Source organism: Mercurialis annua, linkage group LG4 (genome assembly GCF_937616625.2).
Source record: "Mercurialis annua linkage group LG4, ddMerAnnu1.2, whole genome shotgun sequence".
NCBI classification, from domain to species: Eukaryota; Viridiplantae; Streptophyta; class Magnoliopsida; order Malpighiales; family Euphorbiaceae; genus Mercurialis; species Mercurialis annua.
Genome location: NC_065573.1, coordinates 32,971,810 through 33,031,272, shown reverse-complemented (window position 1 = coordinate 33,031,272; position 59,463 = coordinate 32,971,810). Strand labels below are relative to the sequence as shown.

Genomic DNA, 59,463 nt, shown 5'->3' with positions numbered 1-59,463 from the left:
AACAAAAAAGTTTATAATTATATAAAATAAAGTATAGTACAGTTTCTAATAGTATCAAATAAATTATAACAGTTTCAATGTGTATAAACCTAATTTCTAAATAAAATTTAATTTTATATCAAATATTTTTCTATATTTAAAAGTTTAAAGCAGTTGCATATGTAATTTACATGTGTTTACAATAGTTGACATTAGTTTAAATGTTATTTTACATGAAAATATATCTATTGTAGGTTTAAATGTTGACATTAGTTTAAATGTTGATTGACATTAGTTTAAATGTTGATTGACATTAGTTTAAATGTTAGTTGATATTATTTAATATTAGTTTAAATGTAAGTTTACACGTGTTTACAATAGTTGATATTAGTTTTAATCAGTATAATTTTGATTTTCTAATTATTTATAGTTTTTATAATTATCAGATTCATGCAATTTCTGTTTTATTTTATATGTGTTTACAATATTTGATAACAGGTGCAATAATCTAAAAACTAAACAAAACAGTTTATAATTATATAAAATAAAGCATAGTACAACTTCTAATAGTATCAAATGAATTATAACAGTTTCAATGTGTATAAACCTAATTTCTGAATAAAATTTAATTTTATATAAAATATTTTTAATTATTATAAAGTTTAAAACAGTTGCATATGTAGTTTATATGTGTTTACAATAGTTGATATTAGTTTAAATGTTATTTTAGATGAAAATATATATATATTGTCGGTTTAAATGTTGACATTATTTTAAAAGTTAGTTGACATTAGTTTAAATGTTAAATGACATGCGTTTACAATAGTTGACAATAGTTTTAATCAGTAAAATTTTGATTTTCTAATTATTTACAAATGAGTTACAATCATTTATAACAGTATCTATATTATTTACTATTTTAATTTTTACTTCAGGAATGGAAGATTTACAGATTTTATTACAATATGATGGCTCATGGGAAGATGATTCATCTTATTCAAATTATAGAGTATCTGGAATCATATTACCAAAGAATTGTAACTTCACAAATCTTGTTGATATAATCTCTACTAAAATGAAGATCCATCTTAAATAAAATATATTAGTTATTAAGTATAAAGTCAGTGATGATTGTCCTCCAATAAGTATTGAAGATGATACAGGTCTTACATTCTACAAAGAGTTTAAGAGAAAAGATAATGACATCACAAAATATAAAATATGTGTAACATTAGAGAAAAAGAGGAAAAGAGTCTATTCTAGTGAGACATCAAATGCAACTGTAAACCAAGATAACATGGAATTGGTTTTACAAAATAACATGTTATCTATGGAAGGAGAATCTTCAGCATTAAGAGAGACATCAGAGAATAGCATGAAATGAGTATTACACGAAGAACGAAATGCTAGCTGCTTATGAAGACATAGTCTATCCAATTGCAAACGAAGAAACATGGGATATTCCAATAGAAATAAAAAATCAAGTTGTTCTAACACCAAAGGGAAAGGTTAAAGCAGGTAGAGCAAGAAAAAGAAGGATCAAAGGACCAAATGAAAAGTCAAGCAAAAACAGATGTGGAAGATGTGAAAAATATGGTCATAATAAGAAGACATGTAGAAATCATCCAAAAAAATTGATACAATTCTTGTTTGTATTTTTTAATAGTTTTGAACAGTTTTAAATAATTTTTTTCTCATTGAATTCATTGTAAGACAATTTACATAATAGTTTTGAAAAAGTTACAATCAGTTTCTTTTTACAATATAATTTTTAGATCAGTTGCAAACTGTATAAAACAGTTAAAACTTATAGAACAAATCAAAAAGAAAAAGGTTTGTATACTGTTATATACAGTTTGCAACTATTATAAATAATGTTATATACAGTTTGCAATAGTATAGATGTCAGTTTAAAATGAAATATAAATGTTTATGTAACAGTTGCATACGGTTTACAAAACAATGTTTATTAAAATTGTCAAATGTAATAACAGATATAAATATACAAAATCAAACAATACAAAAATATGAAAATTACATATTGTCATATAAAACTAAAAATAAATGTTCAATAAAAAAAAATAACATCAAACAAAGTATTCTAAAATTAACTAATCAGACACATAACCACTGAAATTCTTCCACAAACCACACATGTATAAATTTGTAGCATATCTTCTCCGGTAGGAACCAATCAGTTTCAAACGGATTATAAAAGCAGTTTCAAACATTTCATAAAAAAAATTAAATTAGTTATAAAAACAGTTTAAAATAGTTTACAAAGTTTTCAACGGTTTATAAAGGTTTCAAACAAATAATTTAAAACGATTTTAAAAAATAGTTTCAAACGGTTTACAATAGTTTCAAACGTATGAACAAAAATTATCAATAAAAATTAATACATAAAAAAATAGAAAGAGGAAGAAGAAGATGCAGAATAAGAGGACATGGCGTTGGCAGTGGCAAATATAACCATTTTCAAAGACAATTTGTAAAAGAGTTTAAAACGATTTGAAAACATACTTTTCAACCATTTTTAAAGACATAAAGGTTTCAAACAACTTCAAATACATAATTTGCAACATTTATCTAAAACAGTTGAAAAACACAGTTTCATACAGTTTACAACAATTTCAAACATATGAACAATATTGTCAATAAAAATTAACAAATAAAAAATAGAAAGAGTAAGATGAAGATCCAGAATAAGACGATACAACAATGGTGATTGCAGAACGGTCAATTTTTTTGAGACGAATACGGATAATTTTTTCATCGGTGATTTCTTATTTGCTTCGTTATAGTTTGTGTTATATATCAGAATTATTAGATGAAAAATAAAAAATTAGATTGAATTTGTTAAGAATACCATTAAAAGGAATAAAAAGAAGAAGAACAAAATCACAGAGAAAGAAAGAAAGAAAAAGAAGAAGAAGAAGAAGAAGAAGAAGAAGAAGAAGAGGAAAAAGACGAAGAGAGAAGAAGAGAAAAAGGAGGGAAAAGAAGAAAATATGTGTAGCTGTCACAATGAGGTATTTTTACAAATAAAAAAAAGCCTTAATTGAGGTAGGCACAAAAACAATACAGAATATGAGTAAAAACATAAAAATTCAAAATTGAGATATTTAAAACAAATAAATATATAAAGGGAGTATTTTGTGCAAATTCCTCAAAATTATTTGGTTTATGAGGATTTGACTTGGAGTAGTATATATATTAGATCCGTAAAAAAATAATAATTTCCAGCGTGTATGGTAATTTTCATATTGAAAACTCTCACCTGTATAAAAGTAATATTTTTACAAATGTTAGATGTTTATGTAAAAAGTTCAATTTTTTTCCACTACTAAACAGCACCGTAGGGTTTAACAAAAAACACACATACCAGTCAAGAAAAAAAGAAAAGAAAAACCCTAGCTAGGATTTATGGTTTGAATGAATTTACTTTTAGAATTCAAGTAAAGATATGATGGTAACAGAGAGCAATTCAATGGATACTGTAATCTCCACTCTGTTAAACAGCTTTAAACAAGTCCCTTTATCAGCTATACCACCAATGCTTGATTGCATTTTAGTCTCAACTAATGTATCTGCGTCTTCTCTATTTGATTCAATTCTTGATTCTTTTACTGATCTGACTAAGGTAATTTTTATCACTTTATATGCTCATATTCTAATTTATGGCAAAAAAGAGCCGATTCTGTTATCATTTGCCAGTATGGTTTACAATTTGGTTTGTTTAAGTTAAGTTTTTGGCTAAGAAGAAGATTTTTAGCTTAGGATGATTAATGTTTCAATTCGGTATCCGCAGTTTGAAGTTGCTAGGAATGCAAGTGACTGCTGTGAATTAAAGTTTTAAATTAAGTAGATTTGTCACTCTAGAAGAACTATCTAGTTTGCTTTAAATTCTTTGGTTCTTAATTATCTTATCAAGGAAATGCTGCCTTTGTAGTTCAACTTTACACCTTAAATTGTATGGATTTGACAGGATTTTATGAAGGGACAAGAGTTTGATTTTGGTCACTGCGACTATATTATATCAGTGGTGGGTGCACTTTGTCACCTTTTGAAGAAGCCTTGTGAGTTATGACCCTTTATTTAGTCTTAGACAGAAATGAGTTTTTGTTTCATTTTTATTTGTTTTATTCAAAGAGTTATCTGGAAGAGGCGTAGCGGTAACTTATGCTTTTATAAGTAGTAAAGAGATAAATGAAACGACAGAATTTTTGACCAAACTGAACATGACTGGAACATAATAGTAAAATTCCCTAGTTATACCGCCCATCTAGCAAAGGAACCATTTTGAAGTTCTCAAATGCAGGACAGTGCAAAGAAGCTAGGAAATTAATTTTATTCCGCAGTAGCTAAAGTACTATTTACCAATCCTGAAATAAGCTGCCATTTTATCTAATCAATTGTAAAAAAATACTGCAAATAGAGGTCTGCATGGATTATTAATGTCTTGCTGTTTAGCATCCTATCTTTGACTTAAGTAGTAAGTTGCCCCCTCAACTTGTAAACAGGGGGCAAGTAATACATAAATTAACTTTGTGGGCAAATTAGTCATGGACTCGGTGATTATGGACAATTCACCCCATTTTAACAAATTGGCTTACAAGTTGAGTGGTAAATTGCCAATTTAGGGGACAATTAGCTTACAAGTTGAGGGGGCAAATTGCGAAAATAGGGTTAATTGCCCATAATCATCAAGTTTGTGACTTATTTAAGAGTGCAAATTGCTACTCCCTCCATTTTTTTTAGTTGTCCATTTAGCAAAAGTTGCACATATTAAGAAAGTGTGGTTTTTGTCTTAAATTATGGGAGTAAATACTCATATAACTCTATTATATAATAAATGCTTATGTAAATTGAGTCATAGAGTTATTTATTAGGGGAAGGATAAATTTGGAAGATGATAGCTAATATTATCTTGAATTCCTAAAAAGACAACTATTGATGGAAAAATGTATTTGCCTAAAGTGACAACTAAAAAAAAATGGAGGGAGTACTTAAGTTTCCTATCTTTTAACTGATTAAAGTTTCTCTTCAGTGACCAGTTCTAGTAGCATTCAATCATTTATCTGGAAATGTTTTGTTCCGTTGATGAAGATGGCTCATGCATTTGACCGTGAGATGCTTAACCAGGTAAAATTAGTATCTTTTTGTCACGTTAGTTAGATTTATGATCGCAACTGTATCTGTTTGTTGCTAACTGCCTTTTCTATTGCATGCTTTGCATCTTTCAAACTTCAGATTGCTGAATCATTCTTTGACGTTGTGACTGCAACTAATTCGTGGGATATTTTAGAAGCTACCATAGTACCTTTTTTTCTAAGATCAGCAGGTCTGTTGATGAATATGCTTCAAAATGAAGAATCAGATATCTATGAATGGGCTGGTCATTCAGTTCTGTTAAGTGGCCAAAAAGATGTTCCCTACTTGGATAACGAGCTCATGCTGTCTCTTTCTGGGTCCTTTCCTCTGTCAATATCATGCCATATTTTATCCTTAATACTAGAATCTGCTTTACAAAGTTTCAGTGCTGCTTCAGCCATAGAGTTGGCGGTGGAAAATGGGTCTTGTTATGTAGGAAAACTGTTTCTTAAATTACTTTGGGATCTATGTACTTTGAGTGAACGGCTCTTTTCTCAAAGTTTGGAGCACCGGTCTTGTGCTACTGGCTTTCTTCTCCCAATCCTTTTTAAAGCATTTGTTTCTCATCCCACTTTTGAAATCTCCATTCGTGGGAAGCTATGTATTCTTTCTAGGTGATTATTACAATCTACTTTGTCCAGTTTCAAGAATCTTAACTGCTTTCATGTTTACTTGATTTTATCCACACTTTACTCGTTATTTTATTCTCAGCTAGTCACTTTGGATGAATTGCAGAAATCTTTTCTTCAGGAAATTGTGGAAATGCTGCAGATCACTATTTTCTCAAGGGCCTTTAGAGAGAAGAGATGCATATCATGTGCTATCTCTATTTTTGTCATTTTTCTCTTATATGGAAGGATGTGCTAATGCTGATGCAAGTGTTAGAGTAGAAGAATTTGATATTAGAGCTGAAAGAGAGTTGTGGGATGAAATTAAAAAAGGACTGGTACTTATCACAAATTCTCCCCATTTTTTCTCACTATGATATGCCAGTGAAGATAGCAGTCGTCTTCATATTGAAGCATGTGTATCTCTATTTATATTTGACATGGTCTTGCCAGGTTGATGCTGAAAGCTTAGTTAGGAAGCAATCATTACATATATTGAAAGGACTACTAGAAATAAGTGGAGGAACCCGATGTGATACTCTTAATCCAGAGAGGAGATCTCAAGAGGAGTGTTCAGTTACTAATGGTATGACAAAAAGGGCAATATACGCTGACAAGGAAGCTAAATCACTGGGTGTAGGGAAACTTTGTAATTCAGCTGATTCTCCTTTTGATATTAGGCAGCAGTGGGAGGCATTTATTCTTTTATATGAAATGCTTGAGGAGTATGGTACTCATCTCGTAGAAGCTGCATGGGAGCACCAGGTGCTTTATTAACTTCTCATATTCTTCACGTCAATAAGTTTCATATGGACTCTTTTATCTGAATAGATGTGTTCTGTTTTAAATGTTAAAAATAATCAACTATAATTAATCCCCCTAATATGAATGGAAAAGAAGAAGACAAACCTCTTAGTTGGAGACTATGTCAAAGTGGTTTCCATCATTGGCTAATTTGTGAAGAGCAGTTTTAAAGAAACAGCATAAAGAATGCAGTGGTTCATTACTGCAGCATGCCATAAATGGCTGATATAATATCTTATATGCTGAGTAAGAATAGTTTTTTGCAGGTAAACTTGTTGCTTCAGTTTTCAGTTTCGCATGATAATTTTGCAAGCTCTGTTTGTGGAGTTCAGCAAAACCAGAGTGAAATTCTGGGTGAAGTCTTCAGTTGGTTAACTATTTTATGGAAACTGGGTTTTCGTCATGACAATCCCCAAGGTAAACAAATTGTGAGAATAACCTGGTAATTGTGGACAGACCATCAATCAGTTATTTCTGGAGACTTTTTTGCAGCACATTATTCAACCTTTATTTATATCAATTCCTGGGATAATTTCTTTTTGTCTGGAATGCAGTGAGGTGCTTGGTCATGCAATCATTTTTGGGTATTGAGTGGATGAAGTATCATAATGCTGCAGCATCAGTGCCTCAAAGCTTTATTCTTGGTTCATTTGTTGAAGGATTAAATGATCCTGTGCACCACAAAGATTTTGGTTTGCTCCAAATTTGATTTCTCATGAATCTGATTTCCTTATTTAATCATGATGTAACTTGAAAGAATAACCGACATTTTATATTCTGGATAACCTCATAACCTTACAGAATTTAAAGGATTCTTCTAAAACATACAGTCTTTTTGTTTGAGACTTGGTATGATGGGATCACATTAAAGCCATTTGGGCTAAATTTTAAAATCTGTGATATTATTGGTTGAGATTCTATTAATTTAACTATTGTTTAGTGTATGCTGCATGCTGCATATAAAATTCAGTCGATCATCAATTATGCAAGTCTTTGAAGATATTGCCCATATTTGGGATGGAGTAGAATCCTTATAGTTGACCCCAATTAATTTGGGGCTTAGGCTAGTGGGTTGAGTTGACAATTGTTTTGTGTTACTCTTTTCGCAAGATTGTAGCCTTTCTTATTTTAGTTGGGAGTATTTCCTCCTGGCCCTAGTCTGGAATGGTTCATGTACTAGAGAGGAGAAGTATAACCTCATACTTTTCGTTATGTTTTCTGTGCCTGTATTGCAATTTTCTCTTTGCATTATCTGCTGTAAATGACTTCAAATGTTCCAGAGGAAGGACAAGGAGATGTTTAAGTAGTGGTGAAACTTGTTTGAGCATGTGTTAGGAGGATATCTTATCCATCAAGTTGTTATATTTTTCATCTTCTAAAATTTCTTTCTTTGTCAAAATAAAAATGAAAAGGAAAAAAAAATGAAATGAAGAAAAGAATAAAGATGAAGATGCATTGCAGTGAATGAGTTTTAAAGGAACTGTTTGGAAGTAACAGCCTGTAAACAATAAGCTGATTATAGAGATAGAGTAGGTGTTATTCTTTCATTATAGGGGACCCTCAAAACTCTTTATGATGCCTATTTAGTCAACAGTTTTTAGGGGTGAGAGACAGTGTTCCACTCTGACCTTCAGTCAGTTCAGTAGATAGGAAAATAGCTAATAGCTTAATTCTCATAGTTAATGTCACTTGGCTCAACCCTTTCTTTTTACTTATTTATGCTGTTCCCTCAATATAAGCATCCTATCAGTGCCTGTCATAGTTGAAGTATTAATTGTCATTTGCTTTTATGAGCTGTTCATTATGACTTTCAGTGAGATCATTTAACCAATGCTTCTGTTCGATTCTCAATAATTTCATGAGCGAAAGGAAAGCTTAGGATAATATCTTCTATTAATTTGGTTCTAACATGTTCTGCTTTACTTTTTTTCTTTTAGGTTTAAAAGGAATTTACACCTCTAGGACCATAGAAGGTGCAGCCAAGTTTCTGCATCATTATACAAGATGCCTAACTGCAAGGTATATTAATCTGTATGAGTTATATAATTATATTCTATGCTAGAGATGCAAGGGACAGGGTAAAATTTGCATATCACCTCTCATCACCGTTTTCCAAACCTGGAAAACAAGGTTCTCTTCCTTGTTCTATCTTGCTGCTATAGCTGACTTTACTGCTAGTGCTACTATTGACTTGAGTAAAGGCTACTTTATTCTCTAGATTGAGTAAAAACAAGCTTCTTTGAGGAGAAAGTGGGTGGGGATTAGTTTTGTGAAGATTTATACAGCTTGGTGTTGGGGCGTCTCTTTTTCGGTAAATGTTTACTTTTTTGTTTTTTGTTTTTAGTAGCATCATCCTCTAGGTTGTAATCCCCTTTCTTCCTTGATAACATCTTCTTTCTCATAGAAAATAATTTTAGCATTATGGATTTAGGCTTACACAAAAGTGTGGACAATTAGGCGTGGGATCTAGCTTTGTGAACTTTTTCTTGATTTGCAAGGAGTTTTAGTTTTGGGATAATTATTAGTGGGATCTATTTTTGAAAGGATACAAGCTATTTGTAAATTAATTTTATAAATTTGTCATTTTGGTTCCTGTTAGGGGACTCTAAATCTACTGGATCATAGATATGGATTTTAGCGTTGGGGATTTGGATTTACTCAAAAATTGGGACAAATATGCATGGAATTTTGTTCTATAAGAATGCAATTTTTTGTTTAAAATTTTTTAGAGTTAAAGTGCCTCTTATTGAACTTTCTACTGATTAGCAAAAAGTTGTAGCATTAGGGATATAAGGTTACACAAAATGGGGATAAATATGCATGTCATCTACTTTTGGAAGGATACAAGCTTCTTGAAAATTAATTCTACATGTCTATAACTTTGAGTCTCTCTTAGCGGACTGTAAATGTACTGAACTTGTGGTGTTGGGTTATGGACAAAAAAACTAACAAACAAAGAATCTACTTTGTGCAATCAGTTGGAAATTGGAATTGTCTATAATTAATAAAAAGAATGTTCTTTAGGAAAAAGGGCTGATATATGTGATTAATCTTAAATGACTACAGGAAAGGAATCGCCTTTTTGCATAGTTTAGCATCAGTTGCTAAACATCAGTCTTTTGGTAGAGCTGGATTAATGGGTCTTGCTGAATGCATTGCTTCAGCTGCTTCTGGAGTAGGAATGCATGATGCCAATGAAGGTGAATGGAATAAAAATTCTTTGCCTGATGAGGTCCAGCTGGATTCCTCTTCAATAACTATTCCTCTCATTCAAAGAACAGACTTATTGGATGTTTTGAGATATGTCATTGAGAGCAGCAAACGACATTTCAATCCTAATTATCGCCTTCGAGGTCTCTAATAGTAATCTTGTTAGATTATAATAAATTTTATGAATTTGTGTTTTACTCTGCAAGATCCAAAGTCCTGACCACAATTATTTTACATGCTTCTTGATGTTTGTAGTCTGCAAGAAAGTTATAGAGGCTGCTGCTTCAGCTGTCAGTATATTTGATGTGCCACTTGAGGCTGTCTTGCAATTTGTTTCAGCACTGCCCCGGGAGTTTACTGATTATGGAGGTAAAGCATAGCTATGATACATTGGTTCCTTGCTCATGTTTTGCTTCTCTGATAGACTTTGTTTCCTTGAGCTATCTTTTTATTTATTTATTTATTTTTGATATTCATCTATCCCGTCATATTTTCCTCCTTTCCTTATGTTATGTTAGTACTTTGAATTTGTATTTTGACACCAATTACATTTCTAATTAATTTACGGATCTCTCTTTTTATTTGTAGGTCCCTTAAGACACAAAACGCAAGAATGGCTTTTGGGGGTTGATAAGAAACACTGCTGTACTGAGACTCAGCTTCTGAAAAGTCTTCAAGAATTCCCGGATAGTTTTACTAGTTCACAACACATAGATGATGCTTCTGTTCATTTTGATGATGAGGATTTGGATGCATGGGAATATGACTCAAGAAGATGGGCAAGAGTGCTTTTTCTCGTAATCCAGGAGGAAAATGATTTAGTACCTATATTCAAGGTTTGCTTTTACCTGCTAAGTGCAAATGCTTATTAGTAACTCGATTGTCTTATGTGGTATCAACGCGTTTATGTTGCAGCTATACAAATAATTAAGTTTATTCTTATTATGTACTTTAGTTTTAGTCTATTAGTAAGCATAATATCACTTGTATGTTTAGGCTATCATATATATATGAACTTATTGTGGGGCTTGTGAGTTCTGCGTATCAAAGGTTAAGACTTTAAGAATATGTGAGACCTTGTTTTTCCGGATATGAAACTGGTATCTTACTTTTTAAAGTACCCTATTTATCTTTGTCTTCACAATCGTTAATTGTATAGTTAACTTCCTTTTTATATGCAACCGAGGGATTTCTACCTCCTTGTTCATGTAATGTAGGAAAAGGAGGAGCAACTGGTTGAAAAATCAGGACAAATGTAACATACTTGTTCAATTCGCATATGACCAAATAATTCTCGCTTTGTGTCCGTGTGTTTGAGAATGTGCCTTTGTGCTATGATTTGGAACTAGCCTCATGGCAAAACATAGCACTATCTGTTCTGACTATTCTTTTTGCATTCTGCGTCCAGTTTTTTCGCAATTGTGGCGTTGACATCAACAAACAATGCAATCATGCTGGTTGGTCACCTGTGAAGTTTCTTGTCCTCACTATGAACCTGATCGCAGAGATTCAAATACTACGGGATAGAGCAGTTGAACATGGTGGCAAAATAAGATCTGATTTGGACTACAGCTTGTTGGGGACTAGATCCCAGTTGGGTTCTGAGGAAGCTTCTGCCATTAGTGAAAAAATTTCCGATCTTTTTCTGTTGATATTGGTATCAGCAAGCTGAAAGTCTACTCAAATTTATGGTGATATAAAACATTGATGGTACTGAATCTTTTTTCTCTTTTGTTCCTGATTTGCAGGAGGATCTGATCTCTTTTGCTAGCATCTCTTGCTCTATTTTCTGGACTAGTTTGGCTAAGGATACAGATCTTCCTTGTTCAGTGAGAGGAAAACTTGGAGGCCCTAGTCAACGTCGGTTATCATTTTCTACTGGTACTGCTGTGTTGGAAGCTGTATGTTCTTTTTCTTAAATTATTTCTTGGAAATGTTTTCAGTTGATAAAATTTCAAATAACTTGCAAACTTACAAGGCTAGTATTTGGTTTCAACCTTTTTGTGGCTATACTTGTTGGACCATGTTTGTACTAATTTTAGGGTGTTATCTGTATCCTGGATTGATTAAACTGCAATCATCAGTGTATAGTGTTTCCATTGAGTGTCTTAACAGTCTGAGACTGGATAATTTCTTTTTGATGTCCTCCTTTTATTTTGGCACATTTGGGCGTTTTTATGATCACTTTTACTTAGATGAAGCTTTATCCTATTAACTATGACAATGTGTTTTTATTTTATTTCTTGCAAAGTTATTCAAGATTTATTTTGTAATTTTGTTTAATTAAATAAAATAGTTGCAAGTCTACTTGACTAACCATTATCTCTAGTTTCCTTTTTTTATATCTTTACAGCATTTTGTGGGTTTGCCAACGAGCTAACTAATTGTCCTATCAAGTATCCATTGTTTCCATCTACTCCTGGGTTTATTGTAACTTAGTTCAAGGGGACAATTTAGGTGTAAAAGATATAGAAGATGTGTGGATTCTTTTCGTTCAGCTGCTCCAATTATAACCTCTATGAAAGAATTGAAATAATTTCTAAGCTTTTTTTTCCCATTGTTTTGGTCAATTTTATCTTATTGAGCATCGACCGGTATTTGCTGATAGCTGTTTGATTTCTTACATACTCCTAGCTTATTCTTCTTCCCATTTGTGCTTTTACTGCCTTCTTTTCTCCCCATCCCTTGTTTATGATATCCTAAACATTAGGGTGTTGGACATATGTTCTTATAGGTTTTTGCAGGTGATTTTGGTTTTGACCGGTTTCTTGATTTTCTAGATGTTTCTACCTTATTATTATTATCTGGTTGTTATCTATGTGTCTTAATGATACTTTCATTAAGCATGAATTATTAGTGTTATAAACAGAGATAGAGAATAAGTTGTTGTATATTATGTTCAACAATTACAAGGCTATTTATACAAGTATAGAATCTCTATTCTAGGAAGGAAATCCTACTCTAGGAAATAATCAATCACAATCAATCATAATCAATTAGCCTATAATTTAGCTACTAATTAATAGACTAATTGATTCTAATATATCCACATTCCTAATATGCTTTAACACTCCCCCTCAAGTTGGAGCATAGATGTTAATCATGCCCAGCTTGTTACAAAGATAATCAACCCGAACTCCGTTAAGGGCTTTTGTGAAAATATCTCCCAGTTGTTCTCCAGTCTTCACATAATCTGTAGAAACTAAACCTTGCTGAATCTTTTCACGAATAAAGTGACAGTCAATCTCAATATGCTTGGTCCGCTCATGGAACACTGGATTGGATGCAATATGAAGTGCAGCTTGGTTGTCACACCACAACTTAGCTGGCTTAGAAGCTTGCAAACCCAATTCATCAAGGAGTTGGTATATCCACATTATCTCACAAATAGACTTTGCCATAGCCCTATACTCTGATTCTGCACTTGATCGTGAAACTACATTTTGTTTCTTGCTTTTCCAAGAAATCAAATTACCTCCAACAAAAACACAATATCCTGTGGTGGATCTTCGATCTTCTTTCGATCCAGCCCAATCAGCATCCGAAAAACATTCAATCCTAATGTGACCATGATCACCATACAAGATTCCACGACCAGGTGCCCCTTTTAGATAGCACAAAATCTGCTCTACTGCCTTCCAATGATCAATAGTAGGAGATGCCATATACTGACTGACTACACTGACTGAATAAGCAATGTCCGGACGAGTCACAGTAAGATAATTTAGTTTACCCACCAATCGTCTATATCTCTCTGGATCTTCAAATAGTTCTCCATCTTTCGTAAGTTGCAGACCAGGAATCATTGGAGCACTACATGGCTTAGCTCCCAATTTTCCTGTTTCAGATAATAAGTCAAGCACATACTTCCTCTGAGATAAGAAGATGCCTTTCTTGCTTCTGATCACTTCGACTCCCAAGAAATATTTCAACACTCCCAAATCTTTAGTATGAAACTGTGTATGCAGAAAAGACTTGAGAGATGAAATCCCAATGGAATCGCTGCCAGTGATTACAATATCATCCACATACACAACTAATAGTATAATGCCATAATTAGATTGTTTATAGAAAACAGAGTGATCAGATTTACTCTTCTTCATTCCAAACTTCTCAATAGCATCACTGAACTTGCCAAACCAAGCACGAGGACTCTGTTTCAAGCCATATAAGGATTTGCGAAGATGACATACTTTCCCATACTCCCCCTGAGCAACAAAACCAGGTGGTTGCTCTATATAGACTTCCTCCTGAAGATCTCCGTGAAGAAACGCATTCTTGATATCTAATTGATGTAAAGGCCAATGATGAGTAGCCGCCATTGAAATAAATAGCCTCACAGAAGTAAGCTTAGCAACAGGAGAAAAGGTTTCAAAGTAATCCACTCCATATGTCTGAGCATAACCTTTAGCAACAAGGCGAGCTTTTAACCTAGCAACAGAGCCATCAGGATTAACTTTAACAGCAAACACCCATTTACATCCAATAGTTCGTTTCCCTGCAGGTAAATCAACTAAGGTCCAGGTACCATTAGTATCCAAAGCATTCATCTCCTCAATCATAGCTTTACGCCATCCAGCATGGGATAAAGCCTCTTTTACAGACTTAGGAATAGAAACAGAATCAAGAGACGCAATAAAAGAACAAGATGATGACGACAAATGGTCATACGAAACAAAAGAAGACACAGGATAAGTACAAGTACGCTTACCTTTACGAAGAGCAATGGGAAGATCATCGTTCGGAGGCGGATCCGATGACGAAGATGCTGGTTCAGGACATGGAACTAGAGGATCTGAAGTAGGTGTAATTACATGATTAGACGGTTGTGTTCGACGAGAATATGTTTGAATTATTGGAGGCTTAGCCGGAGCACGAGGAGGAGGTACAGAGTGTGATGTAACAGTATATATTAGCAGATCATCCTCCTCCCCCTGACTAGTAGGACCTGAAGATAAAGAAAATGGAACATTTTCCAAGAAGGTGACATCAGCTGATACAAGGTACCTGCTAAGAGTAGGACTATAGCACCTATATCCTTTTTGAACACGAGAATATCCAAGGAAAATACACTTTAAAGATTTTGGATCAAGTTTTGTTATCTGAGGACGGACATCTCTAACAAAACAAGTACAGCCAAATATCCTAGGTTCAATAGGAAACAAAGTTTTATTAGGAAAGAGAACTTGATAAGGAGTCTCACCAGATAGTACCGTGGAAGGCATTCTATTGATTAGAAAACAAGCTGTAGAAACGGCATCAGACCAAAAATATTTCGGAACCTGCATTTGAAATAACAAAGCTCTAGCAGTTTCAAGAAGATGTCTATTTTTTCTTTCAGCAACACCATTTTGGGATGGTGTGTCCACACAACAAGTTTGGTGAAGAATACCATGATTCACCATATAATTTTGAAAGGTGTTTGACAAATACTCTTTAGCATTATCACTTCTTAAAATTTGCACAGGCTTACTAAATTGAGTTTGGATTTCAGCACAGAAATTAGTAAAATGAGAAAATAATTCTGAACGATTTTTCATCAAGTATAACCATGTCGTTCTAGAGTAATCATCCACAAAAGTAACAAAGTATCTGAATCCAGTTTTAGCTGTAACTGGACAAGGACCCCAAACATCAGAGTGTACTAACTCAAAAGGTGCACTAGCTCGTTTATTGATTCTTGGACTAGAACTAAGACGATGATGTTTTGCAAACTGACAAGACTCACAATCTAGAGATGACATGCTAGAAAATTGAGGAAAAAGTTTCTTTAATAAAGGGAGAGAAGGGTGACCAAACCGACAATGTGCTTCAAAAGGAGTTACAATTCCAGTGCAAGCTATAGATTTTGGTATTTCTGGATCAAGTATGTAGAGGCCTCCGGATTCATGTCCCTTACCAATAATCTTCTTCGTCATAAGATCCTGAAACAAACAATAATCGGGAAAGAAAGTGACAGAACAATTCAAAGTACGAGTAAGTTTACTAACAGACATCAAATTGAAAGATAATTGAGGTAAACTAAGAACAGATGACAAAGGTAATGATGACGTGGGTTTAATAGTTCCAGAACCAACAACACAAGATTGCGACCCATCGGCTAAAGTAACAGAAGAGCTAGACTGATTTGACTGAAATTTAGAGAACAAACTAGGATTACCTGTCATATGATCTGTAGCACCTGAATCAATGACCCATTTTGAAGATGAAGAAACAAGACATGTACTAGATTTACCTGATTCAGCAACGTCATTTACTGAACTAGATTGAATGAGCCTGGCATACTCATCTGCAGAAATAGTAACCGTTTTTACAGAGGTTTTAACCGTAGATGCAATACAAATTAACTGAGATCTCTTAGCCTGCAACTTCTTGCAATCTCGCTTCATATGACCCGCTCTATGACAGTAGTGACAAACCACAATTTTATTTTCCGTCATAATTTCCACCAAAGTTGATGACCGACAAAGTTGCAACTAACTGCTTCGTTAGGCAGTAACACAACACTGCTGCAAATACTACTACACTGCTTCTTTAGGCAGAAGAAAAAAAATCCTATTCTTTAGAATAATGCTCTGATACCATGTTATAAACAGAGATAGAGAATAAGTTGTTGTATATTATGTTCAACAATTACAAGGCTATTTATACAAGTATAGAATCTCTATTCTAGGAAGGAAATCCTACTCTAGGAAATAATCAATCACAATCAATCATAATCAATTAGCCTATAATTTAGCTACTAATTAATAGACTAATTGATTCTAATATATCCACATTCCTAATATGCTTTAACAATTAGTAATGTTTTCCTTTGGATGAATAGATAATTTCAATGGGAGCAGTTGCATCTGTCACAACCTGGTGTTCACACTTTAAAAGTGATGGCCAGCTCAAGTTTGCTTGGAGTTTTATGTGGAAATTCTTCTTGAAGGCCTGTTCATCTCTAACTGGTGATTCTGAGGTGTGTAGTAAGTGAGCATCAAAGCAAGTATGAGCAATTCTTTTGCTTTATAATTTTTTGATAGTTTGTTTATGTTCATTTTCACCGACTGATCTTAATGTGTAAAATCAGAGTGAAGCAGAAGTTTGTCTAGCAGCATATGAAGCAGTAGCTCCAGTACTGAGAGCATTAGTTTTCACATTCTCTCCGCTAGCTTTGGATCTTATTAGGGAGAATGATAATTCATCAGGATCTGCTGAAGGCAATGGTAGCAAGGCTTTGTTAGACCAATTGGTTCTTTCCTTCCTTCAGAATATCAATAACCTTGTAGCAGTTGGAGTTCTGGTGCGAACACGAAGGGCAGTTTTGCTTAACTGGAAGGTAATCAATCTGCAATGCTCATCTTTCATTACAAGCTGTTGGCTGTAATAAAAGATGTGTTGTAGTCCCACATTTAGAAGATATAGGCTAATAGGGGGACATATAAGTGGGAAGGGCCCGATTGCTTTAAGGCTTTGAGCTGGGTTATAGCTGTAAAATTCTTCTCACTTGTTGGGGCATACCCGTTTCCTACCAATTGGAGTTAATTTTAATGACACCCATAATTTTCACTATTGGTGTTTTAAACTGGAAAAGGGAATTGCAATTTAAAGTAAAGTTAGTTTTTGATTGGCTATCAACTTAGTCCTTCGTTTCTTTGGCATGATTGATGTGCGTATTTTTTAAAAATTATTTTAATTGTTGTGACAAGTTTTCAACCATTAATAATATGACCTGCACTACTAGATTATTGCTTAACTGAGAGATGTTGAGATGATGTATTGTTACTGAAACAGTGGCTTTGCCTAGAGTCACTGCTGTCTATTCCTCAATATGCTCTTCAGAATGGGGTTCATTTAGAGGAAGATAGATCATTCTTCTCAGATGCAGCAATCAGATGCATTTTTAACGATCTTGTTGAGAGGTAACAAGCAAGATAGCTTAAATAATAATTTTGTTAAGTTTGTTATCTTTCTCATTATAAGTCCAGCTTTAATGTGCTAGTCATAACTCTTAATCATTATCTAGCTTGTGCTGAAGGCCTTTTTAACAATTTATGCTTATTCTTCTTATGACGTCAAACTCATTTTCTCTAGTTATTTATAAAAAGAATTCATTGCTTGTGGCCACTCTCTTTGTCATCTTTTTTTAATCTTCCTATCTACAATAGATATGGAAGAAATGTAAAGCAAACGATATCAAGCAGTGGAATGCCACATATTGGGGAACTCTCCTAAGTCATCTTTGATTATGTTTTAATAGATATTTTTGATAGATAGTTTCTGGCTCTCCTTTCTTCTCTCTCTCTCCCTCGCCCTCACTATTGCTGCATAATGGTTACTCTCAAGCTCTTGGGCTTTCAAGTTTCAATAACAGACTCAATGCATGCTGTTCCTCCAAAACTCTCACTTTATAATTTTCAAAGTGGTCCTCAAGTTGAAAATTCATTCATGATAATGTGATGGGGAAAAATAGATTGTATTTTTTCTAATAAAATTTCTTTCAAATTACTTGCAGCCTTGAGAATGCTGGGGAAGGTTCTGCTTTGCCGATGCTGAGATCTATCAGACTGACCTTGGAGCTTTTAACTGCTGGAAAGTCAGATTCACTTATTTCCTCATCTGGCGTGGATACCCAGGTTGGTCTTATATTGTTGTTTGTCTATATGTTATGCCTATAGTAGGAATCTATTGCATTTACAGCTGCACCTGATTGAAGGTATCAAATGGTTGTGAATTTTGATTATTGATGGAAAAGAGATATTTGGATCAGCTCTTATAATTGCATATTTCTGATGTTTAGTTAAATTTTATTTGAGGATAAAGGGAATAGGAGATATTAAAGCGTCAAAAGTAAAAAGTTGTGTGTGGCGAGTCCCAAGTCTGTACCAGACTTGTTCTTGCATGTAAGGCACACCGAACTTTATTGATAAAACTAGTGAATGTGCTTTTTTAATTTTTGGGGGTTATTTTGGTAGAGGGACAAATGGAGTTCATCTTTTCTAGGAATTCTAACATCAGTGGCCGTATACCCACAGAGTACCGCTGAACACAATTTTTTTTAATTTTTCATAAACTCATAACTGTTTAAAAAATATTAATAATACAAATAATTTATAGAGTATATAATTTTTAATGATTAGCTTATTATTAATACTTATAATTCAAAATCTAAGTACTTTTAGAAATAGTAATTTTATAAAAAAGAAAGCATTTTATGAAAAATGAGAACTTGTGAATTTAAGTAAATTTAAACTTTAATTTAAATTATATTTTTAGAAATAATGACTTTTATAAATAATTTTACTGTAAAGAAGATAAGCAATTTATATGAACTGGAAACTCATGGAAATATAGTTATCAAATCGAGAATCGAAATGCTTGATTAGTGAATTGAGAATCGGGTGAATTGCATGATTCACTGATTCATTACGATTCACTATAGATTCAGCACCAATTTTGTTTGATTTGCGATTCTTGCAGAGATTCAAATCTTTTTGGTGTGAATTGTATCGTATAGTAGGATTCAAATCATGTGGAATTGTATGATTTGAATCGCAAATTGTATGATTTGGATAAAAGTACCTGAGAGTATAAATTAATTTTAAAATAAAATACTTATAGTAGTAATAAGTTTTAAAAATAAAAATAAAAATTAAATAAATAGTTTGCACAAAATGAGAACTCATGTAAATGCTTCGTTAATAATAATTTTGGACATAATAACTATTATAAATAGAAGAAAATCAAGAAACTTCAGAAATAATAACTTTTTTCATAGAAAAATAAAAAATAAACAACTTATACAAACTCTAAAAACTTATAAAAATGTTTCGCCGGTGATAAAAAGAAATAATAGCTTTTGTAATATATAAATAATTAAGTAATTTTAGAGATAACAACTTTTACAATAAAAAGAAATTAAATGATTAATTTACATATACTATAAAATCATGACAGAATGCATTAAGAATTAAATAATGAATTTACATAAAGTAGTTTATATAATAAGTAGTTAATTATATAAATTTTGCACTAATGAGAATGCTCTATTTATAATATTAATTAATTTTAAAATTAAATACTTTTAAGAAAGTAATTTTGTATAATAAGTTTTATACATTGGAAAGTAATGATAATATTCTATTGATGGCATTCATTTGAAATTATTTCTTCTATGGGGTTTAATATTTCTTATTCCTTTTTTAACTGATGGAATGCACAATTGAATTCTGAACCACTTAAACTATAAAACAAATAAGATAAAAATCTCTGCCTCTGTTAATCCCTCCCTCACTGTATTTAACAGATAAGGCAGTTTTAGGAATTGTAACCAATTCTGGTTGCATGTGAACATAATATTTATTTTGGATGCAATTGAAATATTATCATTCATTGCAGCAACAATTTTAGTTTATTTTCAAGTCAATTCTACTAGGGAATTCAACTACAAGTAAAATTAATTCCTTACCTTGTCTTCATATAAAGTGCTATTGCATTTTCAGGATGCATCTTTTCACTTCTCAGTGAGCTTACTCGAAGATTATTGCTGATTCTGTCAAACAAAAAGAACTTATCATTTGTTTTTAATCTCATGCCAGCCAACATACTGTTTGGAAGTAAAATATTATTTAGGATAAAAATCCAGTATAATTTCAGAATCAAAGCACAAACCTTCATCATTGGTCCACAATCCTTTTTGTTTTCCTTTGTTTTGCTCAAGTGGCTGAGTGAACCTTTTGACTTATCAGTTGATGACTCGGAATGCAGATGATGTGGCTTTTGGTTCGTTCTTCTTGGATATTGCATCTCAGCAACAAGAAACGGAGGGTTGCACCTATTGCTGCATTATTGTCTTCTGTCCTGCATTCTTCTGTATTTGGTGATGAGGCCATGCATTCAAATAGTAATGCAGCTGGACCTCTGAAATGGGTATGTGACTCCTATGTTTGTGTAAATATAACCGAATTTTACCCTGCTTGGACCTACATATGCTCCACTTCATGATGATTATTACTAGTGAATTTTATTTTATTTTTTGTTTAATATCATTGTTGCAGTTTGTTGATAATATTCTTGAGGAAGGTAAAAAAAGTCCCCGTACAATTCGTCTTGCGGCATTGCATTTAACGGGGTTGTGGCTTTCACATCCAAGGATATTGAAATACTACATAAAAGAACTAAAGATGCTTACACTATATGGTTCTGGTGTGTTACCTGCTCCTCTTATCAGTAGTATCGGATTGTGACTAGCTTTCTTTTTGCTTCTTTTAAATGTAAAGCTCTTCAGTCTGAGTGTTTCCTTGAACAGTTGCATTTGATGAAGATTTTGAAGCTGAATTAGCTGAGAATCGTGATGCAAAGACTGAAGTTTCATTATTGGCTAAAAGCCCAGATTCTGAATTGACTGAAGTAAGCTATCATAATTTATCATAATAATGATTTTTCCTCTTACAATCATGCATATTTGAACTGTGATGATGAAATTTTGCAAGTAAAAAAGGATAAATCCTGAGCAGCTAGTTTATTTCTTTATCCAGTTTGTTGGACTATGTTGACTATACTAGAGCAATTGTTTAGTGGCCTAGATCTATTAGTGAAACCATTTTACATGTGTTTATAGTCTTTCTCCAGTTTGTACATATCAAAAAACTAATCCATCCAAAAGTTCAAATTATTAGGTAAGACTTGATTTTATTATCTCTAATACACTCTCGCATGCGAATGCCCATAGGGCTTGAACATTAACAAGCAGAAGGCCTGTGCTCAAATGTTTTAATTAATTAAATGGGGGTTGTTAAGAATCAAACTCTAAACTTTTGACCACGGAGGATCTGATATCATATCAAATGACCAATCGATCCAAAAGTTCAAAGTGTTAGGTGAGGCTGCGACAATAATTTCATTATCTCTAACTGTATAAAATGAAGTCAAGTGTCATTTGGCTAGCTTGCCTTCTACTTTTTCTTTGTTTTTCATCACGAAACATTTTGATACCTTTTATTGTCCTTTTGAATGTATCCTTGTTCACCTATTTTGTTTTTCAATGTGTTTGTGGAAGCAACAAGCTAAGAATTATAGTAATGATTTGTGTATGGAGATCAAATTGCATAGCAAGTGTCTCTCTGGCTTGCTTTATGAAGTTGCAAAATATTTGCTTTGATTCATGATTTCTCTGTAGGCATTCATCAATACAGAGTTGTACGCGCGTGTGTCTGTTGCAGCCCTATTCTGTAAGTTAGCTGATTTCGCCGATTTGGTGGTATCAGCTGAAGGAAATGAAAATTGTTGTGCTGCTCTCGAATCTGGAAAGTTATTCCTGCTAGAGCTTCTTGATTCTGCGGTACTGACTAGACTTCCTTCCCAGTTTCTAAGTTGAATATTTGTTATTTGTGATTCTTCCAATGGACCTATACTGTCTTGGCATTTATCCTTTGAGTTTTCTTAGCATACATATGTCAGCCCAAAACAGTGAAAACCCATGTAATCGCACTTCTAAATGCTATCAGATAGATAGCCATTCTTTAGAATTATATAGAAGACTTTATTTATGAAATCTCGCGCTCTTTGACATAATTGGAAAATGGTCTTGATTTATGCAGGTAAATGACAAGGATGTTGCAAAGGAGTTGTACAAAAAGTATAGTGGGGTGAGTAATGAAAAGTTGATGCATGGTTGGAAGTTCAGTACCATGAAGAACTGGATCTGTTTTAAGTGAAAAAAATTGAAACCAAAAATTGGTCAATTATTGTTTGTATAGTTGCAATACAGTTCCTGAATTTTTTGAAAATGGTTTATTTATAGAAGAATGTGATTAAAAATCTCCAGAAAGTTTTAAAAGAATAATATGTTAATCAAAAATTACTGTTTTACCTCTTCTTACTCGCTGTTGTACTATGCTGATCATTTGTTTCTCTTTTTTGACAGATCCATAGGCGCAAAATACGTGCCTGGCAAATGATATGTGTTTTATCACGATTTGTTAGTGATGATATAGTTGGGAAAGTTACATGTAACTTGCACATTGCCCTTTATGTAAGTGTTGCTAAATTTGATGTAAAATCTATCTCCTAGTGCGCTCCATATTAATTTTTATAACACAAGAATGTGAATTTTCATTTTACTTCAGAGGTTTTGGCCATATACAGTCGACCTCTAATAATTAATATACATGGTGGATTGAAAATTTATTAATTATTAAAATTATTAATTTATTGAATATTAAATAAGATGTAATATTGAAATTAGTTTCCTGAAATCTTAGAATTATTAATTTATTGAGCATTAATTATTAGAGGGTCTACTGTAATAAGGAAGTAATGTTTCAGCATTCTCTTAAACAACTGTTAAATTTTAATTCTGCATGATTTGTCAAAGGTTTGCTCCATGGACACTGTTCAAGAGACTTTCCATTCTTAAACATGTGGTCTGTTCCTCTGTGTCTCACACATAGGCACTTCCACACGACAACATACTTCACATTTTGCTGTGGGTACTAGGTAGCATTCAGAACATCATGGCAAGATTGATCTTTTAAAACTTTTAATTACACTAAATTTGGGGCCTTGCTTCTCTTATGTGGCGCATAATTGTTGTTTTTCTCATTTGGAACTCTAGGTAGGAAACAGAAAATAAAACTCAAATAAATTTATACTCTTTTATGACTGGTTACTGATATATTGGTGTGAGTGGAAATGAGGAAATTTAAAACCAGGGTATAATTTGCATAAGTCTCCCCTTCACAGGCAGTGTTTGATATTAGTCTCATTCTTGCTTCTTCTAATATCAGAACTTATCTCTTACTGTTATTATCTGCTTAAGGGCATTAAACTTAGAAAAACTTGATTAATTGGTAATGTCTAATTACCACAAGGATTTTAAGATCAGTTATATTGTAATTTTTGCTGCACTTCCTTTTTCCCTTCTCTATCATCTTTTGTATTCACTGTCATCTATGATTAGGGCATACTGCATAGTGCTATAGTCCTCTCAAGAATCATCACTTCTCACCGAACTAATACAGGATAGTTTAAAAGTACGAGTCTGTTAAAATCCATAACCTTCATAAAGGCATCTTTTGCAACAGTAACAAAATTGTAATTAATTTAATATTTGATTTTAGAGTCTTGGGTATTTAGAATGAAATTTCTTGTGAACATTTTCCTCTTAGCTTTCCTGAACCTTTTTGATGCAACTTAATTTTTATTTCACTTTTTTTTTTAATTCTTGCGGAAACGTAATAATTTGCTCTGTTATTTTGTAGAGAAACAACTTACCAGCAGTTCGGCAATACTTAGAGACATTCGCAATTAATATTTACTTGAAGTTTCCATCATTGGTAAGCAAGAGGTTTTCTGTTAGTTTAGGGAAGATGGTGAGAAAATTTGGTACACTTTGTGTTGAAGTTTTCATCAGCTGGAGGCTTGTAGCACTTGTGCCAAGCATGAAATATACTAAAAAGCATAATACATGTCTAATAGAGAGAAAGATGCAATATATGTGGCCTGGGAACCAGAACACAAGTGAACTACTCTTTTTCCCTGGCTGCTGATGTTCATTGCTTATAAGGAAACTAACAAATTCTTAAAATCTGAAAATTAATAGTAACAAAGGATGCATGCAGCCTGGGATGGAGACAACAAGCCTTCCATAATATCATTAACTGGATTAGAATAGATCTCCTTGGAAATACTATGCTGAAGAAAAAGGCAATCAAATTGTCCATCATATTTGCCCATTCCACCTTTCTGGGCTTCTAACCATTTTTAGGCAGAAAAAGGCATTAGCTAAACATGCAAAACATGGACAAACAAAACATTGTAATCATTATTATATATATATGACTTTGTAGACGACTTCTTCAAAAGATGTTTACTTTTCCCTCCTACCTGTGCTCATTTCCCACCACCTTCCACTCCTTTGGCTGTATTGTTATATTAAATCTTCTGGAACGCGGCTTCCGAAAAACATTGAAAGCAGTTTAAAAAGGGAGTTACTTGTGGAGGAGCTGAATTTTAGAATTATATTAATGTAGAATACCTATTACTGTGAGTCTGTGAGCCACCATTATTTACAATTTTAGTTGCTACAGTAATTGCACATAATATCTTTTTAATTGTCTTCAGTTTATATTTCACGGAGCTCTTTATGTGATAAAAAAACTTGGTGGATTCCATATGATTTTGTTAAGAGTTGAATCAACCTAGCAGGTATACGACTTAATAATTTAATTTGGAATAATAATGATACTCACAAAGTGCAGACTACACAATGTAATTTTTTTATGGAATGAGGTAACTTCAGGTAAGTATGTAACAAGCCGAATCTGTATCCAGGACAGTAACAAGATAGTTGCATGAAAGTTGTGGCAACTTCCTGATGTCAATGTGAAAATGAATCTATCAGAGGTCATATTTTGAAAATTGAATGCCTCACAATTTATTTTTTATGCATTATGCTTTGCTGTGACTTATGTTATAGAGCTGATACTGGAGCTTTTGCTGGAATACTTAGTAATACATTTATGTTCATGTTCTCACAGATTTATTTGATCATTGGCTTGATTCATTTAATCCTCTCTTTTGAATCCATTTTTTTGGCTTTATTCCCATCTCAGGTTGTCGAACAATTAGTTCCTATTCTACGAGATTATAAAATGAGGCCACAGGTAACTATTATAGTGCTGTCCTCTCTTCTTTATTCCCTTTCGGCATTAGATACTTACTTACTAGTAGATAATTGATACTGAAAGAAAGGATATTTCTAGTTTTTTAACTATCTTAATTTCGTTGGGACTTGAGGATTCAGAAAGATGATTTTATTAATTTATCAAATTTCATTTGACTTCTCTAGTTTGTTTTGTTGGAAATACCAGTGTCAACCTTAATCTAATACCTTAGGTTCCTCCCACTTTGAGACAAGATAAATACCCATCCCTGACATAGGCACAATCTCTCTCTCTCATTCTTATTTATCTTTATACTTGGAGGATTTTATTCATGCATGCACCCTTATCTGGTCTAAATGTTTGGTTTCTGCCTGAAAATAGATAGGTTTTTAAGTTTGGTTGTTTTCTCAGTTTTTCGCATCTTTATTCTTGTCCATTTCAATTGGTGCTCCTGCTATTTGATAGAAACCTATAATGGCATGATAATAGATTGGTGGTCTTCCTAATATTCGCATTTACATTCTTGTCCATGCCTAATATTTGAATTAATTGGATCACAGTGGGAGAGATGGACATTTATGTATTATCTTGTCAATGATTTCTATCTCTTGCACGGGTCGGGTTATTGCAAATTTTACTAAATGTAGCGATGTTTAATTGTCAAACACAGGCACTCTCTTCCTACGTGTTCATAGCAGCAAATATCATTCTCCATACGTCTAAGGAGTTTCAGTCCAGGCATATGGATGAATTACTTCCTCCAATAATTCCATTGTTAACCTCTCATCACCACAGCTTGCGGGGTTTTACGCAGGTCCTGATAGCCTGGACAATCTTTTCATTGATGTAAGCATCATGTCTATGGGTACTTGATACTTTGTTCTGCTATATTTTTGCAGTTGCTTGTCTACCAAGTTCTATCTAAATTTTTTTCTCCATTGGACTTTGGAGCCTCTGCAACCATGGGTTTGGAAAAAATATGCTTTGAAGATTTAAAATCGTACCTGGCAGAGAATCCTGATTGTAAGCGGTATGATATTCATCTTCATTTCTGACATGAGAAATTTTTACTATCCTATGAATTATCATTGCGTTAAACCATTATATTTACATTTCATCCACTTCCATTATCATGTTCCCATGATTGGAATTCTGAGCCACTGTAATTCTTAAACACTTCATTCAGATGGCACCCTTTTGAGTTGCTTTGAAAGGAAGATTATGTGGCTAACTAGTCTTTTGTTATGTCTATGACACGTTCTATTATCATCCATCTATAAGAAACACTTTCTATGTTGCTTATCTTGTTCCTGCCTGATAACAATAGATCATGAAACCATAAGCCCATTATATGTCTTTATGTACCAGTGACAGTGTATGCAGGTTTTCTAACTAAAAAAGAATTACATTTACAGGACATCCATGTTATTGCTGTGATGTTTTCTATGTGTTAGTTTGATTATTCTGTCAATTGTCAAATTTCTCTTTCAGCTTACGAGCATCAATGGAAGGATATCTTGAGGCCTATAATCCTGTTGTCTCCAGTACTCCAAGTGGAATTTTTATCAATCGAGTTGAGGTCAGAGACATTTGTCTGAAGTTTTATATGACAGCTTACAGCAATTATCCAGATCCTGATATTCTCTTCTGGATTCTGTTTCTTTCATGAGCTCCTTTTTAGCCTTCGTTAATTTTTTCAATTCATCTCTGTATATAAAGTAAAGCAAATAATCCATTCTGATATTGCTTGCATTTTTGTTTTTTGATTTTAACTTTTTGTTCTAAAGTGCTTCACTAGTGTATTCTGAATTACTACAGATGACATCTAAAACATAGTGATATAGCAACATATAGTATTTTTATTTCGTCCCTGGGACATGCTATAAATGAATAAGAATCTCTAGTTGGATATATTTATTTTTTTGAAAAATAAATAAATTAGAGCTCCTTATTTACCACCCTTTTGCGCATTATAGGAACTTGAATTTGAGTGCGTCCCAACATCCCTCTTGGAGGAGGTGCTCAACTTTCTTAATGTAAGTACACTATCATTTCTTACGATTTTTCTTGTGTTGCTGGCATCTTACATTTAAGATTTTCAGGATGTCAGGGAAGACCTCAGATCTTCAATGGCAAAGGATGTTGTTACTATCAAGAATGAGAGCTTTAAAGTTGATGAAAATCATAACTACACGAGAGTATTACCTGATAATGGACTCCCTAAAGAAATATTATTTGACTTTCAGAAAAAAGTTACTCCCAACAAACATGAGAAAAGAGATGATAATTCCAGCTCCATTTTCGGAAGCAATTTGTTCCAACAACTTTTAGGTATGTTATTGACATTAATTTTCCTTTTCCCAATTGGTCCAAATTCTTATTAAATAGCATTGACCAGTATTGCTTAATGACTGGTGAGGACGGAAAGTATCTGCCAGCTAATTAGTTTGTGAACAAGGCATGGTCAGTTGAGACAAGATGCCAGGCCAGAAACCTAGGATTTAGGCAATCCAAGTTTGGATACCTTGAAGGACTAATGGTATTCTCGAAAAGCTTAGGATCTCTGAAAATAACCCAACAAGGCTTCTTAAGGACGCAAACTTTTTGTAATCTTCTACTGAATATTGTTGTAGCCATATTTCAAATTTGTCTATTTTAAATGCAGAAATGGAAAAGGAAGATGAACTTCTTGACCAGTCATTACAATCTAGAACACTGACCATGGAAAGATCAAAAGCAAGTCGACAACATCTTATCCTTGTGGCATCATTCCTTGATCGAATACCCAACCTTGCTGGGTTGGCACGGACATGTGAGGTATGTGTGCAGTGTTCATACTAGTATTTTACATAATGCTTGACTAGTAATTTTTAGATATTTCTTACAGAGTTGCATTTTTTATCCGCTCTTGCAGATATTTAAGGCATCAGGGCTAGCCATTGCAGATAAAAGCATACTAAATGACAAGCAATTCCAACTCATCAGGTTTTGATAATGACTTGCTTGCTGCCTGGATTTTTTTTTTTTTTTTGAGGTCTTGTCTTTCATTAAGGGTGTGGCATTCTATTCTGCAATCTGTCTAGTATCATATAATACATAATAGGCCTAATGTCTTAAAAAACCCCGACCTTTTAGCCCCTTTTCAATCATACCCTGACGTTGAAAATTTGTCAATTTTACCCTATTTTGCATTTTTGTGTTTCAATTGTACCCTGAAAAATTAAATTAACGTCTTTTGCGTTTGGAAATTTGTTTAAAACATTCTCCATGTCTCGCATATATTAATTGTATATTTTTAAAATTTATTTAAATTTAGTTAAATTAATTAAGAATTTAAATTAGTGTTAATTTGATTATGGTTTTTAGTTAGTTTTTAAAAATAAAGGACTTATTTGTACTTTTTTGAATAAAAAAGAATTTAATTTCATGTTTAGACTTAATTAATTGAATGATTTCATCAGTTAAGTAAAAAAATTAACAAAAATTAAAATATTGGGGTACAATTGAAAACGGAAAATTCAAAAGTGGGTAAACTTGACAAATTTTCAACGTCGGGGTGGAATTGAAAAAAAGTTTAAAGGTGAGGGGTTTTTGAGTGATTAGGCCTACATAATAAGCAGTGTTTTTGTACATATGCACAGATCTGTAGTGATGCACCCTAATATGTTAAAGTACCTTAAGAACTTGAATTTATCGCAAGTTAAGGTTTGACATTAACAAGACTGGCGGATACTAATTCAATTTGGCTGGGTTATCAAGATTTTCATTGGCATATTAAGATTTTAATCACATTGCACTCATGATTGAGGATAGACCAATTTCTATTCTACCTTAAAACTGTTTAAATAATTAGATGACTGCAGGAAATTTTTTCCTTCATGTGAATGCTTTATATAGATTTCCCACTAGCAAATTGATCTTGGTAGTTTTACTGCATTATTCATTTGCTAGTTTTTTGTCTTTTAGTGTGACAGCGGAGAAGTGGGTTCCCATCATAGAAGTTCCAGTAAATAGTGTGAAGCAGTTCTTAGAGAAGAAGAAGCGAGAAGGCTTCTCTATCTTGGGATTGGAGCAAACAGCCAATAGTGTGCCCCTCGACCAGTATGCCTTCCCTAAAAAGACAGTATGTCACTCTTAAACTTACTTCTTATGTGAGGAATAAACCAAAAGAAAATAAAACATCCTAAAACTAAATAGTGTGAAGAAATTCTCCATCATATGTTTTCTTTAACAGGTGAGCTGTGCTTGAGCAAAGGCAAATTTGGTTTTACATCATCACCTATTTTCTAAAATTAAAAATGTCACATGCTTTCATATTATTTTCACGAGATCTGCAGAACATGTGCTGATTGGATTATTTTGCTAGGTCCTGGTGCTTGGACGTGAAAAGGAGGGTGTTCCCGTTGATATAATCCATATATTAGATGCTTGCATTGAGATTCCTCAACTGGGAGTGGTCAGGTCACTCAATGTACATGTAAGTGGAGCCATTGCTCTTTGGGAGTATACTCGACAGCAAAGATCTCAATAGTTCGCCTTGGATGGATTTTGCCTTGAAGATATGTTAAGAAGCGTATCTTCACAACACCTTTAGTGCTTATAAACTAAGGCTTATTTTACAGAAGTAATTTATTTGTTAAATATTTGTCCAGTTGAAATGTTGTAAAATCAGTTTAGTTTAGTCCTTGTTGCCTTTCACTTTTAAGGGCATTTAAAAGCTCCTGAAAGATTGCTGCATTTATTCTTGTAACTTGAAACTAGAATCATGTTTTGTTATTTATAAATCAAACTCCAAGTTTACTCATGAAAAAATGTCGTGCACTTCAGCAATTTGAGAGGATAGCAACAGCGTGACATCAATCTTAAATCAAGTGGCCAATTTGATACTTAGCTTTGGTATTGAACGAAACCAAGGTGTTGAACAATAGGAAATTTTTCCCTTTATTTGCGCTTTATTTTACTGCTATCTCTCACACAGATGCAATGTTCTTATGTTTAGGATTGTTGAGCAGTCTCATGTTGTCTGCATTTCCTATTGACCTGTGTGGAAACTTTGAATTCATATTATCAAGAGAGAGGAAGGGAGAATAGGTGTTTAAAGCACATGATATTGAGTTGTTAGAAAATGAGAAGAACATGCATTGCTTTATTTGTGTAACAGGAAAGAGTTTGATAGATGAACTAAGCTGCGTGGTTTTGACTCACCACCTAAAAGCACTTCTCAACTTTGAAAACAAGAGTTAATTTAAGCATCTTACTTCACAAATTCAGTGAAGATAAAGGGTTTGTCTTTCTTTGGAGTTATGACCATCTCAATGTCTTCCTTTTTCGCATTTGCTTTCTTCATTTTTATCATCAAAATTTTAGAGCCTCTACAGGTCAAAGCCAAAGTTTTCATGATTTTAATGGATGAAGAACCTGTTTCCTCTTTCAAATCCAAGCATAATATTACCAGGTATCATCCCTTTCTTTGTTTTGCTTATTTGCTTCTAAGCATGTCATTCTGCATCTGATTGCAGCAATTTTGTGTAGGATAGAGGAGGCTATGGATTATAAACAGAGTTTAATCATTGGCCATGACTTATTTTTGGAATCTCTTCTCCAAAAAGGCACCTATACTAAACTCTATAGCTACACTCATGTGCTAAATGGTATTGCAGTACATGTTGAGTCGGAGAAGGTAAATCAATGTACCGAGAACTGTGTTTGACTCAATAATATATAATACTAGTTATAGTTTACCTGTCATTTTCTGATTGCTTACTAAATTTTGAATCTTTTTTCTATGTTTAAGTTTGGATTAGGATGACAGATTATTATAATTTTTTTTTTGCAGGTTTCTAGCATTCTGAAGAATGCATCAGGTATCAGACTCATCCATGAAGATATCAAAATGGAGAAGCTGACAACACATACACCTGACTTTCTTGGCATACCTGCTCATGTTTGGCCGAATTTGGGAGGACCGAAGAGATCTGGTGAGGGAGTGGTGATCGGTATGATTGACACTGGAATCAATCCTCACCATCCTAGTTTTGCAAATACGTCATTGGGTCCTTTAAATAGTACCAAATTCAGAGGGAAATGTGCCACTGGAGAGATGTTCCCCCGAACCGCATGCAATGGAAAGATAGTAGGGGCACAGTATTTTGCACGGGCAGCAATTGCTGCCGGTGATTTTATTCCTAACCGTGATTTTGCATCCCCTTTTGATGCTGATGGTCATGGAAGGTGCATCACTTGAGATCAATATCTTACATGTTATAAGATTTTGTTTGTACTTTTGTGTTCATATTGTGTTTTGACTTTTTATCAGTAATGCCTATTAATTGAAAACTGCGTATAGTATCCAACTTTTGTTTACCCTATGATCGGCATAATTGAACTAAATTTATTGGTACAAACTGATGGTTACAGCCACACAGCATCAACCGCTGCCGGGAACCACCATATACCAGTGATTGCTAGTAACTTCAACTATGGATACGCAAGTGGCATGGCCCCTGGAGCAAGGCAAATAATAACTTGTGTTTTATCTTTTCTCAGGCCTCATATTTCTCTCTCAACTTTAATTCTATCATAAAAAGATCCATTGTAGCTGCTTTTGCAAGTTCTTTTTTCAAATTTTTTCCCTTTCATATAGGATTGCTGTGTACAAAGCTCTTTATACATTTGGGGGTTATATGTCGGATGTTGTGGCTGCTGTCGAAAAGGTATAATAACTGTATGCTAAAACTAGTTAACTGAATCAACTTAATGAGTCTCTTGAATTAAATTTCAACAGAATGTAGCGTATAAAATTTGGATCTTTACAATTTATTGAAATTTATCAGCTAACAGTCTTTATGCCATCGTTTGTTTGCTTCAGGCAGTGGAAGATGGAGTTGATATACTAAGCCTTTCCATAGGGCCATCTAGTGTCCCTCCTGGTCCTTCTGCATTCCTCAATGTGCTAGACATGGAACTATTGTTTGCTACAAAAGCTGGTATTTTTGTCGTTCAAGCTGCCGGTAATGGTGGCCCTTCTTCCAGTTCAGTCCTCTCTTTTAGCCCCTGGATCACAAGTGTTGCTGCCTCCACCACTGATCGCAAGTATAACAATGCAATTGTCTTAGGGAATGGTCGAAGTGTCTCTGGCATTGGCCTTGCTCGTAATTTTTCAGTTCTCTTGTGCTATTGTAATATATTGCATATGTGAATAATGCAGCAACCAAGTTTGCGTATTGCAGTTTAAAGTTTTCTTCATTGATCTGTAAATGAACTATCAATTTCATTCCAATTTTTAAAATCCTGTTGGTATGTTGTGCAGCTCCAACGTCAGGAGAATTCCTCTTCCCAATAGCTTCTGCAGCTGATGTGTCTCTTGCAAATGTCACCAGTGTCGGAGAAGTTGAGAGCTGTCAATATCCGGAACACTTCATCAAATTGTTGGCTCAGGGAAAGTTGATCATCTGCACATATACCTTTGACTTTGAATACGAGGATGCAAGCATTGCAACTGTCGAAGACACTATAAAGCAGATAGGAGCTGCAGGTTTTATAATCACAATGGACCCTGACATGGGTTCTGAGCAGTTGAAGGGTACCACAATGACCACGCAAGTCCCTGCAATTATCCTGAATACCGTGCAAGCTTCCTCGGTATATCACCCAATCATTTAACTCATTTTTCTTTAAGAAAAACAGTTTCCCTTATTTATTCTACTTATGGCCTGATAGAACTAAAAATCGAAAAAATCTTTGTTGTCCTTGTAAATCCACAGAAACTGAAATGCAAAATCTCTTTCATCAATGACCCAAAAAAATCAACGTAGGCTAACTGCTTATGTTACACAGAAACTTCTCTAGTATTTCGTTTCTGTTTCGGAACCGCTTCTGAAACTCCAAAATTCTGAAGTTATGAAAATCACTACAAGTTTGTTTTAAATCACTTTGCAGGCTTTATGGGAGTATTATAACTCTAATACAATCAGAAGCAGGAGAGGAAGAGCTATACTTTTTTCTGCAAGGGCAAGAATTCTGGATGGAAGGCAAGCGTTTTTTTCTGGACAGGCACCAATAGTGGCATCCTATTCCTCTAGAGGTCCCGATGTGAACAATGCACTTTTGCAAACTGCTGATGTCTTGAAACCAAACATCATGGCTCCGGGATCCTCTATTTGGGCTGCATGGAGTCCGAATAGCGAGGGAGATCTTCATATCAAAGGTAAAGTTACAAATACCTTTTGACTGGGGGAGTTGCAAAGAAAATGCCTTGTCATTTGACTCGGACTAAAACTGTGATCAAGAATATGAGATAAATATCCATTTGCCTTTAAAAGACTGACATGTTAACAAAAAATTGTTGCTACTTTTGCAGGGCAGAACTTTGCGCTTATCTCTGGTACTAGCATGGCTACTCCTCACGTTGCCGGTGTTGCAGCTTTAATCAAGCAAAGTCATCCCAAGTGGAGTCCTGCAGCTATCACCTCAGCGATGATGACAACAGCAGATACAACTGACCGCTTTGGCTCTCCCATGTTAGCACAATCGTCCAGCCAGCAAATACCTGCTACCCCATTTGATTTGGGTGCTGGATCCATCAACCCTGCTCGAGCCATTGACCCCGGACTTGTATTCGATACCAATTTTGAGCACTATGTCCAGTTTCTTTGTGCTGTTCCCGGAGTTGATGATGAGTCTGTGAGACGTGCTGTAGGGAAAGGGTGCCCCAATAAGACGAAGGCATGGTGTTCGGATTTGAATACACCAAGTGTGGTCATTTCAAATCTAGTTGGATTGAGAAAGGTGATTCGATGCGTAACCAATGTGAGTAAAAGGAATGAAGTCTACCGAGTGAGTGTGAAAGAACCAGTAGGTGTAAATATTACTGTGAAGCCAAAAGTTTTCTGGATAAGAGGCAATGGCTCAAGGCATATTCGAATTTTGATAAAAGCAAGTAGGGCAATGAGAACATACACATTTGGAGAGATAGTACTGAATGGAAGTAGAAATCATGTTGTTAGAGTTCCTGTCGCCGTTTTTGTTAGCACCACCTTCAAGTAGTGTATTCTAACTTTCTGAGATGTGTATTTTCTTGCTCTATTTTCTGTTGTGAAAGTAAAAGAGATGACAACTCATTACCTTATCGACGTAGCGGAAGCTTGATAAATCTGTTACTTTGATGATTTGTGCAGGAATATCATATAACTGTTCTGATTTAAAGAATATATAGAAACTCGACATCCAAAAGTTCATCGATATAAGAATATCAAAAATGGAAAAATAAAATTTATAATATTGTGATTTTCACTTTTTTAGAAGTTGAGCTGAACTATGATAATTAGGTCAGTTTTTCCTACTCTTGTTCAGCATTGATATAAATTTTGCAACAAACCCCTTCTTCTTTTGCACCTGAACAATTAAAAACATAATATTTCATTGTCATACAAATATAGTAAGAAAGAAGAAATTATTTTTAATCTCACCTCAAGAGTTTTCATCACAGCTTTCATAGCATTGCTTGGAGTTACAGAGTGCTGCCTCTTCTTCTTATCTTTCTTGATTTGGACATCTGTTAACAATCTGCATAACTTCAAATTCAAGAATTTCCAGTTACCTAGACAAGTAGGAGTCTTGTCATGCTTTTTCTTTCTTTGGACAGCACCAACCTACCATGGTAAGCAAATCAACCTGTAAACCATTTCTGACTAATACTTATTCATGCTATCTCTCTTTCTTACCAAATATTCATACAACCAAAAATACCTCTTTGTCCATAATTGGATATTTTTTCATTTTAATAACTTTAAATTTTTATAATTCGACACATGAATGAACTTTCATTTTTTTCTTGAAAATTTGATCAATCCATGCTGTAATATTTCGAAAAGAATTACAAAATTTAAAAGTTTCATGTTGAAACTACCAACATGCGACATTTCATGATTTTATTTGCATTTAATCCATAGTTTAAACCAATTCAATCAAGAAGTTAGTGTTTCTTACATTTTGTGTAGGCTGCAATATATCAGAAGAGAGTGGCTTTGGAATGGGATGCAAGTGAGATGATTGTGGAGGATGATTATGAACAGACTCCCTAAGGCTTTGAGAATAAAGAAGAAGCTGAGCTCTTCTATTAGTTCTATCACCGCCGCCGCGGTGTCCGCCTTGAACAACAAAATAGTGGTGGTGGTGATGGTGATGGTGGTGGTGTTGATTTTTTGATGAGTCCACCAGCTTTCTCTTTGTTGGCTTCTCTTCATAGACACTAACTACCACTGCCTTATTGCATAACTTTGCCTGAAACTAAACAATTATCAACTATGCACATATTTCCATTCGTTTATTTTATTATCAGAAACGCAAATTAATCATAAACATGTACAATATGCACATTATCAGAGAAACACAGAGATGATTTACCATTTTGGTCTGCATGATCAGCAGTTTTGATGGCTGGGAGAAATTTTCTGAGGTAGGTTTCTTTATACAAGAAAAGGAAACATATATAAATATATATATTTATCATCCTATTTATATATGTGTATATGTCTTATAATCTATTTATATTAAAGGGACGACATAGCTAATAATGCTACCTTTTTCTTATTGTTTTTTTTTTTGATAATTTGAGGAGGAGGGAGCGCTTGTGGGAGGAATCGAACCCACGACCTAGCAGTTTGCTGCTTAGCGCTTATACCATTTGAGCTAAGCTCATTGGTACCTTTTTCTTATTGTTTATTTTTTTTATTATGTTTATTACTGTTGTTAATTTGAAATTAATTAATTATGAGTTCTTTCTAATGTTAATAATATTATTTAGAAACAATTCTTATACACCAAATGTATTACATATAATAATAAATTTTGTTTGATCAAATGTGAAATACTCAAATTGTAATCCAATGGATGATCGATATGATTAATGGTAATTGGTAATATAATTATTTTCTTTTCAAAAGAGTAAAAATATTGTATAAATAATTATCATTAAATAAGTATAATGTTTTCATTAGTTTAAAGAAAAGTAATAATGTTTCATCCTGTGATGAGAAACTTAAATAATATAAAGTCAAGAAATACCAAAGTATGATTGCTAAAAGGGATGTAGAAGCCAAGTTAATGGTAGAGCCAAATCTTTGGTTGGGTCGATTATCTCAAGAAACTCTTATGGCCTTTTAAAACTTTGAAATTACCAATTAAACTTTAGTCAAATTGTTTTTAAGTGAAAATGAGGACCATCAAAAGGGAAATAATCAAACATCTCAACTAGATTAATATCTAAACCGCTAAAAATAGTTTTAAAATTAAAAAAATTATAGAAAAATTAAAATGAATGTATAATTTTTGTTGTCTTATTTTACAAGTTAAACCAACCCAATTCAAATTGTAAACGGATCTTTTTGTTATAAAAATATAAAATAATTATGTAATTAATTTAAAATTAACATTTTAGGTTCTTTTTTTTAGTTTTATGACATATTTATCACTAAAACTAAAATAATATAAAAACAGTTTAGAAAAATTAATAAATACAAGTATCTTAATTACTACTAAACAAATTATAATTGAAACGTATAAAATAATTTTATTTCTCTTTCAAAGTATATCATTTGATTATTTTACATTTGATCAACTAAAATACAAAGTATTTCTAAATAATCGTAGTGAAGCTATAAAGAGTTCTCACTCAAACTCAAAATATTACATTTTCACTAATTATATGTCAACATATAGAAAATTAAATATAATAATATGACAGAATAATTGCGTCATATCTATATAAAAAATTATATCAACATATTTAGGAAATTCCATAAAAAAATTTAGATTTTATAATTTTTTTTGTCCTTTTCTAAAATGAATTTCTAGTTAATAAGTAAAAATACTATCTGCATAGGGTGTGTAATAATATTTAACCTAATAAAAAATTAAAGTGAACAAGAAATTTAGTTCAGCTCAATTTAGCAATTAGAAAATTTTAGTTTTTCAATTCAGTTTGATTATAATCATAAAAATAACATTCAATTAAATTTAATACAAATCGAATAGAAAAAATCAAACACATTGATTGCTGTAACTTTTTAATAAGTTATATTTTTATAAATTTGGTTAAAAAATAAATTAAAAATTTCAATCAAACTCGATTTATTCGAGACACTTCTAATTTTTACTATTTATCAAATAAACGGTAGTTATAGTTATAAAGTTCAGTGGTACCAATTAACTGTGTGAAGAGTGAGATTTGTTTTAATTAACGTGGGACAATTAATAATTTATTAGAAGGTGAAGCTGTTATTTTTTTTGGATGAGCCAATCTCTTTCTTACACCTTCCTCCTCCACGTGGCAATGAAAATCACAGAAAGAGCCAACACTGCATACCTAATTCCTTCATTTCTATTGTATATACATTAATGCATCATCTAATCGCCAGATACTCTTTCTTTTTATAAATATAGTAAATCAATATTTTATTAATACAAAATAGAAATTTAATTCTAATGATATGTGTATGAGGTTGAGAGTTCGACCCTCAACAGTCAACACTCGCGGACAGTGTGCCTATTTAAAAAATGTCTAATATTAATTTCCGCTAACCCCGCTAACAATTAGAATAGACTATTTTTAACAAAAAAATATATTAAATGAGAACTGAATGAATATTAAAATAATTTTTTTTATAAAAATAATAAATAAATCTTAACTCCACTAATACATTTACTAAAAAATAATATATTATATAAATAAGTTTTAACATATAAGGAATATAACACTCATGGCAAAAACTATTAACGCATCTAAAAAATGTGATCATTAAATTAACGTAAATTTAGTTAAAATAAATAATCAAAGAAACTACTGCCAATCTATAAAATAATTCGCAGTGGTAAAAATATGAACTTTGATTATATTAAATAAAGATGAAAGAATAATAAAGTTAGAGTTTTTTTATATCAATTTGTTTTAGTCACGAGTCTCTCTTTCTATTGTTACATATAGTAATTTATATTTTTAGCAATATATAATTTTTTCTTTGATTGTTTAAATCGTATGAGTTCGACGGTTTAGTGTTTAATTTATGATCCATAGCTTCATTTACATTTTTATTACAAACATAAATTTTATTTTTATTTCTCCGTAGTTTATGTCAGCTGTGAAATTCCGATATTTTGGGATTCCGAACTTTACGCGAAATTATGTCTTGGATTGTATCATTAAATTAGGTACATGATGTTTTTCAAAGTGATGCTCCATAAGTTCCGCAATTAATTAATTTCCGCCAAATTCACTCAAACTAAGTTCATGAAATCTATCAATATTTCAAAATTGTTCGGTCCGCTATATAAATAAAAAAATTAATAAGGAAGCACGTGTATTAGCACAATCAGTAAAAGAAATCCATATATATTTGTTGCTTAAAAAGAAGGATATGTGGGCAAAATTTAACAAATTTATAGAAAAACTAACAGCATGAATTTTATTGATATAAAATAGAAGTTGAGGAGATTTATGTTATGAAGAAAACAAAAAAGACTATGACATAGAGGGAAGAAAATTGAGAAACCATCAATGTAAATTATCCAAGTTTAATATAGTCAATGAGAAAAACAAAAACAAAATCCTGCTAAAGTAAGAAGGAGGTTCTGACTAGCGGTTAGATAGGACAGATTTTATATTCTTTTTGGCAGCCGAAATTGAAGATTAGATGTAATAAGGCCAAATGTCGTAAAAACCAAACCTTTCATAAAAGTTTTACGAAAGTTCCGATTTTTTAATTTTGTCGATTTTGTAAAAAATTGATTATTTGATTTTTTAAAAATTCCGATCTTTCAATTTTATTAATTTTGGCCAAAAATGGATTACTTAGTTTCACAAAAGTCCTGACCTTTCAATATATATGCATGCTACGTAGGCGTCACATAGGAAAAATTGAAATCAAATTGAGAGTTGGCCACAATTGAAATTAAATAATTTGTTTTTGGTCAAAATTGACAAAATTGAAAAATCGGGACTTTTGTGAAAATTTTATGAAAAGTTTGGCCTTTTTATGACATTTTGTAATAAAAACATTTGGACCCAAAATTTGAAGAAAATATTATTGTTTGTTAAAATATTTATTTAATTGTTTATTATAGTTATAAAGTGAAGCTGCAATAGTAACTGCAAGAACACACGTGTCTTCGAATTCCTGAAACCATTTCATGTAATTCAAATCCTTCTTCTATAGTCAATCCAAACGGACCAAACCTGCTATACCTTCAAATCCACCTGACTATTTGGTTTTGGGACAAATATATTTAGAGTAACTGAATTTTTCAAATTATTTTAAATAATTTATTTTTCTAATCATTAAGTCTTAATATCTTTCAAATAAATATTTTCAATTTAATCTTTAATAACATAACATTTGAATTAAATAGAATTACACTCACTAATTCAATAATATCTCAGTGGCAAGATTAATTATTGAAAGATTACTACAAATCTGACATGGAGATAAGTGAAAATTGTTTAAAGAGGAGTTTTTGTAGTTTTTTAAATTTAGATTTTAGTTACAGCCATTTCCTTCGCCACTGTCACCATTATTCTTTTATCAAACCATCATTTTTTATATCTATTTTTTTCTTTCTGCTTGATTTTCTGTACTCATACTTCGGTGATTTACAAATCTTGTTTTTCTTTTTAAATTTTTTTTTTCTTGGTTTCATTAATTCTACTACAGTTTTTCTTCATTTTTTCTTTAGTTTTCTGCAATTATGGTATAATTTTCTACAATTCTGCCTAGTTCCTTTACGGTTCTGCATGATTTGTTCCGATAAAATATTTTTCTTCAACTCCCTCAATTAGCCCCTTCTTTTGTTTTTTAGAATCAAAATCCTCATATATATTTCAAATTATTCAAATTAAATTACAGGTTGAAGCTTGTATTATTGAATATTTTGTTTTAACCGGTTATTTCATATCATTGTCAATTCTATCAAGTTGCTTTTGATAGTTTGTTGTCTTTATTCATCCCCAATTGGATGTTTATTTTCCCTTTGTGGGTGGTTATATACAATATTTACTTGGGCAAGAGGGGCTTCTCAAATGGCCCCTCTAGCTCCCGTCCTATGTCGTCAAGTGGTGGAACTTCGCTATTATCAGGTAAGATTAAATTGTTTTTATATTATTATTTTTTAATTTAAATGATCAGGTACGCTATGCCGGTGTGTCTTGTTCTGAATCATCTCGACATTTCAATTTTACGCTCTACAAAATTAAGGTAATATTTATATACTCTAGTCGACATCAACGGTAAGTAAATTCATTTTTAAATTTTATTGTTTTATATTGCTACCGTTCGTTTAACAAATTATTCACGCATTGATATTATGATTTGTTAAACGAATGTGTAATTGGATGGCTCTATTAGTAGCCGCTAAGTCCACTTTTAGTTTCGTTATTTAAGAATGGTTCATCATCTCCAAGAGATGGCCTTTCTTTTTATATATTTATATATTATTATCTTTGGCAAAAAAAAAAATTCAATAATATCTCATATAAATTAATATTTATTTTAAATAAAATACATAATTTAATGACATATGCCAATGCGATACATATCCTTAAATTAGATAATCATATAACAAAATATGATCAATTTTTTTATAAAATAAATATAAAAATTTGATATCTTTTTATTTATTATGTCGAACTTATTTATCTATAATTATATTTCTTTTCACAATTTATAATGGGTTCAATTATATTTTTAAATTTGTCTTTTCTAATAAAGTTGTGATTTAATTTTTTTAATTCCATTCTAATTGAGAAAACTCTGATTGTATATTATTTAACAAATTTGAGTAGTTTTATTTTTATATCTTCATATTCATATTGTATTAAATGCATCATATTTTTTTAAAATTAGTCTTTATAAACACATTAATTGAAGAAGGTAAAAAAACAAAAATAGCGTAAAAAATATTCTAAATATAAAAGTTGTCAAATAGAATAAAACACCAAAAATAAAAAATATTCTCAAACAGAATGGAACAAAGGGAGTATAAAGTTATTAACTAAAAAATATATCTATATTTATAGTTTACGTCAAAAATAACGTCTTTTTAATATCTACAATTTTATCTAAATGAATAAATCAAAAAATAATAGAGATAATATTTTTCAATAAATAACTTAAAAATATCAGTTAATTATAAAACAATTAATTTTTTTCCCTCAAACCTTTTGTTAATTTTAACTGAGTTTAAGTTCGAAATGTTACGTTATTGAAAATAATATTAAAAAAAATAAAAATAAAAAAACATTTCAACATTTTCATTTACTTTTTTTTGTCAGAACTCTTGTATGTCTTTTTCTCATATATTTCACTATTTAAACCCACTCTAGCTCTCACTATAATTCACTGCAAATTCTGTTTCTTGATTTCTTTGTTTCTTATTGAATTCTCTTGCTTTTGGCCGTTGTTTTTCGTTTGAGGAAGCCATGAATGCTCTTGCAGCTACCAACAGGAACTTCCGCCATGCAGCTCGCATTCTTGGCCTCGATTCTAAGCTTGAAAAGAGCCTGTTGATCCCTTTTAGAGAAATCAAAGTAAGTAATCTCTTAATAAAATCGAGTCTTGATACTAATGGTAACGGAGTTTGATTATTTTTCTGTTAAGGTATATACATACGTATACATATATGTTTTTCTTGATGATTTACATATATGTGAATTTGGTGCAGGTTGAGTGCACCATCCCAAAAGATGACGGGAGCCTGGTCTCTTATGTCGGATTCAGAATTCAGCATGATAACGCTCGTGGTCCTATGAAAGGCGGTATCAGATACCACCCTGAGGTATATCATCTTGTTTTACGATGTTAGCAGAATGCTGCTTAGCGCTTATGCTAAACATATGTAAATATATGTCGCATGCCAAAACATAGATTTGTTTCGTGTTAATGGTTGATTTTATGCTAACTAGCAACTAATCTATGCTATGTGATTTTTCTTTGAAGACAAAAAAATTGATTCTTTAAATTTTGATTTTGATCATAGATCAACCTCAAAAAAGAAGTTTTAAGCTAGTGAATTATTATGGAATTCAATATAAAGATTGAGATCTCATTCAAATGTTTGGATGGTATGTCTTTTTGCATGTTGATGATCGATGATTTCTTGATCTCAGATTGATAATCTGTTCGATTTCCAGAACAAAGTTGATAGGAATTGAAGCAAAAGGTTTAGAATTGCTATAAACTAAAGTTATTATACACTGAATGTGAATAAAAGAGAAGTGTTGAAGTTCTTACTTTTGAAGCTTAAGATGATTTTATTTATTCTTTAAAAAAATTAGTTATAGTATTTGGAAGTTCCATTGTCATAGATATGTTTTTTTAACTATCCATATAAATCTATCCTAACGAATTAACGGGAACTTATTTGATAAGATAATTATTTCGATACCGACAAAAGTTAGTTATTATGCCTTTTTAAGAAGTTAAAAATAGTTTTTCGATGATGAAACCGGAACTATGGGAGAAATTTTATATACATATATGTTGAATGACGGCGTTATTTGTCGTTTTTCGATTATTTTTAAGAGTAATAATATTGCTTATATTTGTGAATCAAGTTTAATAAGTGCTAAAGTGTATGCTTTATCACCAGAAGCATTTTTTATCAAATGTATCTAATGAATACTTGGAAGGCTAAAAGTGCATAAGTTGATACTTTAATTTGTGACATTGATTATTGAGATTTCCCATTTGAACTATATGCAAACTCTTTATTTGGGTGAATTGACTACATAATCTAAATAGAAATTGGATATTTTTATTGTTTTAGGTTTAAAGAATCATGTATAAGTAGCATATAGGCTATTTCTCATTCTTAAAGTTGGTAAGTTTAAGTTAAAATGAGAATATAACATTGATTATACTGTTAACTGAATCCTATTAAATAAGTTTGTTTTTCCGATGATGCATTAACAATATTATTTGAGAAATTTGGTTTAGTACATTGAATGACGTGTTATTTTGTCGTTTCCCGGTCCGTGTTATTTTGTCGTTCTCCGGTCGGTTATTCGTGTAATGATACAGGTTATATATGTTGCCTAAAAGTTTAATTTTACATTAAATGCTAAAGTGTATGCTTTTGTCGCCATTGATGTTCTTTATCAACTGAATATAAAGTTAGAGTTGAAAGGCTAAATGTTTAAAGTTGACATTCTATTTTGTAGCATTGAATATTGAGATCTCGCTGTTGAACACTATGAAAGCTTTATTTAGGTGAATTAAATGCGATATCTATAAAGTAATCGAATGTTTTTATTGTTCAAGATTTACTGAATCATTTGTAGATAGCATAGAAGTAATTCTCGATAGTAAATGTTACGATAAATGAATGTTTAAGCAGTTCCGCACTTATCTGGGTTCTCTGCTTACTGATTTAAAAGTATTTGTATTATAGGTTGATCCTGATGAGGTGAATGCTTTGGCTCAACTGATGACCTGGAAGACAGCCGTTGCGGACCTTCCTTACGGTGGAGCTAAGGGAGGAATCGGCTGTGATCCCAGAGAATTGAGCATAAGTGAATTGGAACGCCTTACTCGTGTTTTCACTCAGAAGATCCATGATCTTATTGGAGTTCACAGGGATGTTCCTGCTCCTGATATGGGAACTAATGCACAGGTATATCTTTTCCGTTTTTGGCCTAATTGATTCTGTTTTCGTACTCAATCCTTTATCTCGACTTGAGCAGACAATGGCCTGGATGCTGGATGAATACTCAAAGTTTCACGGTCACTCATCTGCTGTTGTTACTGGCAAGCCGATCGTAAGTATGCTTAAAAGAAAATGAAATATTATGCGTAGAACAAACTGGAATAAAAGAATGATTACGTTTCCGATATTAAAATGGCCTTGCAGGATCTTGGAGGATCATTAGGTAGGGATGCAGCAACTGGCCTTGGAGTTGTCTTTGCAACAGAGGCTTTACTTGCCGAGTACGGAGAGTCCATTGCTAATCAGAAGTTCGCTATTCAGGTTTTTAGTTGAACTTCTTATATGACTCGAACAAGATTAGATGTTTATAGTTTTTAATGTAAACAAGAAGTTTATGACATGTAGGGATTTGGGAATGTGGGATCTTGGGCAGCTAAGTTTGTTCATGAGAAAGGAGGCAAAGTTGTTGCTGTCAGTGACATTACTGGTGCAGTTAAGAATCCAAATGGACTCGACATCCCCGCTCTGCTTAAGCATAAGGAAAACAACCAAAGCCTCAAGGATTTCCAAGGCGGAGACTCTATGGATCTGAACGAAGTGCTTGTTTGCGAATGTGATGTTCTCATGCCAAGCGCATTGGGTGGAGTCCTCAACAAGTATGCAATCTTTTAGTTCTTTTTCGGTTTTCCCCTTTGCTCTCATTTCTTGCTTCATTTTCGGGAAGTGTCGATAAACGTTTTGGACTTTGACCATGGGTAATTTTGTTTGAAGGGAGAATGCTGCTGACGTGAAGGCGAAATTCATTATAGAAGCTGCGAATCACCCCACTGATCCAGAAGCAGATGAGGTTTTTACTTTTAGCGCAATGTCGTTACTTAATTACGCAAATTTCATCTAGATTTGCAGTTAACTGAACAATTTAGTTACCGAAGCCAGTCTATTTCTGCAGATTTTGTCCAAAAAAGGAGTCGTGGTGCTTCCCGACATCTACGCGAACTCAGGGGGCGTGACTGTGAGCTACTTTGAATGGGTCCAGGTAAATTACAGGATAATCATAGTGAATTGATTTCTCTGCTTTTACCGATATGCTTACTGTGTGTGTTGCAGAACATTCAAGGGTTTATGTGGGAAGAGGAGAAAGTGAACTTTGAGCTGAAGAAATACATGATGAGGTCTTTCAAACACATTAAGGCAATGTGCAAAACTTATGACTGCAACCTGCGAATGGGAGCCTTCGCTCTCGGTGTTAATCGTGTAGCTCGCGCTACTCTCCTCAGGGGTTGGGAAGCTTGATGGAGGAGATCTTCCATTTGTATCTTCGATCACCTCCGACCCAATGCCGGGCTATTGGCGTAAAATTATCCGCATGTTTTTTTTCCTGCTTTCTAGATTTCTATTTTTTCTGAGACATGAAATGCTGTGTGGTTTACAGCAGCTGCAAGTTTTTAATTAAGGAGGTGATTTATGAAAGAAATAAGAAATGAACTTGATCATTTTGCATAATTAATCTTGGTTCATTGCTTGAATACATGGTGTCTTATTTTTTTTGAAATTACAGTATATATATGGCTGTAAATTTTGCACTAAACAGGAACAATGAAACTGGTTTCATTGCTACTTTTCAAATTTAGCAAACTGAGATTTCTTTGGATATAGATGCCTATTATGGCATATCTTTTTTTGTCCCAGTTGTAAATTTTTAATATTCCAATGGTCACATGGGAGTTGCTAAAAATATTAATATACTATCATACCAAATCAAGGAGTAATTTATGAAAATTTGTAGAAGTTTTCAGTTTTGAGTTCAGAGTTTTCATATGATTATAGAGAAATTAATTTGATCGTTTATCATGCGACCATATCTATTTATTTAGGAGTTTAATACTTTTATGGTGAATTATTTATCACTTTTATGGTAAATTTGAAAAAAATAAATTATTTCTTTAATATAGTTCATGGTCCATTTATTGATCACTTTAATGTATGATTTTTTTTTCTATTTTCTAGTGAGAAAATCTTCTCTGTTCTGTAACTCAGTTCATTAGCTAAAGATGATGCCTTGTTCAATTCAAGGAGATCATAATAAATATCACAGGTTTTGCAATCTTTATCAGCCTCTTGACAATATTTATAACATACTTAATGGAATTATAGCTGAGGTGGCACTCATTTATTGGTGTAAAATAACCTTAACCTCAGCTAATTACACCAATGGAGCCGTGACACCTCAGCACCGTGTATGAATTTAAGAAAAAATGGTAGTTCGTGCATGAAAATGAGAAAATTTAAACTGTGATTAAAATGAAAAAACGTTTAAAGTTGGTGAATTTATATGACATTAACCCATCTTAATTTATCAATAAATATACTGCATGTAAAAAGAATTGCAGGCAACCATATGATATGAATGGAAAGCTCATGAAAGCCTTGATTACGTTGAAATGGTATTAAAATTTCAATTCCTTTGGCAACTACATGATTACAACAACAACAACAAATAAAAACTGGATACAACAATTAAAGATTAACTTACAAAACAGCATCTATCTATTATTTTTTGGAGCTGCCAGGGGTTTCATCCTGCCAGGTTGCTTGCCATTGTTTGTCGTAAAATGTCGTCTCTTCCACCAGCTTTTTTATAGTTTCTATATCCTCATTCTTCCGGATTACAAGTACTCCAGCCACAGCTATAAACAATAATGTCTTACAGAAGAAGTTGCCCATTTGGTCTACTAGACCAACACCGGTTAAACTATCCACAAAGTATGCCATGAAGAATCCAACCATTGCAGCTCGTCCTGCGCAAAACTCACGAAATAGGATTAGTTAAGAATCTTAAAATCATACAAATCAAAACAGGAGCTATCTGATGGACATAATAGAATCGGAAAAGGATAAGAACGAACCATTAAGTAGTTCTGCTTCAGGTAGATGGAATCTTTTCATCCATGCCCACCATGGTATGATCGAGGTGTCGAAAACTACTGGGTCATCGTTGCTTGAAGTTTCTGGAGTGCTCTCAAGCCATTTTCTCCTTCTAACCTCTAGAAAAATAAAGAAACCATGAAACTCCACCAACCGATAAAAGAAAAGAGAATGAATCGAGAAACTCATACATAGAATCCCAACTTCACGCCGACCTTCCTTTTTCTTCCAGAAATAAGCAATGTATTATGTATACGAAGTTATAGTTAAAAGTAGATGGGAAGCATTAACAGTGAATTAAAATCTTTTCCACCCCAATAACATGAATTGTTAGGCCACTCAAAATGTAAAGGATATCATTGAGTTCAAATCAATGTGGCAAATTTCTATCAGATGAATCTTGTTGACCTTTGAAAGGAAAAATAAAAACAAGAGTAGACTGTAAATTGTTCTGCAGTTGAAATAATAACTCGAATACTCTTAAGACCACCTTGATAGCTCCTCCTATAATACCAAAATGTTCTAAACAAAATTTTCATTTCAAGCTTTTGAATTGAGATGGGACTCTCCAAAATACAACCATAACCCACAATGGAGCATAGGTTATGCACAGTCATTGTAATATTAAGGCATCCTCTCTTCTAAAAGCAGTTATGTAAAACCTCCGATAACTATCGCAGCCCTCTTAACCAGGTAGCAGGCCGAAATAGGACAAATCACGCAACACCTATCATCAATTATGTAAACAAACACCCATGAGAACAAATTGTCTGCTTAACCTAATACATGTCTAAAGTGATGGTTACAGCCCGTACCGGACAATGCAACTACTCATACCCTTTTCCTCCACTCTCACCAGCAATGCTCAAATCATGAACTGACTATAAGTCTAACCTAGAAAATGTGAAATCCATGGTTTAAACTTGATTTCAACTCCAATCAATTAACCAAAAAGATAAAGACACATACTTTGGTCCATTACATTTACAATTCCATTATAGTTTATACTTGATAAAGTTCGCAACTTCAAAATAAACAAACTTCAAAATGACATAAAACTAAAGAAAATTAACAAAACAGAACTCACCAGCATCAATAACAGCATCCCAATCAGTACTCCCATCTTTCTGAAACTGTTGCAAATCCCAAGTCCCACCAATCCATTTAGCGTCTACAAATTTAGTTTCCACCTTCACTTCCTCACCCTTCACAGCCCCATTACTCCCCAGAGAGGTCTCCACGGCAGCGGCGGCTGGAGCTGGCTCAGCGACCTTCGGCTCCTCCTCTACAGAAGCTGGTGAAACACCAGCACCGTTGTCTGCAGAAACTTTTGGAGGAGAGAAAAGAAGGGGTGGGTTAGTGGGTGCGAGTAAGAAAGTTGGCTTGGTGGTGAAGAGTTGGGGTTTTGGGGAAAATGAGCGGAGGAATTGAGTAGGCGGTGGCGGAGAGAACAAAGCCATGGAAATGGACATGGTTGGGGTTTGTTGAAAGAGGAGAGGAGTTTGTTTGGGGTTGAGTTCAGTTCATGGCTGTGTTTGAGTGATCCAGTTTATCCTCAGCCTCACAAAATGGCAAACGACATGGGTATTACTGCCACTATGCTGCTCCTTGGACTCGCTACACTTCAATAAATGTTTTTTCTTTTTTCTAATGTATTAATTTTCTGGTTTATTTATTTATTTTATTTACTCTTTAAATAACACAAAGTATGAATTGAGTCATTTTAGATCAAAAAAATTTATCAAAACTTATTATTTTCTACAAGCTAATTAGAGTAACATTTTATTTTTCAATTTTAAACCATGGATTTCATTTTTATTATTTTTCAATAATCCTTCACTTATTATTTTTCAATTTTGTTAATTTTTATACATGATAAATTATAGTAACATTTTATTTTTAATAATTATTTATATATTCCAAATAATAAAATATTTAAATCTATTAAAACATATGAATTCTAATTATCTCCGATCTTCCTCAAAAAAAGAAAAAAAAATCTCCAATCCTATCCAATGTCAAAGCCAGAAAGATTTCTTTTTCTAATATTGTCTAAAGACACAGACTCTTGTTGTTCATGTTAGGACACAAAATAAAAATGTCAATTGGGACCAACATAGTGAGTAAAATAATATAAGTATATCTTGATTTTGTAAAACATAAATGTGGCGATCATTTGAAATAAGACATATCAGCTCATACCTGATCATTTAAATTAAATAATAATATAAAAAATTCAATTTAATACCTGATAGTAGATGCGTTCCACCAATTGACGACGGAGAGTAAGAAGTGCTTGAGATGCCTCTTTTTAGAAGTATATGTCCAAAAAAATCAAAAAAATTACAAACAAAGAAAATATTAGCAATTGGAATTTATAAATTAATATCATTTTTAACATTTGGACTGTTTTGGATACACCCATAAAAGGGAATAGTGAGTAAAAAAGATTTAAATATACCCATAAACTTTAATACAATTCAAATCATGTAAATGGAATTTTGTCCAGACATATTGACGGTTGGTATGCATTCTTCTGAGTATTTCTCCTAAAATGATATGAAATCTATAATTTTGTATTTCTCCTAAAATGTTGAATCTAGTATCTTGAGGTTCTAACTCTACTAGACTTTGATTGAGTTTTATTTTAAGAAATACAATTTTGATCTTAGTAAAATAATTAGTAAAAATTAAATTCGACTCAATTTTGTAATATATAAAAAAAAAAATTAAGAATTATGTTTTTATATAAAAGTAATTATATTATTGTAAACATATAGATAAATATAAAAAAATTAAAGCTTGATTAATTTTGTAATTTTGTAGAGCTGTGTATATTGGGATCAACTCGAATAAAATAATGGAATTGCTTGCAAATTGAATTGATTCAGTTACATTTTTGTTTAATAGACATTCGGCATTCCTTTATAACTATTCCATGATTAAATGCCAAGTTAATCTTAGCCCGCTTAGACTATTTATTTAATTTAATTTAATTGAACAATACAGATCATTAAATGTACCTATGTACGTAGATTAGAGATTGGTAATGACTCCATGAACCCAAAGTAAACTGTTTTATATTGAGAGCTAAGAAATCATACGTTTGTGATGATGGCTGTGCCGTACACTCTGAATTAAACAGTAAGCAATCGTAAGTGCATGCATAGAATCAAAATGGCAATACCTGCGCAGCTTTCTTCAACTTTTCAATTCTCACAAGCTTCACTTCGTTAATACTCTATTAATCATTTTAATCTACGTGTAACCGTTCATAATTAATAAATTAATTAATCATGTTTATAAATACCCTTAATTCTTTTAATTAATTAACTTCCCATCTTCAACTTCCCACTACTTACTCTTTTACCTCATTTTTCATAACTGCTCAATTTAACCTTCTGCTCCTCGATTTCCTCTGTTAATTTAATATGAACATGACGATGAGTTTCTTCTTCATCATTCTATTTGCTCAGCACATTAGCTTATCATTTGCCACAACAAACTATAACGTGTTAAATTATGGAGCCAAACCAAATGGCTTGACTGATTCGACCGAGGCCTTTCTCAATGCATGGGCTGCAGCTTGTGGTTCCACTGGTTCGTCCATGATTTACGTACCTAAAGGAAGATATCTACTTGGCTCCATGTCTTTTAAAGGTTCCTGCAAAAGCACTTACATCACCATTAGAATAGATGGCACTTTAGTGGCACCTGGTGACTATCAAATCTTAGGCAAAGCTAGCCACTGGCTTAGTTTTGAAGGAGTTAGCGGCGTTTCCATTGTTGGTGGAGCACTTGATGCTAAGGGATCCAATCTCTGGGCTTGCAAGGCTAAAAACACCAACTGCCCTACTGGTGCTACGGTACTACTACTAATTTGCATTTTCATATTCACGAAATAGAATTAATTATAGAATGAGTTTATGGAATTCTTATTATGTGTGTTGCTGCAGACACTGATGTTTACAAACTCAAACAACATAAAGATCAATGGGTTACTGTCATTAAACAGCCAAATGTTCCATATTGGCTTCAATGGGTGTCGAGATGTGAATGTTAAAGCTGTCAAAGTAATAGCTTCAGGAGATAGTCCCAACACAGATGGCATTCATGTCCAATACTCCGACAACGTTGTCATAATGAATTCCGTAATTAAAACAGGCGATGACTGCATTTCCATAGGCCCCGGTGCAAAGAATCTATGGATCGAAGGAATCAGATGTGGCCCCGGTCACGGTATTAGGTAATGTTGACCATCACCACCGTTGAATAATTTATACATAGAGATCATGTTACACACCAATACTAATTTTTAAGAATTACAAACATGTTGCAGCATAGGAAGCTTAGGATGGGAAAAGGAAGAAGAAGGGGTGAAAAATGTGACAGTAAAAAGAAGCATATTTAGAGATACAACAAATGGATTTAGAATAAAGTCATGGGCCAGACAGAGCAGTGGTTTTGTAGAAGGAGTTCGATTCATGGACGCTATTATGCATAACGTTCAATATCCTATAATTATAGACCAACATTATTGTCCTCACAGTTTAAACTGTCCCACAGAGGTATGCATGCATATCTTCAATCTATCAAACTAATTACTACTACTCATTTAGTATAATTGTACTAATAATTTGAACTTGTAAATTTTCAAATAGGTGTCTGGCATTAAAATTAGTGATATAACATATCAAGGAATCAGAGGAACATCGGCTACAGCAGTTGCTATAAAGTTGGATTGCAGTGCCAACTTCCCATGCAAAGGAATCCAATTAAAGAATGTGAATTTGACACATTTACATCAAGTAGCTCAATCATCTTGTGCTAATGTACTCGGAAATTCAATTGGTCTTGTTCAACCTGATGGTTGTTTGTAAATCCAAAATGGATTATTATAATTAGATGTTCTGTACAAAATTTTCCATTACTAGTACTCTTACTTGATACCCAAATCATATATTTATTCATTTATTAATTCTTATCTGTAAGAGTTTAATCATGTGCATGTAACCAAGTTTTAAGTGAAAGAATTTAGATTTTACTGTTGGTCAAAATTTAATTCTTCTTCATACTATAATTTTTTTTTTTTTGGTAAGCCCATCCGGTTTCCAAGGCTTCGCCCTGACTAATCCGGATCCGACCCGCGTCGCGCACCTGGCATGGTGGGTGAGTCTGCCAGTGGGAATTTTCTGCATTCACAAGGACTCGAACCCGAGACCTTACTTAAGCGATATCAAGCCGCTTACCACTTGTACCAACTCCCATTGGTATCTTCATACTATAAATTAAATCCACATCAAATTCACCTCAAATCCATGTCAAGTGTACAAAATAATATAAACTACCGAAATCAACGTCAAATCTATCAACGAGATCCATCAGATGAATATTAAAATTGAATTATGATATGATTTGAATACTAAAAGAAACAACCAAAAATTTACCAAAAAACTCAGGTGGTTAACTCTAGGGGTGGGTTTTTAAATATAATATTTTTGTAAATATTTATAGTTTTAGGTATTTTAAAAAGTATTTTTCCGAGCTAGTATTTCTGTATTTCTTCCGGATAATTGTGTAAAAATCTCTTTAAATTAAAGAATGAAGAACTTGTTTTATTATGAAGGGTTTGATAACACCTTTTAAACTCAACTTAATTAATTCAATTAAGTTAAAAATTACTTAAATAAAGTATTGATTTAAAATTTCTACTTAACTATTTAATTTTAGTCGGTTGACAACAGTCAACGGTCAACTATTGACTATTGAAGGTTGATTGTTGATCAATTATTATTGATTTTTCTTTATTGTTGATCAAATATTAATATCTACTTTTTTTTTTGAAATAAAAAGTTCTATTAATCAAAAGCTGATTGATCAGCCAGTACATAGAATTTGATAATCGGAGGGACATGCCCCAACCAATTAGATAAACTAAAATAGTCATATGCTACCACATGAGATTTTCTATCGTAATTAAAACAATATATATACATCTCAATTAAGGTAAAGTAGTCATGTGCTATCAAACTGATAATATTACAAAGCAAACAGTTGTTGTTGAAGGCATCCATTACAACCTTTAAAATAAAGGGAATTAGATTAGCTTCGCTTGCCATGATAATACTAACTTTAATCGCACGACTGCTACAGCTAGCAGCTATAACTTCATCGTTAAAGTCCCTAATCACATATTTTGTGACAAATCTCTTCTCTTTAACACTAAAGACATCATCTATACCAACGAAAAATATATCGATATTTGGTGAAATCCGTCGTAAGATGGTGGCTCTAATTGTTTTAGAGATCCAAATCGCTTGCATCGCAAAAAACAATTTCATCTCCAACGATGAAAAAAACTATTCTTAATTTTAATTAAAACAGATCTAATAAAATTAAGATACTAAGGTAGAAAAAAATTTATAAATCTAGATTAAAATTGGCCAAGAAAGAAACTTTATTCAAAATTAAAGACAAAAACTATGAAAAAGGCTAAAAAAACTGAATTTAAGAGATTGGGGAGGTGATTTTTGGCCAAGAATGGCCAAAAACCACCTCCCAAATGAACAAAAAAGAAAAACTTACTAGGATTTGAGAGGTTTCTCAAAAAAGAGAGAGACGGCTAGGTTTTAAATCGACTGGATTTAATGTGTGTGGGATACAATAAAAAAAGAACTATTAAATTGTACATATTAATATCTACTTTAGTTGTTCATTTAGTTAAAATTGTACATATTAAAATCGTGGGTGTTTTATCTTAAATTATAAAAATAAATATAAATATAACCCTATTGGTCAATAAATATATTGTAAATTAACTCATAAAGTCATTTATGAATAAGGAATACATTTGAAATATAATAACTAAAGTCATATTAAAATTCTAAATGGACAACTAATTAGAGATAAATATATTTTACTAAATGAACAATTAAAAAGAAATGGAAGAAGTATTATATATGAGTTGATTTTACTCGCTTAACCAATTTATCAAATATTATTATTTCTTTTATTTGAATATCAACCCCTAACTCCTCTTAGATTACCATGAAATCTAATAAAAAATTAATTGATTCTTTTTTGGTTTTGTACATGAATATAATAATATTAAATTTATATAAATCCATAAAAATAATATTTTCAAAATATACTGCTTAAATCCACCTACAATTAATTGATTCTTTTTTGGTTTTGTACATGAATATAATAATATTAAATTTATATAAATCCATAAAAATAATATTTTTAAAATACACTGCTTAAATCCATCTAAAATTAATTGATTTTTTTTTGGTTTTGTACATGAATATAATAATATTAAATTTATATAAATCCATAAAAATAATACTCCCTCCGTCCCAATAGAGTTGTCCACTTTGCCTTTATCACACAGTTTAAGAAAAACAATTATTATTTATGGGTTTTGTAAAATTTTCCTTACTTTCCTTATCATACCCCTATTTAATATAGGACTCACTTGCAATTTACTCATTAGTTTATTTTAAATAGGGGTAGTATAGAAAAACTAAGTGTAAAAGTTAGTTACTTTTTAAAAGTGGACAAGAGTTTTGGGACAAAAAAATTTCTCAAAGTGGACAACTCTATTGGGACGGAGGGAGTATTTTTTAAAATATACTGCTTAAATCCACCTAAAATTCATATTAAATTCACCTAAAATCCATATCACATGTACACAATAGATATAATCACCAAAATCAATGCAAACCCATCACTAGAATCCATAATTGTTTTTATCAAATTTGAATTTGAGCCGAATTGAATTCTAAAACAGACCACCAAAAATTTACTAGAAATATCCGGTGGTTAACTTCGGTTGTGTTTTTTTGTTATGGTTTTCAGTTACTTTTAAATACAATATTTTTTATAAATATGTTTTTAGGTATTTTGGAAATTATCATGAATTTCTTAAAAACCGGGAAGGTTATTGTTACAAATATTTTTACTTTTTAAATATTTTTACTGAGATTCCGATAACAAATAAACATGTCTGAAAAGCATTTTTTTTTTAAATGAGTATTTTTGAAAAATTATCAATAATAATCAATTAAATGAGGAAAAAATCTTACTTAGACCCGGTCTATAGAAAATATCTATACTATGGAAATAATAAATAGATTTTCTCCCAAAATTAATGCATAGAAGCGTGCATATATATATATAGTAATAACATTAGTTATATATTCAACAAAAATCTCTCAATTAGTCATCTTTCAACATCCTTATTAGTAAAATTCATCAATTTCCTTTGTTATATTTATTGACCAAACAAACAAGGAATGATTTGCTTTTCCTCTACTAGCTACACACACATATATTATATATATTACTTTCCTATAACAAGATTTTCTCTTACGAGAGAAATATATACATTTTCCTATACAGTAACCTTATACATTGGTATAAAAAGGGTCTCAATATATATTATATTAATCATCATATACAAAGTTAATCTCTCTTCAAATTAAGCGCAAAGTTTCAGGCATGGCAGACAAATTGCTGGACGACATGGCACAAAAACATATGACTTTTTATGATGTTGGGAAGGCCGGTTACAGTAATGCAAATCAGCAGCAGCAACAGCAACAGCAAGGTGGTGGTGGTGGTTCTTCTTCAGGCCATCAGAATCAAAACAAGCAAAAACCAAAAAAATATGAATTTCCATTGAAGAAGAAAACGGAATTCACACATGATGGAACTGAGAGGAATATATATTATCGTGATTAAATTCTCATGCATGCACCTACCACCTTACGTTATTATTATTATTAAATAATTAGTTTGTGTTTCTTCTTTGTTTATTAGTTATAAGATTTCCCATCAGATATGAAATGACTATCATTATCAAGCAATTTTCATTTAGTATAATTTTGTTTTCATCAGTTCCTCTTTTTTTTGTTTTTAATAGTTAAATACTTAAATATAAATTCTCGAGTTAAAGTTTTTTGGCAGATTTGCATTCTTCACACTTATCGTGAAGGAAATCGTTATACGAATTGGATGGCCAATCATGGTTTCTCGCATGACATTGGCCTTGCTGTTTTTGATCATGCTCCTAGAGCGATTATCAGTCTCATGATAGATGATATTATGGGGGTCTCGAATCTCTCGATCCCCGTATGTATAGATCGTCTTAGTTTTTTTGGGCCTTGGCCTATTTTCTCATATAAAAAAAAAGCAAATGTTAAGAACAATTTTTGTGTTGATTAGAAATAATAAAGTCAGTAAATCCAGAAGTGTATTTTGAATTACAAATAATAGGCCGACATGCCACTTCCAAAAAAAGTAAGGAAAGAATTAAAGTACAATTTCATATTTATTTATGGGAAATTAGCATTGAATTTATTCAGGTAAACTACTATAAATATATTCATGAATTCAAGTTTCTATAACACACAATTAAGCGTGATAAATAAAAATTATTTGAGAAATTTGAATTTAAATATTTTGAATCGTAATATTTATATAGTTGAACTCAATATGAATACTAGTTCAATCAAATTGCTTTCAAATATGTGAAATAGCAATTTATCAATCAAATTAACCCCAAAGCGTAAATGACCCGTTCAAAATTTAGAGTCAGAGTTTTCCTCCCGTAAGGGATCTATACGGCTCGAGTGGAGATTAGTCTGAATATGGAAGGGTTAAAAGTACCGTCTCATAGTTCAACCCCGTTCAGAAAATTTCATGGACCCTATATCAAAAAAAAAATCAAGATAAACTAATGATACGACCAGTAATTCGGTATTATCGCTATTTAAAATTCTCTTGCACATTTGTTTGAAAAAAAAAATGAAGAAAGAAAGAATAATGAATTTATAATTATTGTAAAAAAAAGGTAAAGTAAATTAACAGTTTGATTGTTTTTTGGTAGAAAAAAGTGATGATTGGCCATTGTGGTCGGACCCTAGAGAACATTTAGGCCCCTGAAATGGATGACGATTCACTTAGATCCTTATGATTGTTAAAAATGGTGCAAATAACATCTTCGTTATTAACTCCGTTAGAGTCCCCGTTAACCAATATGATGTGGCGTTCCTTTTTCATTATTAAATGTCTAGTTGGCATAAATAAAGGACTAGTATGATACATAATCCTAACTTAATAAAAAAAAATTGTATTACAAAATAATTTTAAAGACAAATCTGTAATTTTTTTTTCATCTCTTTTAACCTAAAACCCTAATATCTTTCACTTCCTCTTCCTCTGCGATCACTGCCAGAGTCTAGCCGCGAGCCGCCTAGCTATTGATGTCGTCGTAATCATCTCATTTGCGGATCGTATAAAAGTTGTTTGTTTCTCGTCATGTTGTTGTTTGTTGTGTGTGAGGTAAGATTGAAATCAAAACTTTGAGTTTTATTTTTTAAAATCCAAACCTTTGTATATTCTATCAATTTTGACCAAACTCTAAAAAGTACTCTCTCCGTGAGTTGTCCACTTTACCTTTATCACATAGTTTAAGAAAAACAATCATTATTTATGAATTTTATAAAATTTTCCTTATTTTTTTTGTTATACCACTATTTAATATAGGGTCCACATGCAATTTACTTTAATTTACTCATTAGTGGATTTTAAATAGGGGTAATATAGATACATTGAGTGTAAAAGTTAGAACTTTTTGAAAGTGGACAAGAATTTTGGACCAACATTTTTTTCTCAAAGTGGACAACTCTATTGAGACGGAGGGAGTATCTAATTTCTAAAAAGAGTTAATATAAATTTTTGTCCGCAATTGATAAAAATTGAAAGGTTCGGATTTTAAAAATAAAATTTATAGTTTTGGCCATAATTACAAAAAAAAAACCTTTCAAATTGGATATAATTGTGAAAATTAAAAAAAATTGATCGTAAATGATAAAAAATTCAAAGGTTTGGATTCGAAATTTAGTTAGGCCTAAAAAAAACTAGAAAAATATTTGTGTAAAAGTACCAAGATATAAATATCAATTTATGTTATGAATTTGAAATAGATAATAACATCAAATTATTATTTTTGTCAATTACTTCAGACGCATCAGTTTTGGAAACAGCTATAGGGACTAATTAGTCAAACATGTGAATAAATTGAAAAAAAAACTATAAGTTCACGAGAGTTATCGATAAAAGAACAACCAATGAGCTATAATTCAAACGGTATAAGCGCTAGGCAGTAATCTGTTAGGTCGTGGGATCGATTTCTCCCATAAACGCTCCCCCACCCCCTAATTATCAAAAAAAAGAAGATAAAAGAACAATTTTAATATAAATTGTCAGTCACATAGTATAACTTTATAAGTTTAGTGATTAAAAACAGTAACAATTAATACTAATGCACCAATTATTAATTGAACAATATAGATTAATTTGGCTGTTTTTAATTAGCTAAAGTAGCCAAAAATTAGCAAAAACATAAAGCTAGATGAAGGAACATAAGCCAAATTAAGTACAATCAGATCCTTAATTATTCATAATTGCAGACCATACAAATTATAAAACACCATCTGACAATAGAACCACTTAGCCAGAAATTAACCAAAGCAACTTCAATTTTCATGGAGTTGTGATACCTACAATCACAGATCGAAAAAAATAAAAAAGTTAACCAAAAAGTTATTATTGAAAGATTAAACTATAAAGCTCTAATTTGAATCAGAAAATAACTTACTTCCACACTTGAAATGGCGAGGAACTCTCCGACCACAACCTTGAACGAGTCGAACGGCCCGATTAATATCGATAAGCACAGCTACTTTAGGGGTAATTTCAGGGCAAACACATTCCACGTGTGAAACTCTGACTCGGTGACAACACTCTGCCGACGGTGACTTGCCATACACGACAGGCTTGCAAGCATTAAGACCGAGCCTTATCTCTTCTTTGCACTGGGCGGCATTAGGACCTGCACTGGCTGTCTTAACCAGAGCAATTAGTATAATAAAGGAAACTAATGGCCTAATTGAATTCATGTGTTTAGTACTTTTTTCTCTTTAATTTTCTATTTTATGATCATTTAGAGATACCTAGATACATAGATATATATAGAGAGGAGAGAGACTTTGAGGGTAGTCTTTGTCAAAGTCTTTGAGCATTTGTTTGAGCAATTTGGTGTTCGGCTCGATAAGAATTCGTTAGTCTAAATGAACAAATTCAGACTCTAATTTATAGTATTTATTTATATAAACGAACCAAATGTGAATTCAATGGTGTTCAAGTCGTATTTAACTCACAAGCTGCATCAATAATAAATTTGTGAGCTGATTCGCTTTTAAATAATAATAAAAAAAATTATTTTATTTTTATTCTTTTTATATTGCTCCAAATCCCGTTAATAAAACAATTATATTTACAAATAACGTGATAATAATTTTAATTTACATGTACCCTCTATTTTTCAAATAGTTTTTCTTTGATTTTTTTTAATTTATCTTTTGTCAAAGTTT

General features: G+C 32.3%; 7 protein-coding genes across 9 annotated transcripts; 4 read left to right on the top strand and 3 right to left on the bottom strand.

The window, feature by feature from the left end:
- The first annotated feature begins 3,317 nt into the window (after positions 1–3,317).
- On the top strand, positions 3,318–30,155 carry LOC126677835 (uncharacterized). The gene is made up of 35 exons (XM_050372634.2): positions 3,318–3,622; positions 3,968–4,058; positions 5,030–5,124; positions 5,233–5,747; positions 5,869–6,079; positions 6,195–6,506; positions 6,812–6,962; positions 7,100–7,237; positions 8,483–8,564; positions 9,612–9,898; positions 10,011–10,124; positions 10,344–10,591; positions 11,164–11,412; positions 11,504–11,656; positions 16,582–16,719; positions 16,831–17,079; positions 17,535–17,662; positions 18,256–18,376; positions 20,508–20,669; positions 20,798–20,945; positions 21,049–21,149; positions 21,919–22,080; positions 22,340–22,387; positions 22,666–22,773; positions 24,002–24,076; positions 25,355–25,405; positions 26,076–26,219; positions 26,305–26,435; positions 26,897–26,984; positions 27,382–27,441; positions 27,508–27,736; positions 28,071–28,222; positions 28,320–28,390; positions 29,372–29,528; positions 29,772–30,155. The coding sequence occupies exons 1-35, from the start codon at positions 3,446–3,448 to the stop codon at positions 29,934–29,936; spliced, it is 5,511 nt and encodes a 1,836-aa protein (XP_050228591.1). The 5' UTR covers positions 3,318–3,445; the 3' UTR covers positions 29,937–30,155.
- Positions 30,156–30,258: 103 nt separating this feature from the next.
- Positions 30,259–34,574, top strand: LOC126677836 (subtilisin-like protease SBT2.5). Of its 2 annotated transcripts, none has more exons than XM_050372636.2 (9): positions 30,259–30,860; positions 30,938–31,085; positions 31,242–31,636; positions 31,823–31,918; positions 32,049–32,118; positions 32,274–32,556; positions 32,715–33,046; positions 33,344–33,611; positions 33,765–34,574. In XM_050372636.2, the coding sequence occupies exons 1-9, from the start codon at positions 30,709–30,711 to the stop codon at positions 34,448–34,450; spliced, it is 2,430 nt and encodes an 809-aa protein (XP_050228593.1). In that variant the 5' UTR covers positions 30,259–30,708; the 3' UTR covers positions 34,451–34,574. The 2 variants fall into 2 exon arrangements, with proteins under 2 accessions (XP_050228593.1, XP_055961387.1); XM_056105412.1 differs by having other exon boundaries at positions 30,715–30,860; positions 30,943–31,085.
- On the bottom strand, positions 32,133–35,905 carry LOC126677838 (uncharacterized). Of its 2 annotated transcripts, none has more exons than XM_050372638.2 (4): positions 35,810–35,905; positions 35,393–35,692; positions 34,873–35,055; positions 32,133–34,798 (listed from the first exon to the last, which is right to left on the bottom strand). In XM_050372638.2, the coding sequence occupies exons 1-4, from the start codon at positions 35,822–35,824 to the stop codon at positions 34,733–34,735; spliced, it is 564 nt and encodes a 187-aa protein (XP_050228595.1). In that variant the 5' UTR covers positions 35,825–35,905; the 3' UTR covers positions 32,133–34,732. The 2 variants fall into 2 exon arrangements, with proteins under 2 accessions (XP_050228595.1, XP_050228596.1); XM_050372639.2 differs by having other exon boundaries at positions 35,393–35,686.
- Positions 35,906–41,778: 5,873 nt separating this feature from the next.
- On the top strand, positions 41,779–45,588 carry LOC126678147 (glutamate dehydrogenase 2-like). The gene is made up of 9 exons (XM_050373036.2): positions 41,779–41,981; positions 42,116–42,229; positions 43,844–44,065; positions 44,136–44,210; positions 44,303–44,419; positions 44,504–44,754; positions 44,870–44,945; positions 45,048–45,134; positions 45,206–45,588. Exons 1-9 carry the CDS (start codon positions 41,874–41,876, stop codon positions 45,389–45,391), a joined length of 1,236 nt encoding a protein of 411 aa, XP_050228993.1. The 5' UTR covers positions 41,779–41,873; the 3' UTR covers positions 45,392–45,588.
- Positions 45,589–46,502: 914 nt separating this feature from the next.
- On the bottom strand, positions 46,503–48,618 carry LOC126678840 (light-harvesting complex-like protein 3 isotype 1, chloroplastic). Its single transcript, XM_050373749.2, has 3 exons — positions 48,111–48,618; positions 47,005–47,142; positions 46,503–46,896 (listed from the first exon to the last, which is right to left on the bottom strand). Exons 1-3 carry the CDS (start codon positions 48,493–48,495, stop codon positions 46,649–46,651), a joined length of 771 nt encoding a protein of 256 aa, XP_050229706.1. The 5' UTR covers positions 48,496–48,618; the 3' UTR covers positions 46,503–46,648.
- A 1,802-nt stretch (positions 48,619–50,420) lies between these two features.
- On the top strand, positions 50,421–51,978 carry LOC126679133 (polygalacturonase). Its single transcript, XM_050374074.2, has 4 exons — positions 50,421–50,889; positions 50,980–51,269; positions 51,363–51,591; positions 51,685–51,978. The coding sequence occupies exons 1-4, from the start codon at positions 50,455–50,457 to the stop codon at positions 51,901–51,903; spliced, it is 1,173 nt and encodes a 390-aa protein (XP_050230031.1). The 5' UTR covers positions 50,421–50,454; the 3' UTR covers positions 51,904–51,978.
- A 6,484-nt stretch (positions 51,979–58,462) lies between these two features.
- LOC130014564 (uncharacterized) lies at positions 58,463–59,045 on the bottom strand. The gene is made up of 2 exons (XM_050372669.2): positions 58,689–59,045; positions 58,463–58,590 (listed from the first exon to the last, which is right to left on the bottom strand). Exons 1-2 carry the CDS (start codon positions 58,987–58,989, stop codon positions 58,574–58,576), a joined length of 318 nt encoding a protein of 105 aa, XP_050228626.1. The 5' UTR covers positions 58,990–59,045; the 3' UTR covers positions 58,463–58,573.
- Between the last annotated feature and the right edge of the window lie 418 nt (positions 59,046–59,463).

What these genes read in the sequence shown, in the direction of transcription:
- LOC126677835 (XM_050372634.2), top strand. Translation starts at nt 3,446, where the DNA reads ATGATGGTAACAGAGAGCAATTCAATGGATACTGTAATCTCCACTCTG. An exon ending in ATCTTTTTCTGTTGATATTG is followed by an intron (nt 11,413 to 11,503) that starts GTATCAGCAAGC and finishes CCTGATTTGCAG; the next exon opens with GAGGATCTGATCTCTTTTGC. An exon ending in ATTATAAAATGAGGCCACAG is followed by an intron (nt 25,406 to 26,075) that starts GTAACTATTATA and finishes TGTCAAACACAG; the next exon opens with GCACTCTCTTCCTACGTGTT.
- LOC126677836 (XM_050372636.2), top strand. Translation starts at nt 30,709, where the DNA reads ATGACCATCTCAATGTCTTCCTTTTTCGCATTTGCTTTCTTCATTTTT. An exon ending in TCCAAGCATAATATTACCAG is followed by an intron (nt 30,861 to 30,937) that starts GTATCATCCCTT and finishes AATTTTGTGTAG; the next exon opens with GATAGAGGAGGCTATGGATT. An exon ending in CTCTGGCATTGGCCTTGCTC is followed by an intron (nt 32,557 to 32,714) that starts GTAATTTTTCAG and finishes TATGTTGTGCAG; the next exon opens with CTCCAACGTCAGGAGAATTC.
- LOC126677838 (XM_050372638.2), bottom strand. An exon ending in TATTGCAGCCTACACAAAAT is followed by an intron (nt 35,056 to 35,392) that starts GTAAGAAACACT and finishes TTACCATGGTAG; the next exon opens with GTTGGTGCTGTCCAAAGAAA. An exon ending in CTGTGATGAAAACTCTTGAG is followed by an intron (nt 34,799 to 34,872) that starts GTGAGATTAAAA and finishes TTAATTGTTCAG; the next exon opens with GTGCAAAAGAAGAAGGGGTT.
- LOC126678147 (XM_050373036.2), top strand. Translation starts at nt 41,874, where the DNA reads ATGAATGCTCTTGCAGCTACCAACAGGAACTTCCGCCATGCAGCTCGC. An exon ending in TCCCTTTTAGAGAAATCAAA is followed by an intron (nt 41,982 to 42,115) that starts GTAAGTAATCTC and finishes AATTTGGTGCAG; the next exon opens with GTTGAGTGCACCATCCCAAA. An exon ending in CTGATCCAGAAGCAGATGAG is followed by an intron (nt 44,946 to 45,047) that starts GTTTTTACTTTT and finishes CTATTTCTGCAG; the next exon opens with ATTTTGTCCAAAAAAGGAGT.
- LOC126678840 (XM_050373749.2), bottom strand. Translation starts at nt 48,495, where the DNA reads ATGTCCATTTCCATGGCTTTGTTCTCTCCGCCACCGCCTACTCAATTC. An exon ending in GGATGCTGTTATTGATGCTG is followed by an intron (nt 47,143 to 48,110) that starts GTGAGTTCTGTT and finishes TTATTTTTCTAG; the next exon opens with AGGTTAGAAGGAGAAAATGG. An exon ending in TGAAGCAGAACTACTTAATG is followed by an intron (nt 46,897 to 47,004) that starts GTTCGTTCTTAT and finishes AGTTTTGCGCAG; the next exon opens with GACGAGCTGCAATGGTTGGA.
- LOC126679133 (XM_050374074.2), top strand. Translation starts at nt 50,455, where the DNA reads ATGAACATGACGATGAGTTTCTTCTTCATCATTCTATTTGCTCAGCAC. An exon ending in ACTGCCCTACTGGTGCTACG is followed by an intron (nt 50,890 to 50,979) that starts GTACTACTACTA and finishes GTGTTGCTGCAG; the next exon opens with ACACTGATGTTTACAAACTC. An exon ending in GGCCCCGGTCACGGTATTAG is followed by an intron (nt 51,270 to 51,362) that starts GTAATGTTGACC and finishes AACATGTTGCAG; the next exon opens with CATAGGAAGCTTAGGATGGG.
- LOC130014564 (XM_050372669.2), bottom strand. Translation starts at nt 58,989, where the DNA reads ATGAATTCAATTAGGCCATTAGTTTCCTTTATTATACTAATTGCTCTG.